The sequence below is a fragment of the Hevea brasiliensis genome, chromosome 15 (genome assembly GCF_030052815.1).
Source record: "Hevea brasiliensis isolate MT/VB/25A 57/8 chromosome 15, ASM3005281v1, whole genome shotgun sequence".
NCBI lineage: Eukaryota > Viridiplantae > Streptophyta > Magnoliopsida > Malpighiales > Euphorbiaceae > Hevea > Hevea brasiliensis.
This window is the reverse complement of record NC_079507.1, coordinates 56,877,889-56,949,831: the sequence shown is the minus strand read 5'-3', so window position 1 is coordinate 56,949,831 and position 71,943 is coordinate 56,877,889. Positions and strand designations below refer to the sequence as shown.

The 71,943-nt window shown below is 33.3% G+C and overlaps 6 protein-coding genes across 9 annotated transcripts in view; 3 read left to right on the top strand and 3 right to left on the bottom strand.

Annotated features, from left to right (window-relative positions):
* The window catches only part of LOC110668893 (uncharacterized), an 18,216-nt gene extending 7,995 nt beyond the window's left edge, over positions 1–10,221 (top strand). The window contains exons 9-11 of one of the 2 annotated variants that reach the window (XM_058136010.1): positions 2,789–2,842; positions 9,316–9,594; positions 9,690–10,221. In XM_058136010.1, the coding sequence (XP_057991993.1) occupies positions 2,789–2,842; positions 9,316–9,594; positions 9,690–9,737 (381 nt within the window). In that variant the 3' untranslated portion in view covers positions 9,738–10,221. The remainder of the gene's footprint in view (positions 1–2,788; positions 2,843–9,315; positions 9,595–9,689) is intronic. The other variant, XM_058136011.1, reaches the window with a different exon arrangement.
* Positions 10,222–11,357: 1,136 nt separating this feature from the next.
* LOC110668907 (uncharacterized) lies at positions 11,358–14,015 on the top strand. 2 transcript variants are annotated; one of them, XM_058135992.1, is made up of 9 exons: positions 11,358–11,575; positions 11,661–11,940; positions 12,020–12,082; positions 12,179–12,232; positions 12,626–12,658; positions 12,914–13,030; positions 13,152–13,280; positions 13,364–13,420; positions 13,531–14,015. In XM_058135992.1, the coding sequence occupies exons 1-9, from the start codon at positions 11,559–11,561 to the stop codon at positions 13,813–13,815; spliced, it is 1,035 nt and encodes a 344-aa protein (XP_057991975.1). In that variant the 5' UTR covers positions 11,358–11,558; the 3' UTR covers positions 13,816–14,015. The 2 variants fall into 2 exon arrangements, with proteins under 2 accessions (XP_057991975.1, XP_057991974.1); XM_058135991.1 differs by having other exon boundaries at positions 11,360–11,575; positions 12,179–12,218; positions 12,594–12,658.
* Positions 14,016–20,956: 6,941 nt separating this feature from the next.
* LOC110648291 (protein indeterminate-domain 5, chloroplastic) lies at positions 20,957–25,462 on the top strand. Its single transcript, XM_058135990.1, has 4 exons — positions 20,957–21,222; positions 21,433–21,703; positions 22,005–22,401; positions 24,197–25,462. The coding sequence occupies exons 2-4, from the start codon at positions 21,550–21,552 to the stop codon at positions 25,410–25,412; spliced, it is 1,767 nt and encodes a 588-aa protein (XP_057991973.1). The 5' UTR covers positions 20,957–21,222; positions 21,433–21,549; the 3' UTR covers positions 25,413–25,462.
* An 11,218-nt stretch (positions 25,463–36,680) lies between these two features.
* Positions 36,681–40,416, bottom strand: LOC110648294 (protein indeterminate-domain 5, chloroplastic). 2 transcript variants are annotated; one of them, XM_021802468.2, is made up of 4 exons: positions 40,218–40,416; positions 39,889–40,068; positions 39,190–39,586; positions 36,681–38,009 (listed from the first exon to the last, which is right to left on the bottom strand). In XM_021802468.2, the coding sequence occupies exons 2-4, from the start codon at positions 40,025–40,027 to the stop codon at positions 36,875–36,877; spliced, it is 1,671 nt and encodes a 556-aa protein (XP_021658160.1). In that variant the 5' UTR covers positions 40,028–40,068; positions 40,218–40,416; the 3' UTR covers positions 36,681–36,874. The 2 variants fall into 2 exon arrangements, with proteins under 2 accessions (XP_021658160.1, XP_021658159.1); XM_021802467.2 differs by having other exon boundaries at positions 39,889–40,051; positions 40,218–40,414.
* A 7,507-nt stretch (positions 40,417–47,923) lies between these two features.
* On the bottom strand, positions 47,924–58,916 carry LOC110648290 (protein CHROMATIN REMODELING 19). Its single transcript, XM_021802464.2, is given in 14 exon segments — positions 47,924–48,397; positions 48,538–48,756; positions 49,701–49,837; positions 49,954–50,031; positions 51,782–51,940; positions 52,052–52,225; positions 52,374–52,559; positions 53,941–54,121; positions 54,202–54,452; positions 54,543–54,583; positions 57,181–57,298; positions 58,329–58,482; positions 58,484–58,514; positions 58,550–58,916. Coding segments are annotated over 14 exon segments (2,259 nt in total). The 3' UTR covers positions 47,924–48,234.
* A 7,674-nt stretch (positions 58,917–66,590) lies between these two features.
* On the bottom strand, positions 66,591–70,782 carry LOC110648292 (transcription factor bHLH111). The gene is made up of 7 exons (XM_021802466.2): positions 70,300–70,782; positions 69,168–69,918; positions 68,601–68,714; positions 68,241–68,312; positions 68,008–68,073; positions 67,479–67,517; positions 66,591–67,387 (listed from the first exon to the last, which is right to left on the bottom strand). Exons 1-7 carry the CDS (start codon positions 70,641–70,643, stop codon positions 67,211–67,213), a joined length of 1,563 nt encoding a protein of 520 aa, XP_021658158.2. The 5' UTR covers positions 70,644–70,782; the 3' UTR covers positions 66,591–67,210.
* Positions 70,783–71,943: the final 1,161 nt, after the last annotated feature.

The following is a 71,943-nucleotide window of genomic DNA, read 5'->3' as shown; positions in this document are numbered from 1 at the left end:
AAAGACTGAAACTGAGGACACAGCTTCTTCATGGTAGACAAAGAAGGATGGCTCAATCTACAATGAGCTTCAAGAGGTGTTAAGGTATTGGAGCAAACAAGCGACCGCGGTACATGATTTTCCAGAATGTAGAGACCACCTGACTTACGTCCTCTACCAATAATCTGTTTCGTCGTAAAATCCTGAAACAAACACTGGTCAGGAAAAAAGGAAACAGAACAATTTAAGGTACGAGTAAGTTTACTAACAGAAAGTAGATTAAAAGAAAATTTTGGTAGACACAAAACAGATGACAAAGAAATTGATGAAGTCGGGTTCGTAGTTCCAGAATCCATGACACAAGGCATGTAGTGGATTTACCTGACTCAGTGATCGTAGTGACATGGGAACTGGTAGGCTTTAGAGATGCCTGATACTGGGAAAACTGTATAAAATTCTCTGCAGATACCAAAACAGTTTTCTCAGAGGAAGATACTGTAGAATCCTCTGCTATCATATTTGCCATCTGTGATCGCTGATTTTTTCTCTGAAGTTGCGGACAATTATATTTTGTATGGCCAGGCTCATGGCAATAATAACAAATGACTCCTCTTAAGTCCTGATTAGAACTAGACTTCTCATTACGCTGATTACCTCTGTTGCCTGTAATTCCTCCTCTATTTTCTCTTCTAATAAGAGCACTACTGACAGGCTGTGGAGATTGAGTACTCTCTGTACGAAGGACCCATGTGAACGTTTTATGCAAAGAGAAAATCTCAAAACTGGAGAGAATCTGAGATTTAGCAGTCTCATACTCTGAAGGAAGGCCTGCAAGAAAACTCATAATAGCCAGTTGCTCCTGTTGGGCTTGCTGAACTTTGACATTAGAACTAAAAGACAACAATACATTAAGTTCCTCATATACCCGTTTAAAATCCATAAAATAAGCCATGAGAGACTTATCATCTTTCTCAGCACGGTAGAATGCCTTACAAATATCACAAATACCGGAGATATTCCCTTTATCAGAATACAGAAAATCTAAGTAATCCATCAATTCTTTAACAAATTCACAGTGATTAATTAAACTAATTACCTCACTGTTAATCGAGTTCCGAAACCGCAAAAACAATCGAGCATCCTCTCTTAGCCAAGTTTGTCGTGTATTATCAGTAGATGGGTCTTTAGTAAGGTGATCATTCTTATCAATGCTACGCAAATAGACCCTAACAGTCTTACTCCACTCTAGGTAATTTGAACCATTAAGTTTGTGTTCTGTGATCTTAGTCATCACTAGAATTACATTAGAAATAACATTCTTATTGTCTGCCATTTGTTGAGACAAAGAAAACTAACCGAAACGCTAATTCAAAGTGCTTATAGCCGTAAAATAACCCAAAATCACAAATCAAGCAAATACTGAAATAGGATCTGAGAGCCAAACCTCAGAAGTCCTTTAATGGTGTACTGGATCAGGCAACAACACACAGTAATGGAATGAGGGGGTTGAGGCGACGCCGGCGATGCTGATCGGAGTCGAAACGGACGGCGGATGCGCCTCCACGCTCCGCCGAGTGAAGAAACGGCGAGAACCTGAGTTGGGCACGTGAGCCTCACGTGCTTGGATTCCGGCGACCCGATCAGAGGGGACGGCCGGTCGGCGGCCAAGGTCTCTCCTGAGCTGGGTGGTGAGAACAAATAGTCACTCTAGATAGATGACTTGCTCTGATACCATGTAAAAAGAGATGATTCTCCTTAATTTCAATTAATCTGTACATGGGTATATATATACAATTGATTCCTATAATTGTGTTCTACTAATTAGGAAGAAATCCTAAATAAGAAATCTTAAATAGGAATACAGAATACAGAATATACAGAGAAATAATATAGTGATTGACTTTCCATAACATGGATTATATCCTCCTCCACCTCATCACCCTATTATGTTATTGTGGATGTTATCCTCCTTATTGTGCTCCTTGTTTTGAATGATAAGATCAAGTGCCAAAATTAATTATACTAAGGCACTATTACTCTATGCAATTTAACATGTTCTTCATTCCTGCACTGCTGATGTTGCAATGCATAGGCTCTATTTGAATTTTTCTTAGCTTGAAACTCTTGGACACCAAAGTGCTATCATAAATCTTAAATTGCCAAAATTTATTATACTAAGGCACTATTACTCTATCCAATTTAACATGTTCTTCATTCCTGCACAGTTGAAGTTGCAATGCATAGGCTCTATTTGAATTTTTCTTAGCTCGAAACTCTTGGACACTAGGGTACTATCATAAATCTTAAATTGCAACTAAGAGAGAGGTGGGGGGTGAGAGAGTAAAGAGAGGGGAGGGAAAAGCTAAGCAAGCAAAAAAAAAAAAAAAAAAAAAAAAAAAAAAAAAATATATATATATATATATATATATATATATATATATATATATATATATATATATTGTAAAATATGCTTATGTCCATATTGGTGTTTTGCTGGAGAAATAGCTGGAAATCGGTTGGAATGACTTCATTGTTACTAATCGAAGTCTAATGGTTTTTAAGCTACAACTTGAAGTTATGGACTTTAATGTGCATTAGGGCTAAGTTCAGGGATGATAAGTGAAATTAATCAAATCCTTTTGCATCTGTATTAAGAATTCTGTATCTTTTAGAAACATTAATCTGGATTATATTGAAGGGAAAGGCCTTCAATTTCCTTTATGTGAAGTGATGGAAGTGGTTAGTGATCCTTGGCTTCATTTGTTGATCTGTAATGAGTGTTAACTCAAATTATTTGTTGCATATGCAGGAACCAAGTGTATCTTGGAAAACTATCACTGGCAATCATACCTTCAATCACTTGGTAAGTTCTGCTGTCATGAGGTTTCCTATTTTCTTCGATGGAATGGAAAGCTTTACTTATGAACTTCATGGACCTGTGACTGATTGGTGCCAGACACTCAGGAAGTCCTCCCTCTTGGGAATTTGTTCCTCCTAAGCTGCTGGTTTTTGCTTTGAGGCTTGAGGATTTCCTGATATCGAAGGGAAAAAAACTGCTCTAATTCTTGAGATGTTGATCAAAGCTTAATCCACTTTATTGATTACTTCAACAGACTAAGTTTTGGGCAGCCTATCATGAATTGGAAGCATACCTCTTGTGCCACTTTCTTTCAGCATGTCATGACTAATAACTAGAATAGGAGATATGGGAATGTGTGGGAGAATATATGGAATAAATAGGAATAACATTGTAACTGAGAAATTAGTCAAGAATTCAATAATACACAAATACTTCTCTCTCTATTTCGCTCTCTGTACTTCTTTCTCTCTCCCTCCCTCTTCCGTTCTTTCTTGATAATCTTCCTCTATTCTACTTCTTCCTTTGTTCTTCTTCCCTTCTCTTTCTTCTCATTCTGTAGGTTTGGGTTTGAGAAACTCTGCTATGTAACAAATTGGTATCAGAGCTATGTTTGAGGATGGGCTTTGCTTTCAAATAAAATTGTTAAGAGTCGCAAACAAGTTCAAATTCTAGGTTTCTGTTATGAGTAAGGGGTAGAGCAGTTAGGAGGTTAGTTCAGTAGTTAGATAGGAAGATTCTATTGTACTAGTCTATTGTAATTACTCTCCAGTCAATTGTAATTGTATAGAGCAGTTATAGGATCCAAAGAAGTATAAATAGGAACTTAATTGTAAAGAGGAGACTATCCAATATTATTAATAATCAAAGATATCTCTCATCTCTGAAATATTCTCTTTCTCTTCTCATCTACTCTCTTCTCTTTTCTCATCTACTTCTATTCTTTTCTCATCTATTTCTATCTCTCTCTCTCTCCCTATTCTTCTGTTTTAGTAAGTGTGCAGGCTGATATGTAACAAATTGGTATCAGAGCTATTAGATTGGTGGGCAACTACTGAAAATTTTTTCATGGGAGTTGCATCTATTGCAGATTCCTCTTCTCAAAATACCAGGTTTCTTCTAGTATTCTCTCTTCTTCTCTTCTTCCCTCTAATTCTTCTTCTTCTCTGAAATTCCTTCCTTCTTTCCCTCTATTCTTCTTCTTCTTCTGTCTCTTGTTCTTCTGTTCTTATTTTCTGATCTATCCTCTTCCTCTCTTGTTCTCCTTTCTTCTATTTCTCTTCCCTTTCCTCTATTCAGATTTCTTTTCTATTCTTCTTTCTTTCTTGAATTCTTGAATCAAATTTTTTCCTTCTGTCAATTTCTAGTTCTTTCGTCTGTTTCTTTTCTTTAATTTTTCACTTCCTGCATTTCAAGAAACCTGTTTCTTGAAATTCTTGGAATTTCTAGAAACTTGTTTCTTCTTGCACCTTTTCCCAAATTTCTACTCTTTGTTCTTTCTTGAAATTCTTGAAATCCTTGTTTCTGTATCAACTTTTCTTCCCCAGTCTCTATAATTTTTCTTCTCTAAGAAATAAAATTTTCCAACATCCTACTCAGCCTTCTACAAGTTGATCATGGGAGACCATCTTTGGGAACAGAAATTACTTGATAGGATTATGGAAGTTGTTGAAAGAGGATTAAAAAGGCAGCAAGAATTGTTATTGCAAAAATTAGAGAAATATGAGAAGTCATTTTAAGAGAAAATTGACAAAGTGGTGGAAGCAATTCAGGTGGTAAAGGAGAATGTTGCAGTATTTAATAATGAGGATCCACTTCTTGAAAATTCAAGCGAAGAACAAGATGTCTTTGATGAAACTTCCAATAAGAAAGACAAGTGCATTGAGATGGAGCAAGATCAGGATTTTGTTTTTGATTTGTCTAGTGCAAGAGAGGAATATGAGGAGGAGAAGGATAAAGATGGTGATGATAGGAAACTAGAGTTAACAATGGGGAATGCAGAAGCTAAGCCTGAAATTCTTGCTGCACAAACTTTTGGCGATGTTCCTGAAAACAAGAAAGATAAAGAAGCTACAAAAAATGTGGTTACTGTAAGCAAGTGGCAGAATGTTAGGAGCCAAGATGGTGAGTTCAGCTGTTGTAATCCTATAAGTCTCATAGAAGATGAATGGGAAATATCAAGAAGGGAAAGGAAGAAAGTTCAGCCATCAAATGGTATTATGATCTTCAAGGAACAAGCATGGAAAATTTGGAGAAGAAAGAAAATAAAAAATTCTTTGTTCATTAACAGTTCATACTATCACCTGCAACTTTTAGCGAATTCTATGGGATATTTCAGCTGAAACATATGATGGAAGTTAACATTTGGTATTCCAAAATTCAGAGAATTAACTGGCCAGCAAAAGAAACTATGTGGGATTCTCACATTTTGTCAGCTGATGAGAAGGCAGCATCTAAAATTCATTTCAATTTCCAACATTTTCTTCATTCTTGAGGACAAGAATGATGTCAAGGAGTAGGGAATGTTATGAGTAAGGAGTAGAGCAGTTAGGAGGTTAGTCTAGTAGTTAGATAGGAAGATTCTATTGTACTAGTCTATTATAATTACTCTCCAATCAATTGTAATTGTATAGAGCAGTTATAGGACCCAAAGAAGTATAAATAGGAACTTAATTGTAAAGAGGAGACTATCCAATATCATTAATAATCAAAGATATCTCTCATCTCTGAAATATTCTCTTTCTCTTCTCATCTACTCTCTTCTCTTTTCTCGTCTACTTCTATTCTTTTCTCATCTATTTCTATCTCTCTCTCTCTCTCTCTCTCTCTCTCTCTCTCTCTCTCTCCATATTCTTCTGTTTTAGTAAGTGTGCAGGCTGATATGTAATAGTTTCTTCTTCTTCTTCTTCTCCTCCTCCTCCTCCTCCTATCCTTCTTGAAACTCTCTCACTAAAGTCTCTCTTCCCTTCATTCTTCTTTTGTTTCCTTCTTCTTCCTTTCCTCCATCTCATTCTTTCTTCTTCTTTCTTCTTCTCCCTTTTTCTTGAAATTCTTTTGTTCTTCTTTCCTTTCTTTCTTTCTTTCTTGAAATCTAGATTTCTATCTCTCTATATTTCTTTCTTCCTTCTCTAATACTTTGCAATGTCTTCTTCCTCTTTTTTCCCTTTTCCCAAGAACCCTGAAATTAGGGTTTCTTTCTTGAATCTTTACTCTGTTTCAGGACTGTTTCAAATCCAATTCTGAGTTTTTGATCCTTACGTTTTTCAACTCTTTTACCTAATTTTCTTGGAAATGAACATTTCCCTTCTGTTTCTATTGTACCCCATACCACAGCCCTTCTGCCATTAGACAATGGAAATGCAACCTTTACAACAAGAGATTCTTCTGGGTATATTTGAACATTTGAAGAAAAATCAAGGTGAATTATTGGAAGGGATTTAGAAAATGGAAAGATTTAATAGTTTGGTTCTAGAGCAAAAGGGTAAGATGTTGGAGTCGATTCAAACTTTTAAAACTAGCATCCATATATATAAAGATTCACGGAGTAATATTGGGGAATTGGGATTATCAATCCAAGATGTAGAAATTGAAACTCATGGAACTGAGATTTCTTGGAGTAATGGCAGGAATTGAGAAGGACCGAGGATAACAAAGTTAGGGAGGAGACTCTCTCTCTTGATGAAAAGGTAGGTTTTTTTGGTGGTGGAGATAAATGCATGGAAGGACATCAGAATTTTGAGAATGATCTAAGAACACTTTAAGAATTGGAGCAAGATTTGGAGCTAAGGAACTATTCAAAAGTTGATCATGTAAATTCAAGTAATATGGTTCGGTGTGACCCTTCAAGCAATTTGGTATCTTTGATTGAGTCTGGGATTATCAAAAATGCTGCTCAGAATGTTGAAGTCTTTAGCACTGAAGGTATTTTTATTGGCCACAGATTTATCAAAATTTCTGGAAGCAAAAAGGATGTTCTTATTATTAAGAATGTTTTGAAGAAAGTAGAAGACCTGAAATTTTATGAGGAAGAAAACTGTGAAAAAGATTATTAGGATTTTGGTAGACTATATTTGGGTTGAGTTTATCTAGTCTTTGTAAAGAGGATTCTTTCGTTGTTAACCATGATTGTGAGTTCTATTTTTGTGATCCCATAATTCTCATGAAAGATGAATGGGAGATATCAAGAAGATAAAGAAAGAAACTAATTTCCTATTTTGCAGAAAGTTGTAGTCATATGATACTTAAGGAGAATAAATTTGAAATTTAGAGGAGACAAAGGAAGAAATTTCAATATCTGTTCCATTCTTGCAATTTTGTAGCTGTTGGTGTAACCGTGATGGATTTGTATGCTGGAATTAATGTGGCAGTAAATGTTGTTGACTCTGACTTGAAAAAGAGAGCAAGGGAGATGTTTACAAATGGAATACTCAACTCAACTCAACTAAGCCTTTATCCCAAAAATTTTGGGTCGGCTATATGGATTCGCTTTCTACACTCTAAACGATTTTGGGTTAAATCCTCAGAAATTTGTAATGCTTCTAGGTCATGTTGTACTACTTTCCTCAAAGTCAATTTAGGTCTACCCATTTTTTTCTTTCTATCCTCTAACCTAATGTGCTCTACTTGTCTAATTCGACCTTTCGTATGTATACGCTTCACATGAACAAACCACTTCAATCTCCCTTCTCTCAACTTATCCTCAATTGGTACCACTCCTACCTTTTCTCTAATACTCTCATTACGGACTTTATCTAGTTTAGTATGGCCACTCATCCACCTTAACATTCTCATCTTTGCAACTCTTATCTTAGACGCATACGACTCCTTCAGTGCCCAACACTCACTACCATATAACATAGCCGGTCGTATGGCTGTACGGTAAAATTTTCCTTTCAACTTATTGGGAATCTTGCGATCACATAAAACTCCCATGGCACGTCTCCACTTCAACCATCCGGCTTTAATCCTATGACTAACATCCTTCTCACATCCCCCATCTACTTGAAGGACTGAGCCGAGATATTTAAAGTGATTACTTTGGGACAGTACCACTCCATCCAAACTAACTCCTTCCCTATCACCAGTTTGGCCTTCACTGAACTTGCAATGCATGTATTCTGTCTTCGTTCTACTTAACTTAAAGCCCTTTGACTCTAGAGTACTTCTCCAAAGCTCTAGCTTTCTATTGACTCCTTCTCGCGTCTCATCTATCAGAACAATATCATCCGCAAACATCATGCACCAAGGAATAAGTGGGAATAAGTCCTCAAAGATCTCCTTAAGTTTTGTCTCACCAGAAGCATTCAAGATTGTGCTTGACTTCATGTACAATGAGGAAATCAATTTAATAGATAACATGGAATTTGGAAACTTGTTATTTCAGCTTGGAAAATTGTTACTTTAGCTTCTTTTATTAGATGACAAGTTTGGGATCACTCTTCTTTATCAGGGGTGCTGCAGTACACTTTTGGAATTCCTCTCAGTGGACTAAGTATGTTCAATCTTGCTTGCGGGTTCATTGAAATTCCTCAATGCTATTTTGATGAGGTGCAAGGGAGTAAAGGAGTTGTTTGGATGGGAAATGGTGGATGAGTTACTGGCAGATTCAACTCCTGACCTCATTTTCCAAGAGAGGTTTCAGTCTCTCAATGACTTACTGACATTTGTGAGATTTCCATTGCTTTCATATCACTTGCTGAAGAAGTTGGGGTAGAGCAATCTTAGCAAGCACATTCACATTAGAGCTGGCCAAATTGTGCTAGGATTTTTAGTATGCAGAATATTGTTTTTGTTAGTTTCCTTCACTCATTCTTGAGGACAAGAATGATCTCAAGAAGTGGGTAATGTTATGACTAATAACCAGAATAGTAGATATGAGAATGTATCAGAGAATATATGGTATAAATTGGAATAGCACTGTAACTGGGAAATTAGTCAAGAATTCAATAATACATAAATACTTCTCTCTCTATTTCGCTTTCTCTGTACTTCTTTGTCTCTCCCTCCCTCTTCCCTTCTTTCTTGATATTCTTCCTTTATTCTACTTCTTCCTCTGTTCTTCTTCCCTTCTGTTTCTTCTTATTCTGCAGGTTTGGGTCTGAGAAACTCTGCTACGTAACCCAGCACTTGCAAGGCTAACACATGACACTACCAGTCCATTCACCTAGTGCCATAGGCTTTACTTTACCTGCCATGCTATCTATGGACCTGCTTCCTCATATCCTTTGGTAGACCATTAAGTGTTGTCTAGATGTAAAAAAGAACATTCTTCTGAACAATGTTGATGCATGAGTCACTTACATTGACTTCCTAGGTTTAAGTGGGCCAAGAGAGTTGTATTTGAACTGAATCTATAGTTCTCAGTCAATTAACATTTTTTTTTAATTTATCATAACTTGTATCAATTATAGCTAATCACTCTTTTTTTAAGATAAGCAATTATAGCTAATCACTTAATATCTCTGTGTGTGGGTGGGCAGAAAGAGAACAATAACCAAGTGCGGAATGGCTTAGTTGTAACGGGGCAAGGTACATCCCAAGGAAGAGGCAGAGTTCAAGGGAGAGGAGCGGGACTGGGAAAAGGCAGATGGGAAGATAGAGGACAAGTTGAAAAGGAAGGGAAAGGACAAAGAGAGCAAGAAAGAGGGCATATCCAGGAAAGAGGGGAAGGACAGTCAAATTGGAGAGGATATGGTTATGGTAGGGGTACGGGGCCTACGGGCAGAGGAAAAGGGATAGGGCAAGGTAGAGGAAGAGAGGTAAGAATTCTTTTGCCTCTTTGAAACATTAATTTCATTTCAATTTTCACCCTTGCCTTAGGGATCTTTGAAAATGGCTTTGGTTTATACTGCAGGGCAAATGGGTAAACAATTGTGAGCAAGTATGGATCCGAAAGGAGTAGCATCATGAAGGATTGAAAAAAGATACAATTCTAACGTTATGTTTGGACACATGCTTTGCTATTTAATAAAAGGTTCTTAATGATGAAATGCAGGGATAGCTTTAACGCCTCGAATTGAAATGCTGTTGTTTTTGGATTCAAGAGCTGGAATTGCAGGGAGAAGGAGAGGGAGAGGAGGAGGAGGAGGGGGTGGGGTGGTGTGGGGTGTGTTGGGTAGGGAGAGCGGGAATTCAAAGAAGATTGTTCCTTGCACAAGATCTGCAACACTCTTTCTTTTTGATGTTCATCTGGCTATCTGTGGCATATTTTGTACATTTTTCCCGCCTGCAGTTGTAAAGAAGTTGGAATTCTTGAAACTTATAACAATGTATTAGAAAAAATCCAGGTTGATGTGTAATGGTCTGATTGAGTGCTGTAATGAAGAGCTTATTTTGGGAGACGAGTTTGGCAGTGCAATTAAAGAGAATTATATATTGTTGCAGTATCATGGATATTAAGAGAAAATATAGCAGAGGAAAGTGACATTTATTAACAGGTAAGTAAGGCTTCCTTCCGACTCCCAAAGACACCACTGCTTCATAGTTTCATCAATCTAATCTACAAATTATGTATGATTACTAATTAGATTAAGGTTCCTCAGAAGACTGATAATATGTACGTCTGGAACGGCTTGTTTACCATCTAAACAGCCATGGCTCGTGCGTTAAAAAAAAAAAAAAAGAAAGTCGTGGCTCTTAAATTGATGAGACAGAATGCTTGCAGACGTTTCTTTTCTTGGAAGACCCCAACGTAAATTCTTTGGAAATGGAAATCATAAATAACCACGACTGCGTCACTATTACTCTTCAATTTATTAAGATGCTAGAAGAAAAGAAACCCGATCATTGTTTCCATATATATATATATATATATATATATATATATATATATATATATATATATATGAAGTTGACTTGCCAAAGTAATTTCTAACTAAATTTCTTTAATTATTAAATTAATATCTACACACATCAAGAGGAAATTCCTCAATTAATTTATAATTAATTTTCCTTCCTTAATTAATAAATAAATTTTCATCTAAGTAAAATATTTACTTCTAAATCAATATACTTATTAATTATTCATAAATTTTGATATAAATATTTAATCTTATAAGAAATCGAAGAAATGGTACTTATATTAGATGTACTTGATTAATTTTAATTTATTTTATTTCTTTCTTGGCTAATAAATTAATTTCCACCCACATTAATATGAAATTGTTTAATTAATTTGTAACCCAATTAATAGAACATACTTTATATAATTCTTTTTATATTTGATATGAATATGAATTATTATTTATTATAAAATTAACCTCAAACTAATTTAAAATTTAATCATTCCTTCTAAATTTTCCATAATTATTAATAATATTTTTTTTCTTCTTTGTAAATTTAAAATATACAATTTTTATTTTAATTTTGATAAACCTAAAATAGGTGACAAAAGTAAGATATGAAGTAATTAATTAAAAAAATAGAAGACCTTATTTTTATAATATGTTAAAATTTAAAGAATAAAATAGAATAAAATAAAAAAAAAATAATAATAATATTGGAGAAACATAAGAGATTACTTAATTGGAAAGGTGAAGGTCCGAATAGCTGGAAAGTTAAAGGTCCCAATAGGTAGAAAGTCTTAGGTCAACACAGTGACATTTTTGTGCGTACAATTGACAGAGCCCAGAATTTGCAGTTTCACAAAACCATTGATTTGTTAAAACTACTCTACTAGATCAGGTAATATAAGTAGCGTGGAGGAGAATCATCAACATCGAAGATGCCCAGTTGGCTAGAGTATGTTTCAGCTCTGAAATCTTGACACTGTTGATTCATCATTCTCTTTTAATCCAAAGCTAATGCATGTGGGTTTTTGTTGCAGGACTCAGCATTCGCTTAAAAAGAGACTGATCGACGAGGATGATTTCGAATGGCAACTACCCACATCATCAAGAAACAGATCCAGTGTTGAAAGACATGGTCATCAGGTGGTATTGAGGTATGTGGGTGGAGTTGATGTGAGCTTCTTGAAGGAAGACCCTTCTATTGCCTGTGGGATTCTCGTTGTTTTGGACCTTCAAACTTTCCAAATTGTTTACCAGGATTACTCTCTTGTCCGTCTCCGAGTCCCTTATATCGCTGGCTTTCTTGCCTTCAGAGAGGTTCCCAATTCTTCATTCACATTGAGAAGAAGTTTTTCTTATACCCTTTATGATTTTCATCCTCCTTCCCTCATTTTAGGTTCCAATACTTTTACCACTTATTGAGAAGATGAAGAACAGCCAAAATCCTTACTACCCACAGGTGACTTTCACTTTTATGCATTAAATTAATTACTTCCCACCATGTTATAGAGATTAGACTGCCATGAATTCACTGTCTCATACCCTTTGCTCACAGGTGATAATGGTTGATGGCAATGGAATGCTTCATCCTCGAGGCAAGTCTCCTTTGGTACACATCTCCATGGAACCAATTAATTTCTTATTTGTTTATTTATTTATAATAATTTCCACGAATTTTGTTCCTGTGAGAAGGTTAGCTTTTATGTTCAAACTAGATTGCAATTCAATAACTGTAGATTGTTTACTTGATTTATTAAATGGGTAGAACAATTTGTAAGTATGAGGACATGCGAGCAAGCAATAACAAATATAAGAGTGATCATTTTGTTTAACTTGCTTTTGAGGGTAGAATGATGGCATGCATTTATAATTTTACATTTTAACCTGTTCTATTCTGCATTATGGTAACCTTTTTTCCTGCATATTATCTTCTGGACAATCTGTTAAACTATAAAATAATTCTTATATAGGTTTTGGTTTGGCTTGTCATCTGGGCGTTCAGGCTAATCTTCCCACCATTGGAGTTGGAAAGAATGTAAGTTCTGATTATGCTAATATTATTCAGAACTTGTGAAAAAAGCCAAATTCCTTGTGGTATTTTACTTCTGATGCATAGGTTAATGGTATATTGTCTACTAATTTCCAATTTTCAAATTGAATTCTCTGCTTATTTGGGATTCAAAAGAATTTGATTGTTTCTTCTTCTTCTTCTTCTTTTCTGACTTGTTTCCTAATTTCCTTCTTCTTTTTGAGTTTAATATGACAATTGTTTTACTTTCATGTGTTTCAGCTGCATTATGTGGATGGTCTTAATGAAGAGGAAGTGATAAGGCTTCTTCAAGCTGGAAGAAGAAGCGGTGAAGATTTTGTTAAATTGGTGGGAGACTCTGGGCGCATATTGGGAGCCGTAAGAGATTTATGTATAGTTGATTGATATATGTTAAGGAAGCATTTAGTTTTGTATAGTATGCAGTGCATCTCCTCTTCTGCTCCAGAAGTTTCTTCAAAGCTTTTTTTTTTTTTAACAGGCAATGAGACCACCTAGAGGCTCACAAGATCCTATATATATTTCAATTGGTCACCGTGTATCACTAGATACTGCCATCAAAATTGCCAAAATAACTCGCCAGTATCATTTACCAGAGCCTGTCCGACAGGTGAAATCTCTTAGAATCAAGTTACAAATAATAGCATTTCTAATGAATTCTATGAAAATTTTATAGTATTGAACTGAATGCAGGCTGATTTAAGATCAAGAGACTACATCCGTGAGCATAAACCAATGTTGTTAAATCTGGTAAGAGAGGTCTCTCATTGACAGATCTTGGTGTTTATATATATGGTTGACTTGGCTTGATTGATCTGAATGAAGTTAGTTTTGACTAGAACATTATGTAATTAATGCAGGCAAATAGTACCTGGAAAACTACTGCTGCTATTGATCTGTTCAACGACATGGCCAGTTCTGGTGTCCTGGAGTTTCCTATATACAAAGATGGACTGGAGAGCTTCTGTAGATGGCACTTAACAGATTTGCACACAACTGATCAATGTGACATGTTCAGGAGTTTCCTAATCAAGAAAGTTTATTATGAGAAATTCGCTCTCACTGAGCAACAGTACTTTGCCATGGGGCTTGAGGACTTCCTTATTTCCAATGGAAAAAGACTGCTCAGATTCTTGAGAAACTAAGCAGAGATTAATTTAGTTAATTGGCTAACAAAGTTGACTAGTTTACAGAGAGCTGCTTGCTTGCATAAATTCATGTATATATAGGCACTAGATGAATTTCAAAAGAACCAGAACTTCTTATGGCGCGCAAGTGAAAAACATAAATTTGGAGGTGTTGAGTGTTTTAGTGAGTGTCAAATTGAAATGTCAATGATTTTACAGAGATTTGATGTAATTGAAAAAGGCATAAGCCATGATGAAAACCAATTATTCAAAGAAGAATGGCATTTCTGAGACATAAAGTTGACACCTCAAGGCTAAGCCAATATCTGAAGGAAATTGTTACATTGCCATTTAGATAAGTGGCTTAATGTCGTATAGAGGCAGAATGAGAGAGAGTTGTACAAGCAAGAAAATACACCTTGTTATAGACCAGCTAGAATGGTTCAATAAGCAAGTTGCTGACCTCCTGACCAGGCCAGTATGGACGCAGACATAATGCTTACACAGCTAAATAACAATAAACAACTAGTTGTATGTAATTGATTTGCAAAACAAGTCGCATCATGCCAATTGCCAGGAAAGAGAAAAAAAAAAAAAAAATCAACATTTAGAAGGAAAAAAGAAGCATTCTTAATGAAATGGATACTGATCTTGCTCCATCAACATCAATGCAAAGAAAGTGGCCATGTCGCCAGCCATCTTGGAATTGGCCAAAAAAGGCTAATAGAAACAGCTTTCACCTCTGGCCCTTCCCTTCCAAAAGTTTGCTAACCGTCAGTCTCCACTCTCCAGTGTGGAAATAAGACCAACTCTGCATGATGACAGAAAGCCATTTTCTATTCATAATAGAAAATGTATTTGGTTTTCATCAGCAATAATAATAAAAGGTGACACTGCAGAATGATGCAGCATATGTAGGGAATATTGCAGAAAAAAGTTGATTTACACGTAGCTCAATCATTAGAAAAACCACTTGCATTGATCCTGGAATAGAAATATGGGAGATGCAAGACAGCATTGTGATAATTTTATTTTATTAGATTTATTTATTTATTTTTATTTAATGAAGCAAAATATGTATTCCGCTAAGGAAAAAAAATAAGTAGTTACAAATGATAATTAGTTAAAGGAAAAATTCTTCACCAGACTTATTCATCATGGACAAATGGTCTTCACCAGACTTATTCATCATGGACAAATGGATAAATATGTGAAATTCATATATTTAATAGGGAGTCATATATTATATATTTTGTATTTTGAGTTTACAGTACATTAGGTTTACATAAAAAAGAAATCTTTAACAAAAGTTATATGCATACTTATTAAACTTGGACCGAACTAGTTAGTTAAACTAATAAACTAGTGAACCAACTATCAAATTAGTCTGGTCTTATAATTGAACTAGACAAGAAAGCGACTAGGCATGACCTGATTGATTCGGTGATTGAATCGGTGAACCAGTGTTATCTGATTGACTCTGCTAGTTCAACTATTCAATAACTTTTTTTTTTTTTAATGTTGATATAGAGAATTGAATTCAAAATCTCATAAAAAGTCTTTAAAATCAAAATCAATTAAGTAAACTTGGTAGTTATATTTTTTTTTTACTTTAATATATTTATTTTTTAATATATACATAATATTTCATGAATATTAAAAAGAGAGTTATATATTTATATAAATTTATATGCATTACATTACTTAAATACTTTTATATAAAATTTAAAAAAATTATTAAAATTTATTAAATATAATTTAATAAATGTTAAAGTTTTATTTTAAATAATTAAAATTTAATTAATTACGTTTATATATTTAATTAATAGATATATTTAATTAATTTTGAATGATCCACTGATTAAACTATTAATCTACTGATTGAATCACCAACTCATTCATCTAATCACTTCACTTAGTCAATTTTTGAGTCGAGTTAAATAAAATTGGTTATATGCTTGCCATAATTAAAGAAGAGGGTGGTAGGTGGGAGAGAGGGAAGAAAAAGGAAAGAAATTAAAGTAGGGAATAAAAAAAAATAATTATTACATATTTGGCTAGCTATGATTGTTATAAATTTTTAAATTAACATAAAAGAATCAGTTAATTAAAACTATAAATACATGCAAGTATTTATTTTTTTTCATTAAATTTATATAAGTTGTGACAACTATTTTTTACAAAGTTTGATCAAATTTTGATAAAAAATTATAATTTTTTTTAAAAAAATAAAGAATAAGTGTATAGATCATAATCAATATTAAAATATTATACTATTTACATTCACACATATTTGAAATCACCCCACTTCATTTATATTAAGATCAAATCTTAAAATACTTCAGTTGACAGGATTAATTAGATATAAATATATCACCATAATAAGAGCATTTATTGGCTGGATTTGAAGTTGAAACTTTATGATTAAATGAATTTTCCTCATCACCTAAAATAATTCTTAAAAGTAAATTTATAATATTTTAATAAGTGAACCTAAATAAAATTATTGTTATTTTTTAAAAAGCTTGGATAGAAATAATGTTATGTGTTTTGAAATTTTGATAATTATATGGCAAGGAGATATTATATTTGGAAGATAATTTACCTTTATGCAAAATTAATAATTATATCAATCTTTTTAGTTATTAAATTTTCAAAATAAATATAATATAGAAAATTCTCAAAATGCAATTAATAAAAAATTAATATTATTTAATATCATAGTATAGGTCCACCCCCATAGTTTATAAACATCAACCTCAAAACCTTTAACAAATATATGTTTAAATTATAATCTTAATTAGATAATAAACCCTCTCGTTTAACCCCAATAGACAATTCTTCATTAGCCAAATTTGGTTGTATGAATATTTGAGGGATTGTTGATTTTTCTGAAGATGCAATGGGCTTCAATAGTTGGATTTGATGGAAGGAGAAATAAGTCTGCTTAAACAGGTATTACATTTCTTTTTTTTTTTATTATTTTAATTTATTTTCTTCGTTTTTCTTTATTTTGAGATATATAATGATTAATTTCCATTTTTTTTATTAAAATATATGGCTCTATGAGTCTCAGTGTCTAAACTGTCAATTTCAATCTTTATAATATATGCTTGTTGATCTTTTTCATAATTTTGAACTGTGGAAAGATATAAATTATTTTATTAATAAAATTATAAAAAATTTAATATTAATTTTTTGTATTATGAAATAAATACTTGTAACATGAAAAGTAAAATTAAGAATTTTTTGGGCCAAGCCCAATAACTTAGTTCAGCCCCAAAGCAGGCCCTATCCAGGCCCAGCCATCATCATTAAAAAAAAATCACATTGGTGGTTTCATTTTTAAAATTAAAAAGACTAAAATTAAATTAAAGGATTTTTTTTTTTTAAATTTAATTCTGATTTTAGTTTGATTTAATTTTAATAAAATGTAATACCCTAATTTTTTAGATAGAGGATAGAGAAGTAAATAAGACGAAAGTAGAGGGCAGTGAGGGTAGAAAGGAAAATGCGACCGTTGTCGAAAAGGAAAGTACAGAGGAGTCCATGTTCCAACTGAACCCGTTAACGGACTAGTCTGCATTGTTTGTATTACCGTCAGCCTCTTGACTAGTCTTTGTTATAATAATCTCTGCTTTATTTATTTATTTATTTATTTATTTTCTGGTCTAAAGAGCATGAAATTTTAAAAATTAATTGGATTATGATGTTTAATGTTATAAGATGGATAATTTATGGATTAAAATTTTTTAATTATTACTATCATTATAAAGAACTCAAATTTTTTTAATTAATAATTATTTAATTTAGTTCGATTAGATTAATCTCATATCCTTTATTTAAAAGCTAGAATTTAAAAAAAAAATTAATTAAATTTTTTTAAATTCTCTTATTAAAATAAAAAAAACCATTTGTTTTAAATTTTTTAAGAATTTTATTTTAAAAAATTAAAAATCAAATATAATTATATGAGAATTCAATTAAATTTTTTTTACAAATAATTTAATTCTAAATGAAGTTATTCTTTTTAGCATAATTTTTATTTCTTTTGAAATGAAAATTTTTTAGTCTGTTTGAATATTAGAATTATATAAGAATTTAATTGAATTAAAATTCTCATATTTAGAATAAAAAATTTAATTAATTATAATTTAAAAAAATATTTTAAATGAAATAAAAAAAATATAAAATTTAATTGATATTTTTTTTTCTAAATTTTTGAAGCCTTAAAGTCAATTATAAATTACATTTCAAATTTTTAATTTTTCAATTTCAATTCAATTAGAAAACAAACCTGCTGTTTGCTCTTTACCTGTAGGCTGGTCTTTTAAAACATATAGGTATAGGGTTATTTTCATTCTCTACTAGAGGATATATAATTTATTAGGGTTATATTTTATCCTGATTAGACATTAATTATTTTCATTCTTATGATAATGAAATTATAAATATGCTTAGAGCATAAATATTATGATTTTAGCTTCTCACAATAACTTTATATGATAAATCTTATCATGTGTTATGACTTATGACCTAGCTTAGCCTTGCTTATCAAAGGAGTAATTAATTAATTATATATTTATCACATGACCTTTCTTGTAAGTTACATATATTGAAATTCATTAATTTACTTAAATTGATGACATTTCTTTTTAAAATATCATTTTGGTCAAACACCAGCAATTATGATTCTCTTTCCTATACATGCATTATATATATATGCACTTTCATGTATGTATGGTTTGAAGAGTGCACATTTGCTTTTGGTGTCTCAATTTAAGGGAGTGTTTGGTTTTTTTAATTAAAGACTACATAATTTATAGTGTTTGGAGTCTCATGTAGAGCTTACACACATATGCGTATTATTGAAAATTCCTTGTCTAGTATTGAAATAATAAAGAAAAATGTCTCTATTAGAAAGCAGAATGTCTTGATTGAATTGCAACGAGATTCGAGGAATATATTTATCTTAAAATAAATATATTGTTCTTCTTTCTTATGAGTAGTACTACTAGCTAGTATTTTAAATTGCCAATGTACTGATTTTTCTTCAACAGTGATCTCAGGTTTAATTTTACCTTACAAGTTAGTTTAATATGCGAAGATTTGTTTAAATCTTATATATAGCGTAAATATTTTATTCTAAACCAATATAAGACAATACACCCCCTTGTGACTAAGCATAAATATTTAGAATATAAAATTTATAGTTAAATACATTTGTGGGTGATTCAACATTAAAGCATGATAGGCTTTGATACCATATAAAGAAAATAGATTAGGTCTAACTCTACCTCAAAAGTTAGCTCGAGGGAAAAAAATTTACTCAAATCTTATATATAACACAAATACCTTATCCCAAATCAATATGAGATAACAACAAATAAAAACCCTATTATCAACTCAGTTTTAAATCTAAATAGGCCCAGGGATTAATTTATTGACATTTTAAAGATAAGATAATCGGGATTAAATTTGATCAGAAAATCAGGATTTGATTTTTTTTTTTTTAACTTTCTGCATTATAAGGTAATTAAATAGTTGAATTAATTTTAGTTATTACAAGGTCAGCAAATTATCAGCTTTGATCAATGACAGCGAAGGGCATGGTTATGGTTAAGCTGTCACTGTTATAAAGGAATGACAAGTATAGCTATGCCTTCTTGTTTGAGGAAGAAAAAATTAGCTGGCTCAAGAAATGAAAACTATCAAAATGAGGAAAATTAAAACTAGGATTAAGAGAAAAAAAAAAAAACTGCCTTAATCATATGTGGGTTCAAATCACACATAAAATCACATATTTCTCTTTTTTTTGTATAATCTTCTTCTTGAGTATGCTTGAGTTTCTATAATTCACTTTATAGTATCATCTTGTCCTTTAATTTGATACCATTTATTTAATTTAATTTCACTATTAAATCTCTATGGTTAAAATTTACTTGTCATGACTTTGTACAAATGACGGGGATTTGAAGGTGGTATAAGTAAAATTTGTGGGTGTGGGAAGCTAATTATTAGATACACCAAGAGTATTAAAAAAATAGTGTTCTATCTCTCATAGAAAAATGAACCCTCCTTATAATAAATAGAATAAATCTTTCATAATAATAAGAGAAGATACATATGTACTAAGTACACATAATAATTTTCTCCAATGTGTGATTATGTATATCAAGTGGTTAGATATTAGGACTTTTCTTAGGTCTTGATTGTGATTTTCCAACCTTTTATCAAATGACTTAATTACCCATTCTTTTTATAATAATAATAATAACAATAATAATAATAATAATAATAATCGTTATTATTATTAGTATTATATGTTATCCTGATTACTGATGTGATTGCGAGGCTCCTGTTCCATGTAGCCGAATCAACCAGATAGCCAAGCACAACCTAGCGTGTTGCTGAACCCTTTTTACCCTTTGCATGTCACTGAACTTGAGTACTGATAAAACCATCTACTACCCAAATACCAAGTACCCGATTCAAAACACATTTATTTTACATATAAATTTCACTATATTTTGGACCATAATGAATGAAGTTTAGACAAAAATTTCATATTCCTCAAATTATTGTTAATTAATAGTTATTGGACATTCAATATATTATGAAAATATTCTGTACACATCATATTAAATTTACCTTTTTATTTGACTACTAAAAATAAATTATTCAAACTAATTTGGAAAGAAAAGTCGATAAGATGAGGAGAAAACAACCAATAATATAGTTTTGATAAGATTAACCAGCATAAATGGGTAGAAGAAGTGAATTAAGCTATCAGTTTTTTTTTCCCCAAAAGTCAAACTGTGTACCTGGGATTTGGATATGGATTCATTAAGAATTTGAAAGTGGGTTTTGGTATGGAAGAGTTTCATGGGTGTTGCACATATTTTTTCAACTAGTATAGTTTAAATATAATTTACAGTGAGGTCCACTCTGAGAGGGAGTGATGAAGGGAAGTTTGTCTGGAAGTGAATAAGAAGATACGAAATGAGAGAGAGATAGAGAAGGTGTAGCTGTTCATGCTATCCTCACGCACCATATCCATGTCGTTATCTGGCCATGGATTGGGTCCACCGACTTGTAGGCCTTACCCAGTTACCCTCTCTCTCTCTCTCTCTCACACACACACACACACACACACACACACAGAGACAGAGAATTAAGCTTTCAATTTTGCAAAAATATCATTTAAGGCAGGAAAGCAACATGGATCAAAATCAGTAAAAACTGTGAAAAAAAAGGAAAAAAGAAAAAGAGAAAAAAAGAGAGGAAAATGCTTTTAATGTCTATGTGTTAGCATATCTTCATGACACCAAATCAAAGAAGAACCACAGTAACCTCACTTGTTCAAAACCTAGTATTTAAAACAAAGGGATTGGTAGGGAAAGAGGAATCTATATGTCCCATGGGGTTTGTTGTGCTGTTCTTCCTCTTTCTTAATTATCTTTCTTCTTCTTCTTCTCCTTTTTTTGCTTAATTATTGTTTTATCTTCTCTAGCTACCTCAACTTTAATAGATTTTCCTTCTTAGGGTTCTCATTTAATCGGTGTCCAAAATCTTGAAATGTGTTTTGTTGGCCTTTTGAGTTAAGATTTAAAGAGGAACTTAAATTGCATGTAGGGCTGTGTGGTTTCTAGATTATAAATTGATTTGGGAGAAGGTATTGGAGAACCGATAAAGACCAGAAGAAGAAGAAGAAGAAAGAAAGGAATAAAGAAAGAGAAGTGTTTCTTGAAGATGGCTGCTTCTTCTTCATCGGCGCCCTTCTTTGGAATTAGGGATGAAGATCATCAAAACCAGATGACACAACAGCATTCCTCAACACCAACTTCATCTTCAGCCCCGGCTCCACCCCAGCAAAAGAAAAAGAGAAATCTACCTAGAACACCAAGCAAGTATCAGCAATTTCATTTAAGATCTATCTAATATAAGCAAAAAAGAAGAAGATTTTTTTATGATTTTTCAACCAATCACTTGCATTGATTTTTCTTCCAATTTGGTTTATATCTTCCTTGTTCTTTTGTTTTCTTGTTAAAAATCTGAATATAGAAATTGTAAATTTAGAGACTTTTGAGTGGAATTGACACGGATATATGGATATGTATTAAAAATCCATTGTCTGCCCAAAAATTCATGTTTGTAATCAATTTAGAATTTTCAATTAATTTGTTGTTTGGCATTTATCATAACAGATCCAGACGCAGAGGTGATAGCACTATCTCCCAAGACCCTAATGGCAACAAACAGGTTCATATGTGAGGTATGCAACAAAGGGTTCCAAAGGGAGCAAAACCTACAGCTCCACAGAAGAGGACACAACCTGCCTTGGAAGCTAAAGCAGAAGACTACAAAAGAAGTGAAGAGGAAGGTCTATTTGTGCCCTGAGCCCACATGCGTCCACCATGACCCTTCTAGGGCTCTTGGTGACCTCACTGGCATCAAAAAGCACTACTCTAGAAAACATGGAGAGAAGAAATGGAAGTGTGAGAAGTGTTCTAAGAGGTACGCTGTTCAATCAGATTGGAAAGCCCACTCTAAGACCTGCGGCACTAGGGAGTACAGATGTGACTGTGGCACTCTCTTCTCAAGGTAATTATTCATCTTAATCACTGTATATTCCCCCTTCTTCCCATTAATGGTTCTCGATAATTTTTCTTCTTCTTCTTCTTCTTCTTCTCCTTCTTTGGTTTTAGCTAGCCTGACGCAGGTATATATAAATATGGGATGAGAGCGTATACTTACTCGATTCACAAACAAAAAGAAAGATGGAAAGGGAAAGAAAGGAAGAGGTGTTATGAGTACTATAGTAGCTTGGGCTGTTTTGTTTTAGGGCTCAGATTCCTTAAGTGACAGGAGAGAAAAGTTTTGATTCCTCATTTCTTTTTCGTTTTCTTCTGTTTTCTTGCAAATGGGCATTATTGGCTTTTTCTTCGGAAAATTGTTTTGGGCATCTCATATATGAATTTTCACTACTACTACTGTGGTGGAGATGGTGAACGAGCAGAAAACATGCTCCCACGTGAACAATCTCTGGAAGCTGCCATGAGCATCGAGGTTTCTTACAGCGAGGTGGAAAAGAAAAAAAAAAAAAAAAAAAGAAAAACAGTTCATCTTTTCTTTCACCTTGGAACCACCGCTCTTTTTGTTTGTTTACTTTTTCCTATTCACGTGTTGCTATGCCATGTAGAGCATGCTGCTGCGTGTTGTTTACCATGTTTGTTCTCTTATGGGTTGGCTAGATGTGATCAGCTCTGTGCTTCTGCAGGTGCTCCTTTTTTATGAAAACGTTGGCCCTAACGAGCCCTTCTTCTCTCCTTCTCTCTCTCTCTCTCTCTCTCCTTGGCTGCAGTTTTTAGAGCTTTGGTGTGATCTAATGGTGAGAGCATTGCTGTGGGGATTGAGATTAGATCATCATAATTGACCTGCACCTTTCTAGGGTGATGATTTTTTTTTTTTGTTAAGTTTCTAGTTTTGGAACAGTTCTATATTGGAAATCAAAAGCATCATGAGCCTGCACCTTTCTTGCATTTAAGTAACGCGTATAATTAAGATGCAATAAGTCCTGAAATGGACTTGTTGATTGACTCCTTTTCATGATGCTGAATACATTCTCTAGTTGCATTTATTAAGCGTCCAGTTCTTGAAATGGTATTTGATTCCTTGTTGATTGGTTAATGATTTTCAACTTCTGGTGAAAATTCCTTCGTTCCCACCTACCTTCCATTATTATGTTTCTGTCTTCTATAGACATTATAGTTGAACGCCTTTTCAAACTCTTCCCCACCTTCTTGCTTTTTTGCGTACTTTAAGTCTTCCATCTATTCTACACCAAATTATCATCAATCCCTTATCACACATTAATCTTTCATTCTTTTTTTACCGCTGAAAGTTATTCTTGCTATTGGAAGCAGCACAAACCATTGTCAATGTATTTTTGGACCTCGTATATGTATGTATATATTGAAGGCCTTCTTCCGAAAGATGGGACATATCAATAGGGAAATGCAAGCCCAAAAATGGACTGCAACAAGTCATGAAAATCCTCAAATGGAGTATATGTCTATCGTTCATGGAGATGGCCATCATTTTCTTTGATGCTCTATTTGGATTATATATGTTGTGGAATCATATTAATACAGTTTCTATAGGACATCACATATGCCCTGAGGTAGTTGCCGTATTTTACATATTTATTCAGTTTTCGACATTCAAGATTATTTTTCAAAGAGTCTATAATTTGATGTTGTACAGATAGCAGACTTGGATTCCTGTTTGAAGCTTTTTTTTCAACTTCCCTTTTATTCTTTTCGTACCCTTAATTACTATTCTACCCATCTGATGATCAAATAATTAATAGCTTCCTTTGGCCTAATTATTGTTGCAGGCGCGACAGTTTTATCACTCATAGGGCCTTCTGCGATGCGTTGGCTCAGGAAAGTGCTCGAAACACTCCTTCCACCTTGAACACCATTGGCAGTCATTTATATGGAGGTAGCAACATGAGCTTAGGCTTTTCTCAAGTGGGTACTCAAATTACCTCAATGCATGACCAATCTAGTGACATTTTAAGACTTGGCGGAGGTGGCCGCAGTGGACAATTTGATCATCTCCTTTCCCCATCTATGGGTTCGCCATCTTTTCGACCACCCCCGCAGCAAATGCCTTCATCTGCTTTCTTCATGCAAGAATCAAACCAGAATTATCACGAGGAACACCAATCTCAACAAGGGTTGTTGCAAAACAAATCATTTCATCATGGACTGATGCAATTCGCTGATCTTCATAACACCACAAGCAACAACCCTCCTCCCTCCGCTTCCAATATTTTCAACCTTAGCTTTATTTCCAGTAGCAGCACTACAAGCAACATGGCTAATAGCAATAATGCCAACAACTCCAACAGCAATCTACCAACTTCAGGACTGCTAATATCCAATAATTTCAGCTCCCAAAATGGTGCCACTGGAGGAGATAAAGGGTCCAGTATCTTCACGAACAACATAATTGGTGATCATCATCATCAACATCAAATGACCTCTGGTGTCCCTTCTCTCTTTACCTCCTCAGTTCAAAATGATAAGATAGTCCCTCATATGTCTGCTACGGCACTTCTTCAAAAGGCAGCGCAAATGGGTTCAACTTCAAGCACCAATAGTGCATCATTGCTGAGAAGCTTTGGTAGCTCTTCTTCAAGCGGAATTAAATCACATAAGCCATTAGTTGCAGCAAACTTTGGAGACATTTTCAACGAAAATGACAACAATCTCCATGACCTAATGAACTCATTTGCTACTGGGAATTCATCCCTTTTCGCTTCTGGGCATGGACAACAAAACCCCTACAGTGGAAACACGGAGGAAGCGAAGTTGCATCAGGGTCTGAACGTAAGTATTGGAGGGTCTGATAGATTGACCAGGGATTTTCTTGGGGTAGGACAAATTGTGAGAAGCATGAGTGGAGGGTTTTCGCAAAGAGATAAACATCAACAGCTGCAGCAGCCACGGCAGCCAAGCATAGACATAAGCTGCTCCGTGGATTCGGAGAGAAATATTACAGCGCAGACAAGCCAATCTTTTGGAGGAAATGGGAATTTTCAGTGAAGATAAAGAAAAAAATGGATGGATATGACAGAGAGAGAGAGACATAGAAGGTACGGTTACGTAAAAAATTAAAAAAAAAAATCAATTCCACACCTGGCTGTGACGTGTTAACTGATTAAAAGTAAATTCTTGATTTCATTGGTAATTGTGCCTTCTTAATGCTTTTACTTTTCATTTGGAGTTGGGGACAATTAATAGAAAAAGAAAAGAAATTATTAATTATTATTATGGTATTTTGGTGTTCTCTGACACAGTTCCTTTGAACGGGGACAGCCTCGAGCTAGTACATAAGGGTTGTTGTTTCTCTTCTTGTCTTTTTGTTTTTATTTCTTTTTTTCTTGTTTTAACCATTTAACACATATGTATACATACTTGTGCCAGAGTTCACTACAGATGCTCTTAGGATGCTCAAACAAAGTGTCTTTTCCCCTTATCCACTTCATTTTACTCTCGCAAATTATCTATGTAACTAAGGGTAAATCGTTAGTTTTTTTCCCTCTGCATGATTACTTACTTGGACAATTATAGGTCAGAGGTAGAAAGAATATATATTGTTAAAGATTTTTTTTTTTCTTGTGCTTAAAATGCATGTGGCAGAAATTTGTACTACTTCCCAAAAGACAGGGCATTAGAAGCCCCACCTCCATGCAATAACAACTATGATTGAGACACTTTCCACTGCTTTACTACTTAATTTCATTCTTATGTCATGGAAAAGCTTATCATATATATATGTTCGTAGATTGAAATGCTCTTCAGTTCCCCACACCACACACCCCCATAATTAAACTTGTCTGCTTAATTGTCTCATAATAATAATGATTTGGGGCTAGAATTTCTACGAAACACATCATCTAATTTATTGTTGTTTTTGGTGATAAGCAGAACCATCTAATTTATTTTTGGGGGTCCTTGCAGGGTCTACTTTGTTCCGCAAAAGGCAGTTTGATCAAAGTCATGGAGTTTAAAGTATCAGACAGCTGATTTTTGATCAAGCTGTGTCTTATCTTCTTGCTTCCCTTCAAGTGTACCTTAGGACTTTGAACAGTCATATTTGGATAGTGACTTTTACCTGCAACCTTTTTCCCTGTCTGCTTCTCGAATTGATGTTGCTTCTTTTAATTTCTTTCTTTTCTCTAGTTTGTTAATTAATTACAGTAATACAGAAAAGTTCAGAAGCTTTCATATATATATATAGTCTCTAATCAAGAGTCCATATGCCTGGAGCTTAATTCTGCTAGCTACAGATTTTTTTGCGGGATAACATGTAGGCCAACCTTAGGAATTGATGAAATAATCACATTTTAATATGTTTTGGAATTTCTTCAAGAATATCTTCAATAATAAATATGTAATACTTGGGATATCCTTGGATTAATTAAGAACACCTTAATTTTCTGTATATAAATTTGTGTATTTGTATATTTTAAGATTTTGAAGATCATTCACCTTAGCATTGTTAAATTCAAGAGTTAACTACTTGTACAATTTTGTTAGTAAGAAATATCTAAACGTTTTAAAATATATACAAACTAAAAATCAATTAAACCAAGAATGTAGAGTAATTAACCAAAAGAAAAAAAAAAAATCAAACTATAAAATCAATATGAGTTTACAACGTAAAATCATAAGATTTTATGATATTACTTATTTGATTCTTATAAAATACAAATATTTTCTTTTCATGATAAAAATCATTAAAACTTGTTTAACGTGAATTTTTCAAGTTCAGGAGTGAGAGTGAGCACTAACTTCAAATCCCACTAATATTAAAATTAACTCCCCTTTCCCAAAAATTTTTAATTATTAAATCTTACCCCTTAGTCCAATGTCAAATTAACAACAATATACAAGGGTAAAGTTAGGAAAAAAATTAATTTATTCTTAATTTTTTAAAATGATAAATAAAGTTGAATAATTTTTTTTTTTTAAAATAACACTTAAAATAAAATGGAGAGAGTATTTAATTATGATTATTAAATAGTGTTTGCATTTTATGTGCTACAATAATGATCGTGTGTGTATGTATAACCATTTTCTTCTTCTTCTTATTATTATCACCAGGTCTAATAACTAAAATTTATACACAACTGAGGAAGATGCAGGCTTAATACAATTAGCTTCAAAGTTAATTAAGGTAAAAAATTTCCGTAAATTGATTCAGGTGTTGTGAATTGTCAAGGTTAATTGGGTGAGGACATAGGGACAAAGAGAAATTGTTAAATACACGTTGAATATGTTTTTTCAATCACATAAATGTAAAATCTATTTCTCATGATTTGTGGAGGAATTTATATATATGTGAATATAAGAAGCACTAAAATTTTTTACATAAGGTGTACTTAATAATCTAATGGGAGAAGAACTATCACCAAAACTCTATATGTGGACAATTACTCCTATCCCAAATCATCCTTATTCTTTAAAAAATGAATTGGCCTAACTCACCCTCAAAAGTTAGCTAAGGGAAGAGAAGTGTCTAAAACTCTATGAGGGGTAAATTACTCCTATCTCAAACCATTTATTCTTTAAAAATTTGTGCTTAACTCACTCTCAAAAGCTAGTAAAGGGGAGAGAAGTGTACAAGACTGTATAAAGAGCAAATTACTCCTATTTCAAATCAACATAAGATATTAACACACTATTCTCACTCTTAAAACTGAACACTTAGAGTGTGAAACTCTTGTAGGAGATTCAATATTAGTTGGAGAGGCTCTAATACTATTTTTAAAAAATGGGTCGAGCCTAATACATTCTAATCACCGACCCCACCCTCAACCGAAAGAAAACTCTCTCAGCCAATTTTATTGACCCTGTTAGCATAATTACAGCAATCAGCATGATTATAGGAGATTTGTGTAACATAATTACAGCAATCAGCATGATTATAGGAGATTTGTGTAGCATAATTATAGCAATTATTATTCTTGTCCAAATTAGTTCATATTCTCATGTATAAATAGATGTAATATCTCTGTAAATGTGACACAGACAAATACACAATCCTTTTCTTCATTACTTGTATTCTTTCTTCTAACATGGTATCAGAGCCATAAAACTTTTATTTCTAGTTTTTTTGGGGTCTCTCTGCTCTCTCTACAACTATTCTGCTCGTTCATTCTTTCATACCTATTATTATACCATTTTTTTCTCCTCATCTTGTTATCAATGGAGAAATCGATATTTCAAAACCTATTGCAACATTGGTTCCAACTATAATCTTTGGGTTCAAGGAATGAAAAGTTTTTGATAGGTCGCAAGCTTTGGCGTATTGTTACCGGAGATATCACTACGCCGACAAGAGAGAACGATGAAACCGATGCAAAATTTGTCTTGAGGATTGGGATAGTAAAAATCATCGATCATCACCGTTTCGCAATACCTGCCTCGCCCATCCACATCCGCTTGCTAATTATGACTCGCAAAAGAAATCAGGGATTTTTGGCTAATCGATATCGACCACCGGACTTGCCCACTATTATCGGTTGTGGACTACTCTTCATAATCTGAAACAAGAAGCAGTCAATCTGTGAATGATTTTCTTGCCTGTGTCCAACCTATTTGGAATCAAATATCTCGTGCCAAAATCGGTGAAGATCATCTTCATCTCATTCAAGTTCTAATGGCTCTTCGATCGAATATGAGGCCGCTCGGCCCCCGCTACATCGAAATCCACTCCCATCATTGGAAACCGCTATTCAAGAGATTATTTTGAAGAGACTCGTCTCGGTTTGGATAAAACTCCTCAATTTGAAGTCGCTCTTGCAACTACTCGATCCTCACATCAATCGGCAATCAACTCGTGAAGAATTGTAATCTAATTGGTCATGCTTTTGGATATTGTCCTACCATAAAATGCAGTTATTGTCATGGTTACGGTCATATTCTTGAACATTGTCCAAAAAGACATCCAAGATCAAAAGGAGGGCAATCAAAATTCAAGAATGTCTCAAAGCATTGATCTTCCTCGAGGGCTCTACCGCCATCACCATGAGTGATCTTGAGGCACTATTCAAACAGTTATCTCTTCTAATTCTCCTGCCATGTCCGCCACTCCGGGTAATTCTTATTGGCTTTTGACTCTGCATGTTGTAATCATATGACCACTAATCTTAAATTCTTGTCTTCTCAAAACTCAGTATCTTCCTTACCACCAATCCATACCGCAAATGGTACTAAAATGAACATCACACATACCGGTCATGTGTCTACCTCAAATCTTCATCTCCCGACACCTATTATATCCCTAATTTGGCACTCAATCTTATTTCATGGTCGGTTGTGTGAAAAAGGACTAAATGTTATTTTTCTCACCATGGTGTCAGTGCACAGGATCCACAAACGGGACAGATTCTTGGGGAGGGTCGCAGAGTGGGTCGATTATTTGAGCTTACATCTTTACATCTTCCTCGAGATTTGTGTCTCAGCTACAATCCCTAATTCCTCCATTCACCAATGGCATCTTCGTCTTGGTCATGCTTCTACCAAGAAATTCAACCTTTAATTTCTCGTGGATTATTAGGATCTACTAAGTTTGAGTCATTTAATTGTTTAAATTGTCAGCTTGCAAAACAACCTGCATTATCTTTTTCCCATAATAATACTACTTCAGACACTCCTTTTGGTTTAATTCATTCTGACATTTGGGGTCCTTCTCCTATTTCTTCAATAAATGGTTTTCGTTATTTTGTAATATTTATTGATGATTATTCTCGGTTTACTTGGATATATTTTTTGAAACATCGATCTGAGTTATCACAAATTTACATCACATTTGCAAAAATGATTAAAACTCAGTTCTCTTGTGACATTAAAATTCTTCGAACAGACAATGCCATGGAATATCGGGATTCTTCTTTACTTCAGTTTCTTAGTCAACAAGGCACCATTGTTCAACGTTCTTGTCCTCACACCTCTCAACAGAATGGGCGAGCCGAACGCAAGCATCGCCATATTCTTGATTCTGTACGTACTCTTCTTCTTTCTGCCTCATGTCCAGAAAAATTTTGGGGAGAAGCAGCTTTTCATGATGTTTATGTTATTAATCGTCTTCCTACCTTGGTTCTTCATAATTTATCTCCTTTTGAAAAGTTGTTTGGACAACCTCCTGACTATTCCATCCTTAAACCTTTTGGATGTGTTTCTTTTGTTCTTTTACAACCTCATGAACATACCAAATTAGAACCCCGTGCTCGTCTATGTTGTTTTCTTGGTTATGGCATTGAACACAAAGGGTATCGTTGTTGGGATCCTGTTTCTAATAAGTTACGCATCTCTCGTCATGTTACCTTTTGGGAAAATACTATGTTCTCTTCTCTTTCCAAATTTCATCACTCAATCATCGACTCTCTATTTTTCACCGACTCTCCAAAGAGTTGTTTCCAAGTCTGATCCAGTGATTGTGATGTGCTCAATATTAGCCCAACTACACCGCCTCGTTGAATCTTGTTGATCCAAAGACTGCGCTGCATCTCCTCCTAGCACTACTCTTCGTCGTTCTACCCGTGTAAGAGAAACTCCTCATTATCTTTACGATTTTCATTGTTACTCTACTATTGCAACCCTTCATGAGCCTCATTCTTATCGTGAGGCAAATCGACCCTCTTTGGCGCAAGCTATGAGATGAACTTGGGCTTTAGAGAAAACTCATACTTGGGATTTAGTTGATCTTCCACCAAACAAGACTCCTATTGGTTGCAAATGGATTTACAAAATCAAGACCCGCTCGATGGAACTATTGAACGCTACAAAGCTCGCTTAGTAGCCAAAGGGTACACTCAAGAGTATGGTATCGACTATGAGGAAACTTTTGCTCCGATTAACATCTATTCGATCTCTTAGCTATTGGTAAATGGAAACTTTTCCAGATGGATGTTAAAAATGCTTTTCTTCATGGTGATTTAAAGAGGTTTATATGCATCCTCCTCCCGGTTATCATTCTCCTCATAAGGTTTGCAAACTTCGAGCCTTATATGGATTAAAACAAGCTCCTGTGGCCTGGTTTGCCAAATTTAGTTCCACTCTTGCTCAACTTGGTTTTCTCTAGTCCACATGATTCGCATTATTCACTCGTCGAAGCGGTGGTATTGTTCTTCTTGCTTTATGTTGATGATATGATAATAACAGGAGATGATTCATCCGTATTTTAGAGTTACAACATTATCTCAATCAACATTTTGAAATGAAAGACACAGGTTCTCTCGGCTATTTTTGGGCCTTGAAGTTTCTCAAAATTGATGGCTATTATCTATCTCAAGCCAAGTATGCATCCGACTTACTTTCTCGGCAGGCATCATCGATAGCAAACAAGATCAACCCCATTGGAGCTCAATTGCAAACTTACACCTCTTGATGGCACTCCTCTTGATGATCCTACTTTATATCGACTTGTCGGGAGTCTTGTTTATCTCACGATTACTCGACCGATATTTCATATCTCGTTCATCCAGTCACCGCTTTATGTCCGCTCCTCGCTCAACTCATTTCTGCAATCCTTCGTTATATCAAAGGCACTCTTTTTCATGGTTTGCACTTTTCCGCTACCTCCTCCCTAGTATTATCCGCTACTCGATCTCGATTGGTGGTGATCCGACGGATCGTCGCTCTACAGTTATTGTTTCTTCTTGGGTAATTCTCTTATCTCTTGGCGTAGCAAAAAGCAAACCGTTGTTGCACGTTCTAGCACGTAATCAATATCGTGCTTTGCCGATGCTACATCCGAATTACTTTGGTTACGGTGGTTATTAATCGATTTGGGTGTCACTCATTCTTACGCCACAATACTTCATTGCGATAATAGAAGTGCCATACGATTTCTCATAATGATGTATTTCATGAGCGTACAAACACATCGAAATTGATTGTCATTTTGTACGTCATCATGTTGCTCATGGCACCATATGTTTGATTCCTATCTCCTCTCACCAAACCGATATATTCACCAAAACGCATCCTCCCGCCGCTTCGGGATCTCTTAAGCAAACTCAAGTTGGCACTGTATACCACCTTGAGTTTGAGGGGGGGTGTTAGCATAATTACAGCAATCAGCATGATTATAGGAGATTTGTGTAACATAATTACAGCAATCAGCATGATTATAGGAGATTTGTGTAGCATAATTATAGCAATTATTATTCTTGTCCAAATTAGTTCATATTCTCATGTATAAATAGATGTAATATCTCTGTAAATGTGACACAGACAAATACACAATCCTTTTCTTCATTACTTGTATTCTTTCTTCTAACAGACCCAAAAGAAGGAATTAAGTTTTTTTTGGCAAACTTTTCACTCTAAAAAAAACCAATGACCCAGAAATAAGTTGGAGGTACAATTGGTGTTGGATGGGAGAAATTTATTATATATGAATCAAATGATTATGCCCAGACTGTTTGAACTTAATAGCGATTTCAAACAGAGAATTCAAATCTAAGGGTTAAAGATTTTATATAATGAGAATTATTCTACATGAAAAAATCAGTTTTAATTTCGAGGCATTCTGTAATTTATAAGATTTGGTTGATCTCTGAATACGAATAGATACGACTATACTATACTCGCTGGCAAGGAAACTTTAATTGAATAAAATTTAGAGAAATGAAGGCTGGTGGATTTATGGACAAGGAAGAAGATATATATATATATAAATACATATACATGAGCCAATTCAAAGAAAGGGCCATTACTGTTAACCTTTGTATTTGATCTCATTCTCACGTACGTGAGAGAAAAAAAATTGTATTTTCTTGCACTTGGAAGAAAGAGACAATTAATCTTGCATAATTTCATTCTATTTTAGCATATGATACAAAATGGAGAATTTTAAGGTACCTGTTGACATTTTATTGAAACATTCTTACTCCTCTTCACTCTATTTCTTTTGGTCGTTGTCATCACTGCCTGTAAACCACAAGTTATTCCATCTATCCTTTTTATTATTGACTTAATTCATTTGCTGGAGTATCACATTGATTAGTTATAAAAAAATGGAAATAGAATATATAGTAAGAGATAGCCAAATCAAATTGGAGGCTTTTCAAACTTAACACATGGCTGTTGTCCACAAAAAATAAATGAAAAACTTCTTTTTTTATTGTCATTTATTATTTTAGATATATATATATATATATATATATATATATATATATATATATATATATATATATATAATTTCTATGCTAGTGTTTTTCTTTGACATGGATATGGTACCAATTGAAACTCATTCTTTGTTTTTTTTTTCTTACCCTAATTTTGAATGTAAAATTTTGTAAGACTTCAATTCAATTGACTTCTTTTTAGTTAATTTTCATGTATTGAAATAAATAAAAAAATTAATTTTTTTATCTTAAAAAAATTATTTTCAAATAAATATAAATTCCAAAAAAGCCTTATTGATTTGGAAGAGTCCATTTGCTTAGTTAAATGGAGAATTTTGAATTCAAATTGAAAAGACTTCATATTTAATTTTATAAATATGTTTCCTTGTGTTAAAGAAATAAGTAAAAAAAAAAATTACGTTCAAGGTAAATAATTTCTTTTTCCTCTATTTGGGTTATGAAAAAAAGAAAATTTTTATTGCTTTCACCTAAGAATGCTTATATTTTTCTTTAATTTACGAGATTTTAAAAAATAATTAAATTCGCCAACTTATTTTTTATAATAATAATAATAATTCAAGGAAAAAAAATCAACACTATAAGGTGCTGACAATTACCCATTTGAAGCAAGATCACAGAACTAAATTCGCCAACTTATATCACTTTTGAAAGGCCAACTCATATATATATATATATATATATATATATATATATATATATATATATATATTTAATAGAGTTTTCTCTATGGACTGAGAAGACTGAAGAAAAGGAATCATAATCATTAAGCATATATGCTTATACGGCTGCTTAGCTAAATTACTATTTCTGATTGGTTGTTGATGGCAGGTAATATTTAGTTAAGCCCTTTTTGTCAAAAATTATTGGAATTTTTGGCAGTAACTCTCTAAATAATTATTAATTAATATTTATTCCTCTCATAAAAAGAAATTCAATTAAAGCAATAAATTTTATTTAATTTTTTTAATATATTCTTTATTCATATTATTTTATTAAAAATTAAATAACTGGTGTTACTAAATTATTCTTAAAACTAATAAATTTTATCTTTTTAATGTATATTAAGTAGGAACATATTAATAAATTAATAAATAAATTACTACTTTTGCCTATAACAAAAAAAAAATATAACTTCAAAATGGAAAGTGGCCTGTAATTTAAAACAGAGAGTAATTTATTTTTAAATCCATAATATAATTATAAATTATTTTAATAAGTATAGATTTTCATTTAATTTATTCTTTATGCACCTAATTAATTCGTAAGAAGAATTACAATTTTAATGATCAATACACCTTTCTCCAACTAGTAAGTGTATTTGCCATTAAAATTATAATGCATTAAATGAATTTTTTAACGAGTGCAAGTTTATCCTATCAGAAAAACTGTATAGATATTTAAATAATTAATGATGTCTTCTTTAAATTATAAGTTAAGTATTCAATCTTATATGCAAAGGACATTGTTTCAACAAATTATTAATAGGCCAGGGTTAAAATTTTGAACAAGTAGTTAGGTAAGGTGGTGAAGGGCAAGAAATGAGATAAGGAAGATGTAGATGCGGAGAAATAATAAAAATGTAGTGATCGAAGTTTGAAATTAAAATTGAAAATGAAAGAAGGAAGACAGTTTCACAGTCACGGACTGATGATTCCATGAAGAGAAAGAAAAGACAAGAATCACGACAAAGCTGGCACATAAGTTTCACTATAATTACAATAAGGAACAATTCCTGCTGCTTTTTCCTGCACATTATATGCCCACACTGTCAGTCCTTCCAAACAAAATGCCCACACACACACACAATCTTTCATAAGGAATCCTAAACTCAAATTTTTATCTTTCTTCCTTTCTTTATCTTTAAATCCCAAAAAAAAAAAAAAAAGAAAAGATAAACCTAAAACAGCAGTCTCGTATAACGTGGGAGAGGCTTAGGACAGTGCATGTTTTCTCGAACGTAGTCAACATGGATAGGATAATTTGGAATTATTTTTTTTTAGGAAAAAAAAATGACTAGAGAATGTCAATAATAGGGCCTGAAATTCTGCAATTACTTTTGGGTTTTAGAATTATTAATTTATGTTTAGGGTTAGGTATTAGGTGAGCAAAAAGTTCTTTCACAAATCATAAACAAATCAATGACTTTATAGTGATTAATAAAATATATCAACTAGACAAATTAAGATTAAATATTTTTTATTACTTGTCGAGCTGTTGGGAAAAGTAGTTAGGCATTGAAGTGAAGATTCTTTAATAGGACTAAGAGTTGCTCTCTACGTCCTTGTTTTTGACAGTCGTCTACTGCTCAACGTGACCTAGCCACCAGGTCTTCTCATACCCTCGTGGACTTCAAAGTAACTTTGATTTTTCGATTCAACAAAACTGCACATGTTTTCAATACAAGTGGGATTTCTTTTTAATAAACTTTCAACCTTCTCCATTAAATAAAAAATTGTATATGTAATATTCTCTCTTTAGGACCCTTGTTGTCTTAAATGTAATTATAGAATAATAATATGGAATGAATATTAAAACTATATATGCTCAAGGTTTTAGTGAAATTACACAAGAATAATTTCTAAATTAACTCACTTTGGAAGAAGTCTTTTTTGAGAAAAATGGAGAGAAAAAGAAAGTAATATATATATATATATATATATATATATATATATATATATATATATATATATATATTACTAACAATAATTCAATTTTCTTTTATATAATTAGCTTCAACTGACTGAATTTGAAACGATTCTACTAAATTAAAACTTATCAGTGACACCCATATTTTTTTTTTTTTGGAAACTAAACTTGATTTACCTACTTTCCAAATCTCCTGATCCCACAAGGATGATCTGGTTTTGATAGAACTAGAAAGTCGAGTTTATAGCTTATAAAAAAAAGGAGTTGAATTTATATTAAGTTTTTGCAAAAGCTTGCTCATTGATAGTTATTCCAAGGATTCGACGTGCCATGTCAAAATACAACAAAACTCTTTGATACCAACTTACCTCAAAAAAATATACAAAAAAATATACTATTTGACTATCAAGTAAATTAATAGTGATGCTTATCCAAAAAAATAAAAGGTAAATTAATCGTGATTGTGTGTGTGTATGAGAGAGAGAGAGAGAGAGAGAGAGAGAGAGATGAGAATGGTTTAGGTTGAATTCCACTGAAACGTATCACATGAGTACACACACAAAGATAGATTAATTGAAAGGATAGAAATTAAGAAATCCTTGAGGCAATTCTTGTAACAAAACCCTAATAAAGAGAAACATACATGCATACCTAAACTGCCACTTCTGTCTTGTTTTCTTCTCAAGCGCTTTTCGCCCTTCAAAAAGGTTTATTATTTGAGCTTAAATTGATGCCATGTTGACCTCCACCAATGTTTCTTACCATTCCCCCAACGCCAAGAAAATCTAAGGTCAGCTTATCTGATCCAACGCCAAGACTTTGATGCAATTTTGCCTCCTCTACATTGCTAAAATTCGTGCTATTATGAAGCTGATCCAATGAGATGCCGCTGCTGGTAAAACCCCCGAAGCTGTTATCTTGGCTGTGTCCACCTCCGAAAATGGAAGAGCCCCCATTGGCAAGAGAATTCATCAATCCTTGAAGTTGGTTGTCACTTTCCATTTGTGTTCCTAGGCCACCTTCTCCTACAGTTGCATTGCCAAAAGTATTGCTGCCAAAGTTAGTAGAAACCAGTGGTGGCCTATCGGATTTAGTACCCGTTGATGGAGAACCTCCCAGGCCTCTTAGCAGATTAGAGTTGTTGCTGCTAGTAGTTGAACCCATTTGAGCAGCTTTTTGAAGCAATGCAGTGGCAGACATGTGCGGGGTGATGTTTTCTTGTTGCATTGAATTGCTATAAAGAGATGGGATACCAGCTGAGTCAACATGATGATCACCCATGTTATTGGCGAAGAGCCCTTGGCCACCATTTCCATTGTTGAATGGATTTGGATTCATGAAGGTTGAATTCACCAAGTTGGTGGTTGTGGTGCTTGAATTGGCATTGTCGCTGTTACTCATTCGGCTGGGGGTAGCAGCATTATTTGAAAAGAAGCCAAGATTGAAGAGATTGGTGTGGGAGGAGTTGTTGGAGGTGTTTTGAAGATCATGAAGTTGCATTAGCCCATGTAAGGATTTATTTGGAAATGAACCTTGATTTGCATCTGATATGAAGAAACCAGAAGAAGGCATCGTTGGCAAGGACGAAGAATTAGATGGAGGGATTATGTGATCGAATTTCGCAGCACCAGCGCTTCCCAGCCGCAACATATTACTAGTTGGATGGTTCTGATCTTGCAATGGCGAAATTTGAGAACCCACTTGAGATAGGCCTAAGCTCATGTGGTTATTTCCATAGAGATGAGTACCGATGGTGTTTAAGTTGCTAGGATGCCTTGCACTCTCCTGAGCCAGTGCGTCACAGAAAGCCCTATGAGTGATGAAACTATCACGCCTGCAACAAATTATAATGACCAAGAACTTGGTTATTATTTTGAATCAATAAGATGCTGATGAAGAAGAAGAAGATAGAGTGAGGTAAAGGGATGATAGTCTTTCATTATGTCTGAAGAATAACAAAGATGATAACTCTTAATTTCTCTAGAATATAAAAGCGAGAAAATTCAAGGGAACTTAAAAAAAAAAAAAAAAAAAAAAAAGAAGCTAGCTAAAATTGATCGTGAACGAAGATACTGAAAATGATAAATCAATGAAAGTCCAAATGCCAATTCAAGAACTGTCTCTTCAATAAATGAAGAGCAATGTTATTTACTAGTTTGATGAAAAACCAGAAACTCAGAAGCTAGCTCATTTCAGAAACTAGTTTCTTCAATCAATGTAAAACTCTCTTTTCCATTGGAGGAATATTTCCATAATCGTGAAAGTACTAATCAATAAATGACCACACTCTCAGGAACCTCTGCGATCAAGAAATGAACCATAGAAACATTCTCTCCGGCAATAAAAGGAAAAGGAAGAGTGAGATATACCATGGGGAGTTACTTACTTACCGCTACAGAGAGAGAGAGCGAGAACAAGAACGGGAGCATCTCAACCCCACAACCCTAACGTTATTCATGGGAAGAAGTGGCTGGGAGAGCTGAGCCAACCCAGAAGAGAACAAACCCATTAACATAGCCAACTCACATGAGAACAAACCCAGTAACAATATCCTTCCTGACACTCTATAACAACAACACGTGAATAGGGAAAAGAGATGGCGGGCGGTGTTATCGAGAAAGGAAGATTTATAATTATCATTTTTTGTTTTCTTTTTTTTTAATTAATTTTTCCCCAAAATTTCTTCGTTTCTCTTGAGAATAGACCTCCACTACCATGGTAGTTTCAAAGATTATTCACATGCAAGCAGTCCTTCTGCCATAAGCGAGTAAAAGAGAGCAAGGGAACTGGGAAAAAACCAAAAGATCTGAAAGGAGAAAGAAAAGCAGCAGACCCACCTCGCCCCCTTTTGCTGGCTCTCTTCTCTAAAACTCTCAGTCCCTAAATCTTTTTTTCAAACCTTTTTTGTCATCGTATTTTTGTCTACAGCCATAATGAATGAATGAATGAATCCTATATCAATATATGCATAAATAATCAATGGAGGTTGATTATTAATTAATTAGTTTGGTTACCTTGAGAAGAGAGTGCCACAGTCACATCTGTACTCTCTAGTGCCACAGGTCTTCGAATGGGCTTTCCAATCTGATTGAACAGCATATCTCTTAGAGCACTTCTCACACTTCCATTTCTTCTCTCCATGTTTCCTAGAGTAGTGCTTTTTGATGCCAGTAAGGTCACCGAGAGCCCTAGAAGGGTCATGGTGAACGCATGTGGGCTCAGGGCACAAATATACCTTCCTCTTCACTTCTTTTGTAGTCTTCTGCTTTAGCTTCCAAGGTAGGTTGTGTCCTCTTCTGTGAAGCTGCAAATTTTGCTCCCTTTGGAACCCTTTGTTGCATACCTCACATAGGAACCTATTTGTTGCCATTAGGGTCTTGGGAGATAGTGCTATCACCTCTGCATCTGGATCTGCAATGAGAAATGCCAAAACAAATTTAATAAAGAAGAAGAAGAAGAAGACGATGATGATGATGATGATGACATAGTTGAATCAAGAAAATAAAGATAATGAAAGAAAACCATTCCAAAGCTTCAATTATATATTCCTGAAAAATTAATAAAACCCATATCAATGCTAATTAAATTATCCCAGAAAAAAATAGAAATAGGGATTCATTGATGAGAAATAGAATTGTGAGTTTTTCTCATCGGCAATACTTTTTTGATACATGAATTGATAAGCTATTGGATATAAAGAGCTGGCTACTTGCTTGGTGTTCCAGGTTGATTTCTCTTTTTCTTTTGAGGCGCTGTGGTTGGAGCAGCAGTGGATGGATTTTGTTGCATCATCTGGTTTTGATTTTCCTCCCTAGACCGAAAGAAAGAAGCAGATGATGAGGCGGCAGCCATCTTCAACAATCACTTTAGCTCCTCCTTCAATACAAGCAAATCTAGAACTCAAAATTCAACCCAAATTATAAAAATTGCCATAACCGACACACATAAGTTTGTTTCAGCTGTGGTTTAACCCCATGAAAGGAAAGAAAAAGAACAAATGAAAAAAAAATAATAAAAAAAATCTTGGTCTTGGATATGTTACCTAGAAAGACTTCCAGATAGAACCCAGGAGGAACCAAGAGGAAAGATTTAAGTTAAAACCCAGAAAGAACCAAGAGGAAAGTATAAAAGGGGACAGCAAAAATCCGGAGATGAAGAGAAGAAAACAAGCACTCTTTAGACGTATTTTGCTTCTCTGCTCTCTGAGAAGTTGTTTTTATAATATATATATATATATATATATATATACAAATGAAGGAAAAAAAGAAATCGATCCACTCGGTCTTAATTGTTCCTCAATCATTTATTGGCATGTATATGGACAACACATACATGACCACCATACACATAATCATTCTCTCCTCTCTCTGTAACTTCTGTATTTTCTGATTATTTTCTGTTGCTTATATATAAATCTACAAAAGAGGGAAAAAAAAAAAAGAAAAATAAATAAATGGTGATGAGTCTGGAGAGTAAATTTCAGTGATTTTGGTGAGCGTTGGTGTCTTACTGTACATGGAAGCCAAATGGACGGTGTCGTATTCGGCGAGGGTTGGGGCCACTCTCTCTCTCCCGTTATAGGCCTTAGCCTCTTCTTCCCATCTCTCCTTCTCTTATTTCGTATCTTGTTGGTAGCAACAGGACAAGCCTCCCTTTCGTCACTCCCTCTCTGTATCTGTGATTTTTCTTTTCTATTTACATTTGCATGTGGCCCTTGTTTCATAATTATTATTATTTTTTTAAATTTCTCTATCAGCTGCGCTAATCTTTTTACCTATCATCATATCTACCAATATTTACTTATAATAGGTAAATTAATTTATTTGCATAACCATTCTACAGCACGAAATATTTGAAATTTCTTTAAAAATATTTCATGCATTATGATGATTTTTAAAATTATGAAAATTTTATTAAAACTACGTTGTCATCCGATCAATTAATCTTTATTAATTAATTAGATTTGAGCAAACTTGAAAGACAAGCTTTTCTCGAATGAATAAATTATCGTAAAATTCAAATCTTGGAAATCGTCTTCATTTGTTAGAGTAATGTGGCAAGAACTCGTAACTTTATGTGTTTGCTGGGCTTTTGGTGGCTGTTCTTCTCTGTTTTTGTGAGAATATTTTTATCTCACCCTTTTTCTATTATTAAAATTCTTTATTGCTTATATATATATATAAAAAATCATTACTTTCTTCACTAATATTGATTAATACTACTGCAAAATTAAGCTACTTCACTAATATATCACTCACAATTCAATTAAAAAAAAAACCAGTTCTTGAAATACATTAGTTTCCATTATTTAAGGAATTAAAATATTTTCATCCGTAGCAAAACTTCCTTTCTTTATTAAATTGAACAAAATAAAAGATGCAAGTGTGTTATTCGTGGCTAAATTCTGTAGATATTAATTACGATAGCATTTTATTTTAATTTCTTTGCAAAAGTTTTCTAATATTAAGTGTGTTTGTGTAAATTAAAATAATACTGAAGGATTACTGAGTACTGACATGTACTGGAGCTGGATAACCCCCATTAAACCTTTCATGAAGCAAATTACATTTTCCCTGAAAAGAAAGCCGATGATCACAGAAGACAAGTTCTTGTTAAATATTTACATATTTGACGAATGATAATTTCTTGATTTTGAAAATGAATTAGATTGCATAGATATATGTAGTCCGTAAGTCTTATCGAATAGACAGTTGGAAATATATTTTTCCAGGATGAAAAAGCCGACAAAGAAAGCTATTTCAGGAGACTTAGACTTGCCTAAGCTAAAAGGTAAAATTTTGATTTAAAAGTGATATCAGAAAAATGGAATTCCAGGGAAAGAAAAAAAAGATATATAATTTGCTATTTAATTAATTTCTTGGTCTCATAATTTTTGGTTTAATTAGTGGCTGCAGAAATTTGGGACACATGCATACAACAACTATAGGGAATAGCTAGTAGCTAAGATTTTAGCTTCTTGAGGACCAAGAATTCTTAGTGGGAGACAGATCAAGCTTTTGGGTCTTGAGAAAGAAAAAAAGAGAAGACAGAAAAATCAATTCTGCAAGAATGCTTCAAACAAACACTTTTTCTTGAATTTTTGTTTCTATGCAATTGTGTGATTTGAGAGTGGCTTTTGTTCCTACCCACTAAGGAACCTTCATTTAGTTGCTTTTTTACTTATCCCCAAAAAAAAAAAAAAAAAAATTAAATCTCATGATCTGCTGTGATTTTTATTTTCTTTTTTAAAAACTTAATTACAGTAGGTGTATTATATAAGGACGGAAAGAGACCTGAATTGTTGGATTGTGAAAACCAAATTCTGTGGTGTAGTTTCCTTAGTCTACCTCAAAAGCCTTTCTCTTTAAAATCTTTCCTTTTTTTTAATTAAAAATATATGCATGGCTCATAATGGGACTATTATCATAGAAAAAGAGAGAACTTCCTGGAGGAGACACTATTATTTCCTCTTCATGGGTGGGCCAGGAAGAATAATATTTAAATTTATGTAATGATCTAATGGTGATGATTTTTGCGAAGAGTCAAATATATATATTTAGCAATTCGATGTAGTTGATTGAGAGTCCTTCCATAGTCATATCCTGTCAACTTAGTTCTTGTGTAACCACCGCTAGATGATATTTGATTAATAAGCCAGGCTGCAATCAGTTGGGTCCAAGGCCTCATCAGATGTCTAAATCTTATGACTACGGCGAGCAATACTTATTTTCTTAGTCTTTGAACAGCAGGTTGCACTTGCATATCAATCAATTTTTTACTACTATCTGATCATAAATACGTATCTTAATTTAAGTAATTTAGATTGCAATTTAAAATTTTTTATTTTTCTGAGGTTTTTCCAGGAAGCAAAGCACGTACACGTACGTGCTATGCTCCCAGAGAAAAAACAAAAAATTTAACTATTGTAGGACAAGACAGAGAATAGAGATGGAGCTTCCTCATAATTTCCTGCATCTTCAACGTAAGAAAAAATATAAATATAAAAATAAAAATGATGGATCATTTATATATACTCATTCCATTTTGTAGTTTTGATGTTTCCATTGCTACTACCTACCTTCTTTATTACACTACATTAGAAAACGAACCTTCGTAGCTCTCACAAAATTCAACTCGTGCATTCATGCCAAGCTCTACAAGCCATTACTCAACCTTCTTCCCATTTCTTTCCTTGTACATTAACCATATTCTCTCCGAGAAAAATCCATACTACATCCGTTAAATAACTTAATTCTCCACGTGACAAAATTATAAGTAATTGTAATATGTGTAATTATATTGGTTATTTTAATTACTTAAAATAAGTTCATATTTTATTTTATTTGTTTAAGTAATACTATAAAAATAATGACAGGATTTCTTAGACGGAAAATTCTTGTCTAAACCCGATTCATCATGACAAAATACAAATATGTGGACTCATGTATTTAATAAATAGGTTCCACTACATATTTGGCGTCTTGAATCCATAGTAAGCATTAATTTTTTTTTTTGCTAATTTATCTTTCATATATCTTAATTTATTTTCCAAGATGAATCTAAATACCCATATTCACATTTAACTTATCTATTTAGAAATTACCCTCATAATTAATGAAAAAAAATTAATTATTCAAATTTAATTCATTATGAATTTAAGACATAAATATATGAATTTCATCTAGTTTACATGTGAGTTCTATCTATTTTGAATTCATAATAAATTTAATCTAAATAAAAATTTTCCATGATTAATATTGAATTAATTATTTCTTCCATTTTGAGAACCAAGAAGCAGATTCGTCTGCAAATTATAAATATTTAAGCAAAGTAGTGGCATGGGTTAATTAAGGCTGAAGCTTATGGAATAGCAAACAAAACCGTATGGATAGTGATTAGTGAATTATCATAATGTTAAATTGAAAACTTTTCCAACGTACATTGATTGAAAACAGCAAGAGGGCATTATATAATTATGTTCTTGAAAAATAGAGGGAAAATAAATTCTCTTTCATAGTCACGGGTCGACGCATACCTTTCACAATTATATGGGCAAATTTTATGTCACCATCTTTTTCAGTAGCTGAAAAGCTTTGCAAACCATAGATGTGTACCAAGTCAATATATTACTTTTATTATTGAGTTTTCTACAAACCAAAAAGATATTATTCAATAGTCCCATAAAGAAGTAAATATCACTTAATTGTTGAATATAAATAATATTTGACATCTTTGATCTCGTGGGTGAAACATACTGAATATTTTGTCAATTTTGATTTGAAAATTAATAAAATTTAAATTTCTAAACTTCTTGATATGGTTACATATTTACATCCAATTAATTTTATTCATGGAAATATTCTAAACTTTGAACTTGATATAAATGTAGTGGGGTGCTTTCAAATATATGTAGGTGTGAAAGGCCCAATATTACTAATATGTGAGTAGTCTATTTGTGCGCTCATTTTATCAATAAAAAAAATTGAACCAATCAAACTAAATTAAAATTAATCAGTCATGAATCAAAATTAAAATAATTTATTTAATTTTATTTAGTTTATCGTTTTTAATAAAATATATATTGTTTAATTGATGTTGTTTGGAGTCTTCACGGATCACGAATCTGCAAGATAAAAAACATTGAGTTATTATTGGTAATCTCTCTAATACTTAAATCAATAATAGAAGCCGTAGGATCAAGAATAAGAGTAATCAGCAAGATAATACATGCATACCTAATCATCTTATTTCATATATATATATATACATCTTGAGATATCTTGTAGCAAATATCTCAAAAGATAATTATCTCACTTAATTTTACGAGTATTTCAGAGTCTTGTTTAGGTAAAGCTAGATAGATCTCCATTATATAATTTGACTGATTTGAGCTACTAATCCACATTGTCTTGGGGATTTTTGGGCAAGTAGCATTATTTATAATATTTATAAATATATATTTTGAGTTGATGATTTGTTTTATTTTTTATAAAAAAATACTAAATCAAAAAGTAAAATAGATGGATTTGGTTAAAGTTTCTATTTTTTACTAAATTTTATTAATCCTTATGAAAAATATGATAGGAATCAAATCAAATTTAAAATAAAATTTTTTACAAGAAATTTAAAATACAATTTAAATATATTTAAGTTATCCTTAACACATTGAAAAAGGAATAATTAAGTTAATATAATATTGAAAATCAGTCATTCGAAAAATTCTTGTACCTTCCAATTAACTAATAGCAACACCTAATGTGAACTAACTTATATAAGAATGAGAATATCAAGATAAAATTTGTTTAATAGATATTGGAAGATTAAAAAAATGACTGAAACGTAAAAAGAAGTAAAAGAATTGGTTTAAGAACTAAAGAAAAGAAGAAAATTGGAGAAGTGGGTCGGGGGTTTATCTTAAGGGAGAGGCATTATGCGGTTTGTAAGGATTCCCTGTGTCCCACGACATGAAAGAAGACCCCACCAAAGGGTGACACTGACCCTTTTTTCTTCTTCTTCTAGGAAGGAGAAGTGGGTCCCACTCCTTCCCCTTAAGAATCCTTGCCGGCACACCACTATAAGGACAGCATAGAAGACAAATTTCCCTTCCTTTCCTTGTCCCTTTAAATTCATTGCTTTTTTTTTTTTCTTTTTTTTTAATTTTTTGGCATTTTCAGATTGCACAAATATTATGCTCAGACTAATTGAATGATGCCTTTAAGTTATAATCATCAGAAGGGTTAGAAATTGACTTAACAATGAGTTGAAGTAAGGGTTGTAGAGGTATAAAATGGTTTGCAGAGGAGATATATAGAATTTTCCTTGGAGATGCTAAAGGGTAGAAGAAATTAATTAAATTCTAGGGAAAAGGAAGAAGGACAAAATCTTAAGTTGTATATATCCAAAGGGGGATAATTCCCAAATCTAGTAAACCAACCAGCAATAATATAATTAATGCAGACTGAATTACATAGCACTATCGCATTCCCCTGCACCTTCATTTGTCACTTTGTCAGTCGTCACGGGAGCCATTGCATTAATTGCTCTAAATCTTTTTATTTCTTCCAAAACCATGGTTGAACTAGATTTCTTCACACTACAGGGATTGGTGCTGCTGGCTTGGGTTAGATCATGGGTCAGTTGGGCAGAGGGTCATGAACTAATTAACTTGGGTTGGGTCATCTTGTGGCAGGTATCGGGTCCCTTCGTAATTCATCACAGGTAACCCAAATGGAGACATAGAAAAATTGAATTTCTTCTTGTTTAAAAAAGGAGGGCAGAGTATCTTTGGATTCATCATTGAATGGTATGGATTAGTGGTCGCCAGAGTCTAAAAATCTTCCGCATTAATGGGTTCATTTGAGCTTCTTGTATTGTAGGGCGGCATAAACAGTTAGAAGATGGATCTTCATTGAAGAGAGACTCATCTCACCTTCCTCTCCTAGATGGGAAAGTACCTAGAACATGGCAATATTATGACAGCCAGAAGAAGAAACTTGGAAGAGGAGTGAATAAAACACTAACAAGTAACAACATGTGAACAAGCATGTGAATGATGGTGACAAAGGAAGGACCCAGAAGGGGTCCCATAGGCATAGATATTCTGTAGAGAGTAATTCTCTTTTCTTTATAGATAGAAGCTAAAAGAAGAGACATTCTGCGAAAACCAGCAGGAGAAGAGAGAGGAAGGAAAGGAGTAAGCTTCCTCCTCCTTGGTTTTACCATCCCATTCCCATAGGAAGATTACAAGGGAGGATTTCACGGGCCAAAAAAAAAAAAAATCCATCTGAAGAGATTCCTTTGATGCACATATATCTTGACATATCAACTAACAAACATTTCTCTGCTTTGATTGTACACTCTGCAAAATAACAAGTTGATTTTGCATTGTCACTAGTCTTTGGAGTCTTAGACAAGACTGTTGCTTACAGACCAAGGTGCCATTATTATTTGTAAATAAACCTACACCGAACAGCTTCATACTTCACAGGCCATTACTTGCACAATTCAATGCAATAACACAGGAAATTTCGCATTATTCTATAACTATTTTTTTACAAACGGATAATTTAATATTTTATATGAAAATTCCTCTCCATTATACAGTGCTGAATGCTGATAAGCTAGGGTATGCCAAAACTAAACCATAAAACCAAACTACTTTTTCCTTGTTTTCTCTTGTTCCTAACTATGGGGATGCCAACATCGTATTCTGCTTGTTTTCATTAACAGCTGTTCAATTTAATGAGCAAAGTGAGGAAATGTTTCCATACCTGCCATGAACTTAGCATGAATGCTATTGCTAGTATGAATCACTCTGTTTGAATAAGCTCGAGTATAGACGGCTTGCTCCACATGGACAAAACAATGCAACCCCAATATATCTTCAGAAATTTAGAGCCTATTCAGTTACGAAGAATTGTGTTAATTTTCTAAAAAAAGAAATTAAAAGTCGCAATTTTGTATTTTTATGTAGAATTTAAAAAGAAAATTAAATTTTTATAATGTAACTAAAATTTAAAAAATTATAAAATAATTTATAGTCATCTTTTTGTGATTAAAATTATACTTTTGCATAAAATTAAATAATTATTTAAATATTTATTTATAATAGTAAAAATTAGTCAAATTATTATAAAATAAATAAATAAATAATTTTTAATTGCAAAAAATATAAACATTTTTTAAATTTTCTGAATTAAACAGGTAAATACATTTCTAATATTTTTTTCATAAAAAAATAAAAATTACTTAAAATAAAAAATAAAAACAATTATTTTCTCAAATAAACAGCTATCTTCGGTCAAATCATGAAGTCTCATTGATATTTCACTTTCACCACTGCATGAATTTAAGGGCAATTACACCCTTGTGGGAAAGCACTATCAATTGTTAATGATTTTCTTTCTTTCTCCGCTTCTTGTAACTTTGTTCCTTTCCCCCACTTTTTCCCTAAACTAAACCTATCATCTATCTAATACAACAATGGATGTTACAAAAATTAAGGGAAGGACAAATTCAAAGGATGTCTGATGAGTTGCTATCAGATGCAGTTGACGTTCTTAGCCCATCAGAAGTGATGATAGTATCTGTCCCATTGTCTTCTCAGATGTGTCGCCCTCGTTATCCACCTCCACCCCCGTCTCTAGAACAGCAGCATCCAAAACAAGCTTTCGTTGTGCAATCTCATAAACATTCTCATCAACTGTACCCTTGGTCACTAACCTGCACAAGGTGCCAACCACACTAAAATCCATGCACATACAACATAGTTTGCAACATTGTGAAATTTATGCAATGGGATAATGAAAGGAGAACGAATTGTTGTGATTGTATTTCTGCCTATAGGATGAGAAATGATATACCTGTATATGGTGACAGCCTTTGTTTGGCCAATGCGATGGCATCGATCTTCCGCCTGCCGATCAATCTGAGGGTTGAAATCCATATCATGGATAACAACAGTATCAGCTCCAGTCAAATTCAAACCCTGCCCTCCAGCTCTAGTCGATAGCAAGCATGCAAATATAGAAGTGTTATTGTTGAAAGCATCAACTATGGTCTGTCTCTCTGTCACCTGGGTACTGTCATCAAAGAGGTACCACAATCCAGTTAAACACAGATAACAGTTTAGAAAAATAAACAATGGTTTAATATTAAGATGTATGAGTAACCTCTGAAGATTAAGAAGTAATGCTGGATACTGGAAAACTAGTCAAGCCTAAAAAACAAAGCAGACTATCTTGCCATGCTAATACAGGGAAAGGAAGGAAACCACCAAGGCGCAATAGAGGGGTAAAAAGAAAACACTGCAGCAGTGAGGGTAGTCAGAAAATCAAATCACATTTGAAGCCATGAAAGCATGGATGTTTTCTAATCCCAAGTTATTCATCCAGTCATGGAAACTGGGTGCATTTTAAAAAGTTTTCCAATTAAGTTTATAAAGCTCTCCCATGCAAATGAATTTGTGTGAACAGACATTGAGAGGAGACTACTATGCATATTTGGAATGCATCAGAAAATAAACAATTTTCTATTGGTGATCCAGTCTACCAGTGTGTTCTGTCTTCCATTTCTTCCTTGAGGAGGGGGAATCTCTTGGGGGAGATCCAATGAGTCAACAAGTAATAAAAGCTTAATCAGTTTATGCATGAGAAAATCATCTCCATACTTTACTCACCTGCCCCGCTTCAGGCACAATGGGAAAAATAACAGTTTCACCCATCACTCTCTCACCGTCTCACACAAATTTATTCCCTTTGCTTCTTTTCGCAAAAAAAAAATGATAATATCCAGGTCAGTCTCCCTAATACCTGACCTATATTCAAAACTTACTTCAGGTCAAACTCGTATTACATACACCCACAACTACACAGTGGATTTCATCACAATCAAGGTGCATACATACCAACCAGGGCAAGTAAGATTGCCACCTTCACTCCATAACAATGCTTCGCACAATTGGTTGCATGCGTCCCAGCATGCATCCCAGATGTCAAATAATAAGTGAGATAAGTAGATAAAGTACCTCCCATCAAGTCTTTTGTATGTCAACCCAATTACATCCAAAGTCCATTCTAAGATGTCTAACACTGAAGTCCACTGGCTAAAAATTAAAACTCTATGCCCATCTCTCCTGAGTGCAGGAAGAAGTTCAGCTAGCGCCTGAATCATTGACAAAGAAGACGTAACCTCTAGTGTGAGCACTATATATGTGCTTTTGAAATTTGAGCTCAGAAAATTTCAACTAAAAATATCAGGTGAAATTAATCAATCCATACCCGACATTTTGCTGAAAGCATGACATGCTTATCTGAAAGGATTCCTTTAGTATCTTTAACACCATAATTATATAAAAGCTGCAAGAAGTTGTTGGAATTTGAAAAATATGTCAAATTCAAAATTAGACAAACAATTCTGCAGATCAAAAAGATACCATGGAAATTCATAAATGAACAAAGCAATTTATGGTTATTACCAAGTAATACCATAGAAAATTAACATTCTAAATTATCCAACCACTTGCTTCAGTAAAAATGGAACTACAACCAACTGAAGACCTCATTCATAGTCCAGACACTTGTACTCATCTTTATTTTAAAAATTGTAAGCTCCTTCCAAAAAAAAAATTGCTTTTAGTTACCAAAGTAAGATTGTGAGAAACCTAGGTACAAACTCTAACAAGTAACAACAACCTCTTGTCTGTACGATAAATGTATTAATTTGGCATCGTTGTTGACTTGTAGGAGCTATTGATTGAGAAAAAAAACTCATTAAATATTAGTTAGAGGGTGTTGAAAATAGGTTTAAAGTTAAATTTTAAAGTACAAATCTCCATTGAAAATTGATTGCTCATAGAATATAGATGACGGATGCATGCAACGAGATTCCAGAGAGCAACCATTTCACGTAAAAATGATAAAAGGTTAGGACTACATACGAAACACGACTCAACTAGTAATTAACTACTGTGGGTTTGCAACACTATAATTGTTAAGCAGCAGCTGGGGACCAAACTCCAAAGCAAAAACTCCACAGTTAGGTCGCATAGTTGGAATTGACTTTCAAGATTTAGTATTACATAGTATAAAAGTAGAAAAACATTTGTTCTCTTTTCATCAATCATCCTCTCATGGTCAGGTCATGCTAAATAGCACTGGCATCATTACCATGTAGTAATAATTACATAAAATATGCATGAATTGATTATTAAGGTGTACTTAGATAATTCATTTCTCATTCATTACAAAATGAATTATGGTCCCAGCCCAGAGGATAACATTTGATATCAAGAAGCAGCCACTGATGAATAGCATGGCTAGCCCTATATACTAACTGTATTATTTTTACTTCTTCCACATTACTTGTGGAAACTAACCATAACTTGATCACACATAATCTTAATTGATGTACACTTTATGCTGAAAACCAACTTCTAATGAGAAAAGTAATTAATCAAGTAATTGCTATGTGATAATCATTTTATACTAACATAAGCTACAGAGCAAGGTATGATCCAGCAGATGTTAGTATCAAAAAACTTGAATATATAGGAAATCCTTCACTTTGGTTGTCACCTTGGTTGGCTATTTAATGTATTTACAGAGGAAACAGTTGTAATTTCATTTTTCTGCAAAATAATATAATAAATATTTTTCTAACAAAAGGATTTCATCTCTTTTTCTTTTTTTTAATGCCCAATAAGTAAAGAACTTAAAAGTTCAGGCATTCAGCATCCACTTGAGTTATTATTAAGACTCTCAACCATTTGTGGTAATGAATCCAAGCTTTGAGAAAGGATAGTGCTTCTTTATCAAAACCATATATGATAGCAGTCCTCAGGTCTGGAATCCCCTCCCAACTACCCTGGCTACCCCATCTACCCTTTATGCTCTAGTGCACCGGTGCTGCTACAGGTCAATCCATGCGTAGAAACAGCTAACTTGCGACATCTCTTTCATGTGAACTGAATAGAGGTTTCTGGGACATACATCCTATCAGAGCTGGAGGAATGGAAGATGAAGAAAAAGTTTGCATGCGCTTGCTTGACATGACTCAACTTTTTAGTAAGACAGAACACCCCAAAAAATTAAAAATAATAAAAATTACCTGGTGAATTGAAAAGTCACTATAGGTCTTGAGTTCTTCAATAACTCTTTCCAAGGTACATTCAAAGCCAAAAGCACCAATTGGATGCAACTTCTTAGCAAAACGAACAACATCCTCATCGAAGTAAATTCGCCTCACTAATAATGGATGATTTGCTATCTGAAATGAGCATGAAAAATTAGTAAGCAATAAAAAGAAAAGGCATAATATTTATGAGAAGAACGGAAAAAGGAATAGATTAACATAAAAGTAATAAGAGCACATCAGCACCTTGCGAAACTGAACAAAGTAATTTGAGATCTGCCGCCGAGGAAGAATTCCAAAAATAGCATTCACGTCAACATCCGAAAGCTTTGCAATACGAGCACGTGAAGCTGCACGATATTCCTCTATGGCTTCTTTGTAAGCATCTTCCTGATGCTTTTCCATGAAAACATATTTAACCTACCAAAAAATCTATATATTTAATTCTGATAGGCTATAGAAAAACATGAAAGAGACGAAAATTTCATGGTGAATTCACAAAAGAAAGTAAATTGGAAAATGCAGGATATTAATTAAAACTTTATGAGTAAGCAAGCACCCAGCATACCCGCTGTATCTTTGGAACAAGTTGTTGCATTACATCAGACTTTAAACGCCTCAATATGAATGGTCCCAAGATGGACTTCATTCGACCAATTAAATCCCTATCTTCTGCGTTTAGTAGCTTTTTCAAATCTACATCCTCAGTAGCAAAAAGTTCAGGCATCATAAACTCCAACAAGGACCACAATTCCTGCAATGATTGACCACCAAAGTCAACTAAAAGGATATTGTGATAGTACTAGTGGCTAGCGTATTTTGAAACAACATTTCCAAATATAGATGAGTCAACAGAACAATTTTAGATGCCTCCAACAGCAAGGAAAGCTGATGTCAGAACAATTTTAAGTGCTGGACGCAGGAAAATAAACACTATCTGGACTTTAATAAACAACTCAGAAGCTCTCACCAATTTAAGAAAGGGCAATTTATTGTCAGAAAAGAAAGTAAATCAAATTATGCCAGGAAGCAATCAAGCCAGATGGAAGTGTCCCCAAAAGGTTGCCCCTTTCTAAACTGAGAAAAGGGCCCCACTAAAAATCATAATTTGATTTTAATGAAAGCTACCAAAAAAAAAAAAAAAAAAATCTTTCACAAGCCTTCCCAAGAACAAATGCGAGGACTATAACCAACTTTACAACATACTAACAGAAAAGCAGAAATATAAGCTCTTATGCTTGAATACCAAACTTCTAACTCTAGATGCTCACATAAGTAACATAGGTTCTATCCATCACAATCCAATCTGTTCAAAATCATTTCTATTTGCAATTAATTTATGCTAAGAGGAATATACTTCTGAGGGAAATGTCCACCACCAATGGCCCACCTATGTTGGGGACATGAAAATGCCAAAATATACACCCTCCTCAGATTCAGGATTAAGATGGACATCTAACTAGATGACCCCTCTTATTCTCCCCAGTCTCAGACCAAAGGATGCTTAATCATCCCTACTAGAATCCTAGACAAATAAAGAAAATAAAAGAGTTACTAGAAGGGCAAGCATGAATAGTAGTAATCAACTTCCTAGCTAGAAAAGAAGCACCCTTCCACTCATCTAACTACTCTGAACCTTATGGACCACAAGATCCCAGAAGGCATAGAACAAAATTTACATAATTTATAAATAATTTGCTGGCCCTATTGAATCACAAAGCCAACTAAGGAAGCAAACAAGACAAAACCTGATGATCTATGTGGATACCTGTTAGATCAATCATGGTGAGATAACTTTTAACCAAAAGCTTTCACGAAAATTGTAACAAACACAGCCATTAGATAAACTATCCATGTCGTCCAAGCGGACAAGAATATCATCCATGCATCACAAGTTGGACATATAACTAGTATCAGAATATATAAAAAATGATGTGGCCATTTCACATTTCAAGTTTCAACATCCTATTTTAGCTTTGAAGAGTGAACAACCTTTTTCTCATATCAAAAAGCTCAGTCATAAGATTGCAACAAAAGGCTGTAAGTTCTTCTTTCAAGCATGTAGCTAAATAGATTCCACATCAAGCATTTAAAGATTAAAAAAAGGAAGGGAAAAGAGAGGCTATGAATAGTACATGCAAATCATTCTGTAGGGGTGTCCCTGTCAGCATCAGACGCTGGTTTGCATTTCTTGCAACTGACATCAGGTTTTTCCACCTATAGCTGTTCTTATCCTTCAAAGCATGTGCTTCATCCATAAGGACACAGCTCCATTGCCACCGTTTCAGAATTTTACGGTCATCTTTCTGCTGGACACTGTATGACCAATAGTAAGTAACAGGCTCAAGATGAAACCAGAGTATATATAAAATGACCTTTCTCAAAATAAAGCACACCTGTGTCGTTCAAAGAGTGAGTAACAAACAAGAAGCACATGAAATGGAGGTGGCAACCCAGCTTTGGCCAAAGAGCTCAACTCTTTTGAGTAGGCAGCTCGTGTAGCCCCATGATACTGGAGCACAGAAAATGATGGACACCACTTTTTAAGCTCTCTTTCCCAATTTTCCAATAAAGAGGCAGGACATACAATTAAATGTGGACCGGGGTCATTGTTCAAGTGTTTCAACAACATTAAATATGTAATTGCCTGTCATAAAAGATCATCATTACATTCAGACAACACCTCGAAGATTAACCATCTTATAAATGAAGAAGAAAAATGATGGATCCCTTATACCTGAATGGTCTTCCCAAGCCCCATCTCATCTGCCAATATGGCTGTATGGATACAAATGTAAGTCACTACTCATCAGTGGTCTTTCAATGTACATGCAGCATTATAATCTAACATGTAAAACCAAAAACATCTCATGACACAAAAAAGTGTTTGGAAGTTTTGTTGCATAAATTGATTAGACAACAGACAGTCTCTTAAATTGCATGTAAAGACTTCAGATGTCAAATTTCTATAACTAACCCATTCGGCATCTCTTTCCTTTCATACTTGAAAAATGTCTAAAAAAAGGCTGTGGAGGTATAAGATGATATTTAATTGAATTGTAGGGGAAAAGAGTTGAGTAGTTGACATTCAGGGCTTTCAGTAATGACAAAGAAGAAACAGTTTGACTAGCATAAAATGAAGATATAGGATTTTGAGGATAAGAGTTCTTGAGAAATCCATAATATAAAAGAATAAAATAAAATAAAAAAAAGTGAGAAAAATCCTCAAATAAAAAATTTAAACAAACTATTCTCAATCTAGTTAGTCAAGCAAGAGCGCAGACCTTTGAAAAGTTATATGAGAAACTTGGAACTAAAGAAGAGGAAAAAGATATTTATAGATTAGCAAGGAGGAGAGAAAAGAAATATCAAGATCTCAATTAAGTTAGATGCATTAAGGATAAAGAAGGAAAAGTATTGGTGAAAGATGAGGACATTAAAGAAAGTTGGAGAAATTATTTTAATGATCTCTTTAATAATAGTCAAAATGGTAATAGCGTGAATACAGACTACAGAGCAATAGAAAAGAATGTGAATTATACTAGAAGGATTAGATCTTTAGAAATAAAAGAAGCACTTATGAGAATGAAAGTGGGTAAAACCTGTGGACCCGATGGAATACCAATTGAAGTGTGTAAGTATTTAGGAGATATGAGAGTGGCATAGTTAACTAAATAGTTTAATAAGATTCTAAATTCAAATAAAATGCCTGATGATTAGAAGAGGAGTATTTTAGTACCTATATTTAAAAATAAGGGAGACATACAGAGTTGCTCAAACTATAGGGGAATTAAACTCAAGAGCCATACTATGAAGTTGTGGGAGAGAGTTGTGGAACATCGACTATGTCATGATACTTCTATCTCTCCCAATCAATTTAGCTTCATGCCTGGTCGTTCAACTATGGAAGCGACCTTTCTCATCAGAAGCTTGATATAGAAATATAGAGATGCGAAGAAAGATTTACACATGGTTTTTATCGATTTGGAGAAGGCTTATGATAGTGTTCCAAGATATGTCTTATGGAGAATATTAGAACAAAATGGAGTATCTATTAGGTACATACAAGTGTTGAAAGACATGTATGAAGGAGCAACTACTACTGTGCTCACAATAGGAGAGGACACAAGAGATTTTCTTATCTCAGTTGGATTACACCAAGATTCAGCTATAACCCATTACCTTTTTGCATTAGTTTTAAATGAATTAACGAAACATATACAAGAGAGTATCCCTTGGTGCATGATATTTGCGGATGATATAGTTCTGATAGATGAGACGCAAGAAGGAGTTAATAGAAATCTAAAACTTTGGAGAAATACTTTGGAGAAATACTTTAAAGTCAAAGGACTTTAAGTTAAGTAAAACAAAGACAAAATACATACATTGCAAGTTCAGTGAAGGCCGAACTGGTGATGGGGAAGGAGTTAGTTTAGATAGAGTGATACTATCCCAAAATAATCACCTTTAAATATCTCGGCTCAGTCCTTCAAGTAGATAGGGGATGTGAAGAGGATGTTAGTCATAAGATTAAAGCCGGATGGTTGAAGTGGAAACGTTCCACAGGAGTTTTATGTGATCGCAAGATTCCCAATAAGTTAAAAAGAAAATTTTACCGTACAGCCATACGACCGGCCATATCATATGATAGTGAGTGTTGGGCACTGAAGGAATCGTATGTGTCTAAGATAAGAGTTGCGGAGATGAGAATGTTAAGGTGGATGAGTGGTCATACTAGACTAGATAAAGTCCGTAATAAGAGTATTAGAGAAGGGAGATTGAGATGGTTTGATCATGTGAAGTGTAGACATACGGAGGCTCCAGTTAGACAAGTAGAGCACATTAGGGTAAAGGATAGAAGGTGGATGAGTGGTCATACTAGACTAGATAAAGTCCGTAATAAGAGTATTAGAGAAGGGAGATTGAGATGATTTGGTCATGTGAAGCGTAGACATACGGAGTCTCCAGTTAGACAAGTAAAGCACATTAGGGTAGAGGATAGAAAGAAAAGAAGCGGTAGACCTAAACTAACTTGGAGGAGAGTAGTATAACATGACCTAGAAGCATTACACATTTCCGAGGATTTAACCCAAAATCGTTTAAAGTGGAAAAAGAAAATCTATATAGCCGACCTTAAATTTTTGGGATAAAAACTCAGTTGAGTTGAGTTGAGTATTCTCAATCTAATTGATAAGCAATATACCCTCTCTTGTCATGATATATTAGCAATATGGATTCTCTTATCATGAATTGGTCAATAACAATAAGGTATTTCACAGGCAATGTAAACTAATGATAATTTACACTTTTTAAAGTAGTGTTCCAGAATAGGTAGATGTATGTCACGGCAAGATGACAAGGAATAGTAAAACTACCTCCTCCAATGCCCTTTCTATACAGCAAAAGAAGAAAGTTCACACCAACCAGCTGATATGGCTTGAGTACAGGCTGAAAATCTGAATCCACCACTGCACATGCTGCAGCAATATCACTCTGCAAGAATAAAAACAGATTGCCATTGAAGACTAGATATTTAAAAAAAAAAAAAACCTTTGTAATGTTGGCTGTAAAGAAAATTAGGAAAGGCAAAGAAATCACAGTTATAAGTCACAGGCTTTTTTACCATATGGGATCATAGGACAAGCATAGCCAGCATGTGCACGTGCATGCATCTACATGCCCACTTACACAGGCATGCATGTGTAGGCTCGTAACCACACATGCACAAACACACTTTCAGTCATCTTCACTACCTAATAAACATAGAGCATCTAGGACATGTCACTATTCATTTGTGGATATTTGCATTCACCATACAGTTAGGTAGCCAAATTGAGTTAATCCAATCTTGAAAACAGCAAATCAACAATTCTTTACAAAACAATGAAAACCTTTATTTCACTTCTCTCTCAAATTTTCAGTCAAAGTGATCAACCATAGAGCAAGTTTCAATACATAGCTTCACCAAAATACAATTAAAACTACCTTGTCCCGATCATTGCAGAAAGTTTTTAAGAAAAAAAAAGTTTTGGTTTCAACTTTATTCAAAATATAAATATATAGGCACACAGTGCCCTTTCTCTTCCTTCCTATTCAGCAGACAAGTTTAATCATTAGATGGAAGGGAAAAAAAATCGGCCCATTGGCCATAGCAATTTACAAAAATTTGAGCAACTAAAAAGAAGTTTCCCAATAAAATATAAATAAATAAATAAATAAAATCTATAACTTCACAACAAGAACATGTATGCAATGGAGAAGAAGACAAGGAAGGAAGGCTCAAACACTAAGCATTGTCAAAGTAAGCTTTAACAAACAAGTTCAGTACTTTATTTTCATGTTATTGTAATAAAGAAGATGCAATCGTTCAATAGTAAGATAAAACCATATAGATTGACCGCCCAACAAATTCATGCACAGTAATTAAACTTGATTGTCAAACCACAAAATTGCAATTCCTGTCTCTAACGCAATATTCTCAGCAGCGAAACAGAAAGAAGAACCACTAACAACCAAAAGGTACCTGAGTCACAATCCTCACTGAAGAAGCTTCCACCTCGGCGTACCGCTCACACGAAGTGACTGCAGAGCCGTAGAGCTCTCTTTTCAGCTCCGCCGATATTTTGGCGCATTTCTGCAAAGCCTTTCCCACCACATCATTCTCTTGCAACTTCAATTCCTCCTCCTCCTCCTCCTCCTCCTCGCTCGACTCTATATCATAAACCTCTGCAAAATCCCTTTCACTTTCTACCTCCTTCCTCCCCTCGTCCTCGTCCTCGTCTTCCTCATCATCAACTACAAATCGACGGCCACGATTCGCCGGTGGTGGCCTCGCTACCTCCTCAAAATCATCCTCTAAGACGTCATCATCTTCCAAATTCTCATCCTCTTCCTCCAAATTGAAAGGCGGAGTAATTTCTCGGCAATCATCGCTGCTGCTATCGGAATTAAGAGTATTTAAAGGCTTTTTAAAAACAAAGGATTCTATAGGAGGAGGTGCAGCTGATTTATGCCTATGCTTATTAGGCGGTGTCGTTTTGAGAACGCGCGACGGCTTGAAAGAGTGGTTGTCCCACTCGTCGTCGGAGATTTCGTCGAAAGCGCGCTTCATTCTTCCATCAATATACAGAGAGAAAGAGAAATCGAAAAGCAAGATAAGAATAGCAGTAGGAATAACAGTATAAATTAGGTTAAAGAGGAAGAGGAGTCGCTCATAACAGAGAATCCAAGGGTGCGAACAGGAACGGACGCAGCGCCATTTGTAATTGGTACGGAGAGGAAGGAAAGTATAATCAAAGTCAAGAGTGAGGGAAGGAAAGGAGGAGGACAACAAACAAGGTTTCTAGAGCGGGCAAAAATCCGAATTCAGAATTGACACTTCGATCCGCACTCTTGGAACCCGGCCCATTTAGACTTTCCTTAAACATATGAGGAAATATAAAAAATGGAAAAAATTAATTGGGCCCAAAGATAATTGGGTCTGACATTGCTCACAAGGCCCAAATTTAATTGGCCCCGAAACAATTTATGATTTAGGCTCTGTTTGCTTTACAGAAAATATTTTTTTAAAAATATTTTTTATATTTTCTAATATTTGAAGTTGCTCAGAAAAATTGATCAATAAAAAATATTTTTTAGTCAAAAGAAAATTAAGTCATTTTTAAAGAAAATGACTTCAATTTTTCAAAATAAAAAAGTCTTTTTTTAGTTTTTAAACTTTAAAAATCTTATTAAAATATAAACATATTTATATATATATATATATATATATATATATGTGTGTGTGTGAAATAAATAAATATCATTAATTTAACATTACGACCAAACAACAAGAAATGTTTTCATGAAAAATATTTTCTATAAATAAGTAATTTTCTATGAAACAAATGAAATCTTAATAATACTGCATGCTTTAGAGAGAGAAATATATATATATATATATATATATATATATATATATATTATTTTTTAAGGTTTAAACTATTTAGCCTTTGATAATTACAATTTCTTTCTTTTAAATACATTAACTAACATAAAAGTTGATTTAAACTTTATAAATGTCACACCTTACCCCTCTGTAAGGCATAACATAATCCCGTAGAGTACCTAATAAACTACCGCACTTCACCTACCGATAACTCATTAAGTACCCTACAAGAGATTTTAAAACAATTTTCTTACTTTTGTTAAGTGGTGAGCATTTTCTAATAGGTATTTAAAACATATTATTAAAAGTAAATCTAGTTAATATTTTTAGTCCATTTTATTTTTCCGCAAATTTTATAAAAATTTTGACAGAGTTCCCTCTGTATTTTGAGAAAATAGTTCTTCAAATACCTGTAAAAAGCACTTCTAAAAATTTTTCTCAACCACTACTTCGATTTCACAATCAAACTCAATCAATTTGACAATCATTTCAATAAATTTCTCAAGTTCAAAATTCAATAATCCTCAGCATACTAGCAATACATTTCATTTAAATTAAATAAAATAGTTGTACTCATATTTCATTAGAGACAACACAATTTATGTACATTCTTACAAAATTTACATCAAAAGAAATACAAACTAAACTTTATTACAAACTTCATACAATTTTTTTTTTGTACAAGCTGCTCAAGACCCATTTGCACGTCCATACATTTATATGCAATATATACATGAAAAAAATATTTACAATTAGGGTATAAATTATACCCCATGACTTTAAGCTGATAGCTCTTCACACCTCAAGACTCGATCTGCTTCCTCTAGTCTCTCAGATCTGACAAAGAATAAGCCATCGCTGAGTACTAGGACTCAGTGGTGCACAACATACTAAAATAATCTTTATGCAAAACTTAAATCACATTTATTCAAAAATTTGGCTGAACATGAGAATTAAGTACAAATCACGCATTGTGAGATTTTAAATGCAAACCAAGTTCATTTCAAAATATCAAAACACATTTCATAAAACCCACAGTTAGATCATGCCATTCGAAACAAATAGAATCTCAATAGCCAGAGGCTAAGAGAAATTACATCACAAGGCTAGCTAACTCAAATATATGGATATCCATTCACATCCTCTTCTACTGGCACACCTCAACACTTCTTCAGAGAAGGAATCAAAATTCGAAACTAATTACCCCCACTAGTCGTGCTAGTGAGGTGTTCAAATATATGGTCATGACACTGTGGTTTCAAAACTTATCTTAACAATTTGCTAAACATTGTCATTTCAATATACATAATAACTTTCAACAATTTAAATCAAAACATCATAAGAATGCCATAATTCAATATTTCACATTATTCAAAACAGTATGCAAAAGATGATTATAAAAAGTATACGTTGTGCACAAACCTCAAGCGAGTCGCCTCTTGGCCTTGACTCGGTTCCTCGGGTTTTTTCCCGGTATTCTTTTCAACTGAAACACACAATTTTACAATGTTTCAGTACTAGAACTTAACATAAATCCAAAATAAATTTAGCTTCACATTTACCTAGTTCTAACGTGTTAAATTCGACGTTCACGAAATTTTTGTGTTTCGGGTTACTATTCACTACACTATTCAAGTCAAATAGTTGACTTTCTAAGGCTTAATAGGTATGGGAACTCCAACTTCACCCACATACCACATTTTGGTCACTAAACTTGTTGGTTTTGGTTGTTTACTCAAATCCTAAGTCTTTTAGGCAAATTTGGTAAATTTCAGTTTTGGAGTCCTAAGTTGCACTGTTCCATTGGTCACTTTATTGTTGGAATTTGACAAAACTTTCTTCATAGAAAATGTTCCTTATTGTCTTAAGTTTATTCTCCTTTTTGAATTACCCCAATTAGAGTTTTGTAGCTCAAGTTATAGCCAAAATACAGTTACTGTTCACGTGCACTATTCATGCTGTAATTTTTGGTTCTGGCAGATTTTTGATCCAATTTCGTTCAATAATTTGATCAAGTTAAGTCCATAATTTGGTCTAATTTCCTTCATACGAAATGTTCTACTATGTCTTAGGTTTCCATCGGTTTAAGATTCACCTAAATCGGAGTTTTATAGAGAGAGTTATAGCCATTGAAACTTTACTGTTCAAATGGCAATTCTGCAGTTTTGCAGGTTCAGTAACTCAACTTTGCTCAATCATTTGATTAGGTTAATGGCATAATTTGGGTTGGTGTTCTTCATGAAAGTTTTAGATCTATATCTTATCTAATTACTAGTAAAATTTCAGGTCATTTTGACCTTCCTAGCTCGAGTTATGACTAAATGAACAATTACTGTTCATTTGGTCGGTTGTCTGATGGCACTGCTCTCATTTCACTTTGGTCAATTGGTTCACTAAGTTTTGGTCAGTTTTTGGCCATGGTTCCTTAATGAAAATTGTGCTATTTTATGTCTATTTTCATCCCCAATTGGTGGCATATCAATTGGACTTGTAAAATTTCCGTTTTGGTCCTTCAAAGTTGGCTTGCAGCATGACCATTTACCCTACGAATTTGACTTCCATTCTAACAATTCCCACACATCTCCTTTGGTCATTATTGACCATTTTTCACTTCACTATAGGTCAAAGTTATCATTTATGCATTTCTCCAAAATTTGCCTCAAAACCCTAGGTTTCAAAACCCTAATCACACTAAATTATTGCATTTTACTAATTCCAACCATACAAACACAATTCCTCAACTTATTCAAGCTTTCTAACATATTTTATCCAATTAAACTCATGCAATTCTCACCCCTACATAGGCTGGACGAATTTTCTTTTGGTCCTCTAAAGATGTTTTCTTTTCATTTTAAGTATATTTCTAGATTAATTAAGCTATAAACATAACTAAATCAACTAACAATTCAAGTTTAGTTTACTAACCTTGTGTGCAGAATTTCTTCTCCCTTTTCTTCAAATTTTTCTTCTTTCTTTTCCTTGAATCTTCTTTCCTAGTTGCCCAAACAAAGTCTAGTTATGGTAGGACAATTTTCTATGGTTGGATTTTGGGTTCTTCAAGCTAAAAAATGAGCTTTCATGGTGGTTTTGGTGAGGGAGAGGGTGAGGGAGAGAGAGTGACGTTTTGAAAAAGAAGAAAACTTGTGTTTTATTTTTTTTTCTTTTCTTTCTTTTTATCTATTTTGCTTATAGAAGACCACAAAATCTAATTTAATAAATATTTAATTAATTTAGTTATGCATCATGCATGAGGTCATGCATAATGTCATCACCTTTTTACTTTTTGATTTTTCCTCTTTTTTTTATATATTTTTCTATTAGTTCTTTAATTTAATTCTCGATCCCGAAATTTTCTTTTCTCCGATTTTATTTGACAGTTAGGTCAGGAGTCAGCTCTCGGGGTCAATTGATCAAATTGCCCATCGCCGGTTCATCCCGATTTGCAAATAATTCCATATTTCTTCTGGCTCCCTGACCTAATTATTTGACTGGCTTAACAGTTCTTTTTCGTGATTTTCTCTTTTCCACTGTGTTCATAAGGGTCCTAAGGACCACGGCATCACATTTTACGGTTCGAAATTTGAGTTTAAAATGACTTTGCAGTCATTCCCGAGAAGGTCACCCATCGCTGTGACTCTCAGCTAATTTAACTTTTTCTGTTCTGTTTTTCTTGTTTATACTTAACTAATTGAACATTACTAATTTTTTGTGTTTATGGTTTATCTAGTTGTCTTAAGTGTGGTTCTAATCCCCTTAATTGTCCGGACTGACACCGGTCACCGGAACAGTGAAATCTACCAGGCTATGCAAACGGGGTGTTACAATAAAAGGATTAAAGAGTAAATGGGAGAAAAATACAGATGGATTAAATAGTAATTTTCTTAAACAAAATTATAATCCACCAAAATTAACTAATAAAATTTATTATTACTATTTTTTCAACTATTATTTTGTAGTGAAACTCAAAATCAGAATCTTATAGATTTGAAAACGACTTTGATTTTATTAAACAAAGCTTATTGCCTATTTTTATTCTCTTAATTATTATATTTTGACAAAAGAAATAATGAAGCATGGTTTCAATTTTCTAAATTACTAATCCAATAATAATAATAATAATAATAATAATAATAATAATAATAATAATAATAATAATAATAATAATAATAATAATAATAATAATAATAATAATAATAATAGTGATGATGATATTTTGATGAATATTTTTGCCATCAATAAGATTAATTTATGCTTTGAAGGAAATTACTGCACATATTTCCTCTTTTATAAGATTAATTATTATATTTTGGCAAAAGAAATAATGAAGCATGGGTTTCAATTTCCTAAATTACTAACCCAATAATAATAATAATGATATTTTGATGAATATATCTTTACATCAATAAGATTAATTTATTCCTTGAAGGGAATTATATATTACACATATTTCCTCTTTTATATTTTTAAGAGAACTCTATTTATTTATAAATATTCATAGCACTATTTTTCACAAAAACTGAACATATTGATAATTATATATGCTCTCAAGTCTCACCCCCACATGGAATCTTATCATCATACTTGTTAATATGTGGGTAGCGTAGCTCCTTGATTTGAAAGAGCACCAACAAATCTTCTAAAGTGAACGCCCTGACACTGCAGGGTATTTGCAAATAATGATTCTATATACATTCTCAACTGTGCTTTGACCAAAATTGATTTCTTAACAATTCCCATTTAGTTTTGCCTTCCCTTATTGCTTCTAGAATATCATATCCTTAAAGGCTTTGGAAAATTCCAAATTTGTTGCTGCTGCAGTGAGACAACTAGCTAGTATGTATATATATATATATATATGAGTGGCCACCTTTGAAAAGCATTGAAGCTCCTCCACAATTTTGCATTCAACAATTTGGTGATCATTTCATTGATATATGAATATATCATATTCTTCTAAGGATAGAATACAAATTCTTATAATAAAATCTTGACTTGGCCTCAGACTTAGTACAAGAGCAATTATGAGATGCATTTTACCCAAAGAAATTATTTATGACTATATATTAGTTTCTACTCTAACAGCATTGAAACCCTCTCACTTACCATTGGGAAATTTTTTGTCAAATTTTAGTTTATTATTAACTCAAAGCATAAATATGTGATATTTTTATATTTAATAGATAAGTTTTAACATGCATGCTAATTTTAGCATACTTGCATGTTAATTTTAGTACACTTTCTCCGAATTCAATTCAAATATTAGATAAAAATTTTATGAATTTTAAAAAATTAGATTATATTCCTAAAATTGAAACTTTTAAATTAAAATGCAAATTAATCAAAAAGTTTTAATTTTTTTTTATATAATTTAGGGCATAAATAAATGGGGGTTATGGTTTCAACGGCATTTGTGTACTAGCGTTTGGAAGCTAGTCATTGGCCTAATTCTCTTGATTTTGTACATTACAATGTATTATCAATAGCAGCCATTGAAATACCTAGGCATCGTTTAATCTTTGAAAGGGACTATACTACGTAAGAACATTTTCCAACTCCTCTCAAATTTAAGAATAGCTACAAACATTCAAGCTCCAAATTTTTTTTTTTATTATTATTTTTCTATCAATATAACAAGTGAAAACGATGCATGTCATTATGGGGAAAAAAAAGAGATGCAACAAAAGCTAGCATGCATGATGTTCTTCTAGATTATCCTACATCTATTGACAGTGTGGTTTATAAGGCCAAAAATTTGACAGGGTCCCTATTACGACGAGAACCAGTAAAATAAAAAGCATTGTTTGACGGATTCAATTAGTGGAATTTGATGAAGGAGTTAGAACAGGAGAGGCTGATTGGATGTATTATAGTCCTTGATAGCAAGGTTGGCTAGCTAGTGGGCTTTTATGGGTCCTTTTGAGCGAGAGAAAGTGAACAGGTTCAGTGCGCATGTTGAGTGTAATAATAATACTATAGTATTCACTGTCGATGTTACGGTATAGATTGCATTGAATTCAACGGTTGACATAGCCCTTCCACCAGCAGCCGTATCATTAGCTAGAAGGGAAGGGGTAAATTTGACACTTAGACTCAATTTATTTCATTTCTCTGCACGTCTGTTTGATAATATTAATTATTTTAATAGCTATTACCTGTTCTAATATTCGTTAATTATTCTACTACTTGTTAGATGTTAGTTATTGACCCTATTCAGCAATAGCTTTTAAAGCAGTGATAATCAAAACACTATCCTTTTTTATTTATATTATTCAATAGTATATAGTATTTTTAGAGATTGAGAGAGTAATTTATGAAAAATTACCTCTCTTAGCTTTAGTTGAAGGAGCGTCTAACACTATTTCTTTCATTTATACAGTTCGATGGTATAATATTTACACTAATATTTAGATATTGAGAGAATAATTTATTAAAAGTTACCCTAACAAAATAGCTAACCAAATAGCTAATATGTAATATCTAACAATTAACCACTATTAGCTAATCCCTTAACCTCTAAAAACTAATAAGGAGAGTAACGTTTTATGAATCACTCTCTCATTTTCTAAATAATAGTATAAATATTATGTCACCGATAATATTTTGAATAAAATTAAAATACTAAACGTTACATTAAAAGTTATTGCTGAATAGAATTTACACAGTATTATATTAGAGTATATATTTATCTTGATATTGGGTCACTTATAAATATCTAATCCTGCAAAATTTATGCTTGAAGTATTCATTTCACACATAAGGTGGTATAATATATCATATCGACAGCAATGTTAAAAATAATGACTTGAACAATTCTATTTCTTAAGTTAACTTTTAATATTAAGTTATATTCGGTTGATTTCTTCACCATGAAATGAAAGTTTAAAGGAGTTGCACAAAGGCTCAATAAGATTTTGCAAACAAATTAGAAATAATGATTATGAAAATGATTTACTTTTGAATGCCAATGCAAATAAAAACTGAATCACAAAGCAAGCAAGTTAACTCTTCTTTGAAAATTAATTAAATTCTCGAACAAAGTTTGCAGGAATACTGTGATATTTACCATTTGGGAATGAAAACTATAATTTTAGAATACCAAATAAGCCAGGTACGTACCCACCGTTTTGTTTCTTTCATGACCAAGCCTTTTACTTTGATATCATTGCGCACCGTTTTGTCTGTAGCTTGAAGTAGAACTTGTTCCTTTCTTCCTGTTTCACTTTAATTTCATTTACCATGTATGATCTGTAAAGACACAACGATGAGGTTTAATGTTTATATATGATTAATTTACGTTAAATCAAGTTAATTTCAAGAATTTATATCAATTATGATTTGTTAAACTAATCGATCATCTAATTAAAGTACCCTTTTTTTTTTTCATAAAGCAAACTTAATTATCGATGATCACTTGGATGTATATCACTTCTGTTGAAGTTACATTGATAGAATTTAGCACAAAACACAACATGGACTGGTTAATTATTTTGTCTATACAGGCATCCTGATCTATATGTTGGTGTCCAGTAATCTGATCCTGTATTCTCATGGTAAACTTGAGGGGTGCATGAAATAGGAACTAAACAAAGACCCCTGCTCCTGAGATCAAGTTTTACATCTCCCTTTTCTTTCTTTTCCAAGCCTCCCCATGGATCCTGAGATTGCACCAAGAAAACTCATCAGCTTATCTAAAATTTTTGGTATCTTTTAGCCTAATTTCTAATTAATGTGCCGGCGATTGCTTACCTTGTGTGAATTGTTCTTCAGGTAAGGACTACTCAGTAGCTGCACCCAAAAGCAAAGTGATGGCCATCAGGGTAAACATGTATAGATATTAAAACATTTTTTTCCCATTAAAATTGAGAAGTTTTTAGCCATTTTTCAGGTATCTAATTGGTTCCACCATGATTGAGCTCATATATCTTTACTAGCTAGCTAGTTACAACTTACAAGCACAATTATAACTATAGAACATTTATTTTATTCTTTTTTTTTATTATTATTCTAGCTAGCTCTTTTGCAACAGAGTACTTTTAACAGCTACCACTCTCCTTTGCTTCCAATATTTAAAAGCAGAAGCATATACATAAAAAGATGGAGAACGCACTGTGGCTTATAGTCAATGTCATGATAATAAATTAATCATTATCATCTTCACTAATCATGTTATTATAATTAATCAATTTCTCTCTTTTTTCTACCATTGATATTTTCTTTGATTAAGTTTCATGTATTTGTATTCTAATTATCGAGGAAGGAAATTAATTGTAATTACCTGCACTTGCTCTTGCAGGAACTTTATATACTGAATTGCTTCTAATAGCACAGAGGCTGTATCAGTCTGAAAATTAACCCCCCAAAATAATGGAAACCATCAAAAGAAGAAAAGTTAAGGTATATAATATTTTTAAAATTAATAATAATAAAAGATCGTAATAATAAACTTTTCTAATTTCTTTTTATGATCATAAGGAAAAGCCATATATACATAGTGGCCACTCAGTTTACCTTTCCAAATGGCGACACAATTTGTTGAAGGGCTGTGATTCTGTCCCCAAGCTTGACTTTTGGTGCCTGCATCTGTATAAACAAACATTTTTTTTTTCTTTTTAAATGAAGTTTCTCACTGGCGATAAACATTATATTATTTAATTCCTTACTTTTTTTTTCTTTGTTTTCTTGTCAATATATATTTATACACATATATTATAATAATAATAATTATTATTATTATTATTGTTATAAGCAAGCTAATTTTATTGATAAATATGTAGAAAAATTTAGTATGTATTATCTAGCTATAAAACCAGTTACCTATCCTATGACAAAGCATGTTAAATGAAAAATTACGTAACAATATATACATACCTTTGCAGATGAAACTGTAGAGCTCTCATGCTTGGGCTTTTTCAGGACAATCTCTGAAGTGTCTTCCGATCTTTTCTTCTTTCCTTGACTTGTATTCCCCTGTCCTCTTCCCGTCTGCATGCAATATATAGGTTTAATACGTTAATTACTCAATATGTTGCTTTTAAGAGAGTCATTGCTAGATGATTTGACCAATAAAAAGTAGGAAATATTATGTGTCAATGGTGCCCATCAACTTACTATCATTCAAATAAAATAAAACTTTTTATCTGAATGGAGAAATTTGTCTATATAGTTTATGGTGAATCAAGCTCATCTTGTTTTGAAAAACAATTAAATTTTATTATAAATTGAATTAAAAAAAAAATTAATATGATACATTAAGACTAACTATAGATCTTTCTTGTTCATTCTATCTAGATCAACTAAATCCTATATCAAGCTCATTTAACTTGGACCGACTCAATTAACACATTCCAAGAGATAATTAGATAGTTTATGAATTGAAACACATTATCTAAAAGAAAAAAGAAGGAAAAAAAAAACGTAACGCTTTCGTCAGCTTACCGATAAAGACGATTGAAGTCCTTGCTTTCTACAGTCTGATAAATTCAAGGATTTAAAGCAAGGCTTATGCCCTTGAATATCAATTAATGGCTTGCTATATCGACCGTTAAAAGTTGCACCATCAGTGAAATTTCTCGCACTTGTGCATGTATTATCTGGCACTCCATAATAGTTTTTGCTATTATCAGCCACCATCGATCCGCTACTAAGGCCTAGATGATATCCAACACCATTACCATTAAATGGCCTCCTTAAGATGTACCCTGGAGCATCAACATGGCGATGTTCATTTTCTACCTTTAGATCATGGCCATAACACGATAAAAACCCAGATTTTTTATTCATTCCCGTCTCACACGATGCAGAATCACTGTATGTTTGTGGCTGCGAGTAGTGATTTACAGATGAACTCAATGATATGTTGCATGTTATTGGATCGACGGTCTCGCGGCTGACTACTACTCCTGGATCAGGTGGGGCAATAGACCAGTTGTTGATCAAGTTGGACAGCTTGGTCACCCTTTCACTTTCAATCAAGCTCTGTTGATCAGTACTAAAACCGTTAATATGCTTATGATCAAAGCTGGTAAAGGAAGGGGATTTTGTGAATTCCCAGTTGTTGTTCATTTTCTTCATGTAGTCGCATTCAGGTTCGAATATCCCTGATGAGATACGCTTTGATGATAATGCGACAAGTAAGTTTTCTTCAACATCTTGGATGTTGTGTAGCTCTCCGTTGCTTCCGCCACCTCTGCAAGATTTAGCACCAGATCGTTAAAAGGGATAGAAAGGCGGAGTTGCCATATACATCCATTGTTTTTACTGTTACAGCCCTTCTAGCCTTAGCTAAACTCATAATTCTTGCTAATTACATAAGAAAGTAGAAAATATAAAAGGAAAAACCTTATAACCTGTAAATCCCTCCATGTGCACCTACCCATTATAGAAACTCTTCTTCTTTTCTTGAGCTAAAAGATTCTTCTTTCCACTCAGCATATTCAAATATATTTGAAGATAGGTATAACGATTACGAATCATAGTTATGATATTTATATATATGCTAAGTTTATTAGCTTAATTATTTGCGCATCTATAGAAAAGGGAAATCAATAATAATATCTATGAAGCTTACAATAGAATATGACTCCATAGTTGACTATCAGAAGCATGTTCTCCCATGAACTCGGAAGGAGAAGAAGCAGCAGGTTCAACGAGTCGGCGAGAGGACTCAACAGTTAGCCCGGAGTGATTGGAAGCATTAGTAAAAGATGTAGACATGGAAACATCCTCTTCACAAGAAGAATTGGAACTAGGGTTTGGCTGGTGCCAAGGGCTGCAGGTAGTGGAATTATTACTATTATTATTAGTCCATGAAGAGAGAGCGCTTGCATGGCGATGAAGATCCCACCAGCCGGCAGCAGCAGAAGGCGTAGAGGAAGACATAGCCACAGAGCTCTCACTGCATTCTTCAGCCATATCTCTCTGTAGCTCTTAGCTAGTGGAAAGAAAATGCTTTATGCTTAATGGGTAGCTTTCTTTCTCTTTCTTGCTTTCTTTCTTTCTTTGTTGGTGGAGGAGGTGGGAATTTAAGGAGAGGGATAAAATGAGAAATCCATTGGTGGTGACGTAGGTTTACAGGTTATCGTATGTTATATACATACATCAATGATATGTGGGAGACAATAAAATATGCAACCTGAGTTTTTCCACTAAGGTTCGTGGGCAATTATTATATAGAGGGAGGGTTGGGCCAGGCTGCAGGAAGGAAGAGTTTTGGATAGCCTTATGGTTGCTGCTTGCTACTTGCTCTACTTGAGGGTTGTTGGATGAGTTTGGTTTTACTGTTTATTATGTAATTGGACAGAATTGTGCCTCTCTCTCTCTCTCTCTCTCTTGGCGTGAAAGTATCATACCCACAATTCTTTTGTCGTGGATAAGGTATGCATATATATATGTGACATTACTGGTTCGTAAGCAAATGGAGTTTGTAGAAGCAATATGCAAGTTCTTCTATTAATCGTCTTTAACTCAAATTTCTTCTGCTAGCTAGCTACAATAGATCGTTTCTATCGATTGTTTACATCACTACTGGATGGCCTAATAAGTAAATTAATTAACTCCTAAAATTTGTGATAATATTAATTTTTGTTATAATTTATTTAACCTCGTATATATAAATTTATTTTATTTTACTTTTTTAGTAATTTATTATCATTTTTTGTAAACGATAATAAGCATTGTTTTTTCCTCCATTTTTTTATATCTAAATTTCCATTTTAAGAAGCATTAGCAAAAAAAATTCAACATTTTATAAGACTAATAATAAAAATGAAATTAAAAAATACAACCCTTAAGGGGAAAAAAAAAGAAAAAAATAAAGAAAAAAGTTTTTTTTTTTCCTTGGTACAATGCTACTTGCTAGCAAGTGTACAAATTGTCATAGTGGACCTTTTCTTGCAGCAGTTTTGTAAGGCACCTGAAACAGCAACAGCACGATAAATAAATAAAGTAAATTTGAAAAATATATGATGCTTGCACATTGTCGAGGGATCTAACAGCCTTTTTATTTCAAATCACACCTTGTTATGAGGAATGAAAACAGTGCATCATTCATAATATGACACATGAAGATTATTCATAGGTAACTTAAATCATAAAAAAAAATTAGAAAAATGAAGAATTTGAATATTTGATATAGGTAGAATAAATAATGATTAATTTACATGTAAATCGACTTCTTATCACCTTTTTATCAGAAATTTAGAGAAGCTAAAGT

What these genes read in the sequence shown, in the direction of transcription:
- LOC110648294 (XM_021802468.2), bottom strand. Translation starts at nt 40,027, where the DNA reads ATGGCTGCCGCCTCATCATCTGCTTCTTTCTTTCGGTCTAGGGAGGAA. An exon ending in AAATCAACCTGGAACACCAA is followed by an intron (nt 39,587 to 39,888) that starts GCAAGTAGCCAG and finishes TTCTCATTGCAG; the next exon opens with ATCCAGATGCAGAGGTGATA. An exon ending in TGTGGCACTCTCTTCTCAAG is followed by an intron (nt 38,010 to 39,189) that starts GTAACCAAACTA and finishes AATTTGTTGCAG; the next exon opens with GCGTGATAGTTTCATCACTC.
- LOC110648292 (XM_021802466.2), bottom strand. Translation starts at nt 70,643, where the DNA reads ATGGCTGAAGAATGCAGTGAGAGCTCTGTGGCTATGTCTTCCTCTACG. An exon ending in TTGTGTCGCCATTTGGAAAG is followed by an intron (nt 68,074 to 68,240) that starts GTAAACTGAGTG and finishes GTTAATTTTCAG; the next exon opens with ACTGATACAGCCTCTGTGCT. An exon ending in TGAAGAACAATTCACACAAG is followed by an intron (nt 67,388 to 67,478) that starts GTAAGCAATCGC and finishes GTGCAATCTCAG; the next exon opens with GATCCATGGGGAGGCTTGGA.
- LOC110668907 (XM_058135991.1), top strand. An exon ending in AAAATCCTTACTACCCACAG is followed by an intron (nt 12,083 to 12,178) that starts GTGACTTTCACT and finishes CTTTGCTCACAG; the next exon opens with GTGATAATGGTTGATGGCAA. An exon ending in TACCAGAGCCTGTCCGACAG is followed by an intron (nt 13,281 to 13,363) that starts GTGAAATCTCTT and finishes AACTGAATGCAG; the next exon opens with GCTGATTTAAGATCAAGAGA.
- LOC110648291 (XM_058135990.1), top strand. Translation starts at nt 21,550, where the DNA reads ATGGCTGCTTCTTCTTCATCGGCGCCCTTCTTTGGAATTAGGGATGAA. An exon ending in AAATCTACCTAGAACACCAA is followed by an intron (nt 21,704 to 22,004) that starts GCAAGTATCAGC and finishes TTATCATAACAG; the next exon opens with ATCCAGACGCAGAGGTGATA. An exon ending in TGTGGCACTCTCTTCTCAAG is followed by an intron (nt 22,402 to 24,196) that starts GTAATTATTCAT and finishes TTATTGTTGCAG; the next exon opens with GCGCGACAGTTTTATCACTC.